The 72,089-nt window shown below is 44.0% G+C and overlaps 1 long non-coding RNA gene and 1 pseudogene across 1 annotated transcript; one reads left to right on the top strand and one right to left on the bottom strand.

Annotated features, from left to right (window-relative positions):
* Positions 1 to 20,928: 20,928 nt before the first annotated feature.
* LOC102122219 (putative histone H2B type 2-C) lies at positions 20,929 to 21,461 on the top strand (annotated as a pseudogene).
* Positions 21,462 to 47,579: 26,118 nt separating this feature from the next.
* On the bottom strand, positions 47,580 to 52,094 carry LOC123575107 (uncharacterized). Its single transcript, XR_006700237.3, has 4 exons — positions 51,970 to 52,094; positions 50,263 to 50,321; positions 48,461 to 48,644; positions 47,580 to 47,931 (listed from the first exon to the last, which is right to left on the bottom strand). It is a non-coding gene; the product is annotated as an uncharacterized lncRNA (long non-coding RNA).
* Between the last annotated feature and the right edge of the window lie 19,995 nt (positions 52,095 to 72,089).

Here is a 72,089-nt window from a genome sequence, read left to right as displayed (position 1 = left end):
TTGGTAGCAGCCCTGAGGCTGGCTGGCTCCAGGAGCTCCCAGAAAAGAGGTACTACCCAAACGCCACCTAGTGTCTGCTTCAAGTGCGGCAACAACAGCCACTGGGCCAGGTAGTGCCCTAACCCAAAGGAGCCAACTCGCCCCTGTCCGAACTGTCTGCAGATGGGCCACTGGAAGTCATACTGCCCCGACCTAAGGACAGTTGCTGCGCCTCCACGTGACGACCCTCCTCCAGGTATTGGAGACGCCTTCCAGCTCCTCGACACCAACGACGATTGAAGAGGCCCAGACTCGGGGACCCCTCTCACTCTCGCGGAGCCCAGGGTTATGCTCCAGGTAGCGGGTAAGTCCATATCCTTCGTTATGGACACGGAGGCTACCTACTCTGTTTTGCCTTCCTTCAGTGGCCCCAGCCACTCCTCCACTGTCATAGTCATGGGAATTGACGGCACTCCCTCCACCTCCAAGAAAATGAGCCGCTTTCATTTTATGTCTTGGCTGAGACTTAAAGTCTGGAGATTTGCCAAGAGTCACCCCAGAGGGGATTTTCGGTTTGATTTGGACTGGGTAGTTCCCATGGTCTCAAGGCGGGCAGTCTGGAGGCAATGGGAGCGTCCTCTCACTGCCACGCAGAGTGCGGGGTACGGTGGCTCCAGACTCCTCCTCTGTCTTGCCGCCTGGATGGCTCCTTCTTCTCACACTCATTTCCTATTCCTTCGTGCCCAGTCCCCTTGTTAGGATGAGATCTCCTCTCCAAGCTAGGGGCCTCAGTTCACTTCCGACCCAACCCCTCCCTACACCTCGCATTCCTCTTCCCCCTTCTCTCACCTGACAAACCCCGCCAGGCTGACCCCCCACTCCCGTTTCCAGTCCCCACCCACCCCAATCATTGCCCAGCACCACACTCTAGTCTGCATCCGGCTAAAAGACCCTTCTAAGTTTCCCTCTAGGCCCCAGTTCCCTATCTCCCTTGAACACCGACAAGGACTAAAACCCTTCATTACATGCCTGCTCCGGCAGCACATTCTAGTTCCCGTCAACTCACCATGCAATACTCCTATCCTGCCTGTATGGAAAAGCTCTGGGGCCTATCGTCTTGTGCAGGACCTACGCCTCATCAATGAGGCAGTAGTCCCTACCTTTCCAGTTGTTCCTAATCCATATACACTCCTCTCACGCATTCCCCCTGACACTACCCATTTCACTGTCCTTGACCTGAAGGATGCCTTCTTTACCATCCCTCTACACCCAGACTGCCACTTTCTGTTTGCTTTTACATTGGAAGATCCAGACACTCATATTTCTTCCCAGCTGACTTGGACTGTTTTGCCTCAAAGGTTCCGTGATAGCCCCCATTTTTTCGGACAGGCACTGGCACAGGATGTTGTCCTCTGTCCCCTGACCCACAGCACACTATTGCAGTATATCAATGACTTATTACTATGTAGTCCTTCCTAGGAGTGCTCCCTTGCAGATACTGCTACACTTTTAAATTTTCTAGGCGACCGAGGTTATCAGGTTACCCTGGCTAAGGCTCAACTTTGCAGCCCTTCTGTCACCTACCTAGGTATACTCCTCACACCCACTACAAAAAGCCTCACAGCAGATAGAATAAGCCTTATTGAAACTCTCCAGCCTCCTCAGGATGCGGAAGAGATCTTGTCCTTCCTAGGACTGGTGGGCTCAGTGAGTCTTATCCCGTGGCCCAACTCAGGATCTTTAAGGCCTACATCAAGGTCGTAAGCAGCCTCGTCAGCCTGGCTCTGACATCAGACAACAGGAGGAAGCCATCTCAGCTCTAGCCCAGGCAGCAAGCCCCAGGACAGCAGCAACCCTTTTTCCTGGCTAACCTTAGTCAGGGAAGGGGCTCAAGTGGTACACTTGGCCAAGGTACACAACATCTCTCATTGTTTCTTGTATGCAGCCTTGAATAAACCCCCACTGGTTGCAGTACCCTTACCCAGCCCTTTTAACTCCTCCAACCTAACCCCCTCCTTTCCCCTTCCTGGCCGAACACTACATCAATGAGTCAGGACTAGTAGAAACCAATCTCCTCACTCTAGAAAAGATTCAGGAAAGACTCCACCAGAAAAACCTCAGATCAAGGCCCTCACTTAGGTGGTGGCAGTCATCTGTGGCCAGTTAAGTCCTACCCTTTCTAAGTCCCTTACTAATCATTGGCTTCTTGCCACTCATAGCTCCCTGTGTCCTCCGCTTCATCCAGAACCTCGTAAAAGAAGTTTCCCGGATCACTTTCAATCAGATGCTGCTCCATCCCTACACCCGAAGTCCGACCTCCAAAAAACCCCACGACAACCCATAACAGCAGGAAGCAGCCAGATGAACACGTTGCCCCTTTTTCTTATTAGAAAGAGGTCGGAATGTTAGGCAGGGATCTACACCCGGCATGGCAGCACCACTCGGCATAGCAGGCCCTTTGTTTGAGCAGGTCCTTTGTTCAAGACTTCCCTTCCTCTTTGAACACACCTTCAGACTTACATACATCAGAGGTTCCGGCTGGGCAACCACACTCCCCCATGACCTGCAGCTCACCTGCATTCCACAAGTTCGTAAACAGCAGTTTCGGTTAACAGTTTCCAAAGACCCCTTCCTCGTGACCCTTACTCAACTCCTGCCCTAGTAGTTTCAAGACCCCCCAGGCCCTGTTTGCACAACCAGCTTCCCTACCTCTCAGGCTATAAAAAGCCCCTACCCTCCTCCCTCAGCACGACTTCCTTGGCCCGCACCCTTGGACTGAGGAACTTCACCCGTGAGTCCTAATAAAAGCTATCTCACTGCCATTTGCCTTGTGTCTTCGTTCCCGGTTCAGCTCCCGCCTCAGTTTACCCTTACAACAGCTTCTTGTTGGACAAACACAAAATAAATCTGTAATCATTCCCACATCTCAGGTTTTTGTATGTGCAAAGACAACAATCATATCATTCACTTGTTCATCCATTCATTCATTCCAATACACCCACTTTAAGCAGGCTCAGTGTTAAAGGATGGGTTTACAGCAAAGAACTAGATGAGGGCCTTTTCATGGACCAGTGGAAGATAAACAAGTGAATGAGCGTGTGAGATAAATGCTATCACTAGGATGACATCAAGTTAAGGAGGTGTATAGAAGTGTCACCTAATCCTCTCTTACCGTGTCACAGAAACCTTCCTAGAGGAATAAATAGCTAGGCTGATGGATGGTAAGAGTTAGTCAAAGAGAAGGGGATCAATTGCACAGAGGAAGCAAGTTTCCAAACATCCAGAGATGAGACAGAGCATAATGAATCTTCTCCCTTCCTCATCTAACATTCCCAGTTCCTTCAGCCATCCCCCAAATGCCACAATTTCAGTATCCCTCACCATCTTCATCCAAATTATCAGGACATTATCTCTAGTCTGATATTGTCCCTCATAAAACAGATTCGACCATAATGGTACCATTGGGCTTCTCCAAAATGGACCTCAGTGGAGCACAACCTGGCATGAACATGGCTAATCAGAACTTGGTTAGCCTGTGTTATTTAGGGATTTTTTTAGTGTTTAACACAAGACATGTTACAGAGCAAGAAGCAGAACAAGGTTCCATTCAATTTTCTAATTCCCACTGAAAGGAATGAGGCACATCCCCCATATATCTCCCAACTTCCTGAGCCCAGTACAAACACATTCCTCCATATTTCTTTCAAACTTCAGAAAAACATCACCTGGGAGATCTCCGATAAGGAATGCTAAATGTATAATGTTAACCAATTGTAATGCTGTAACCCAGAGAATTACCTTGTTCCCTGTAACTTTACATATCCTGTTTACATCGGGCTATAAAAAGCAAGCACTCACATTGTTCCGGGCCCTCTTGTATGCTGTGGAATGGAGGGACCAAGTTCGAACTTGCAGTAAAGATCCTTGCCACTTGGCTTTGACTCTGGACTCTGGTGGTCTTCTTTGGGGAACAAACAGTCTGGGCATAACATCTGGGGGCTGGTCCGGGATTCCCCAAGCCCACCAGACCCCTGGTCAACGGATCTACTAAGATCGATCTACTGATAGGTGAGCCGGCTCGTCTCCGTTTGTCTGTCTGTGTCTGTTCTGAATCTGTGACTCGCGAGGTCTGGAACTGGAGCTGGCACAGTCCTGGCAGATGCACTATAGGACAGCCAGCAGAGACCGGTGGGAGACGTCCCCTGGCTCTCCTCTGATCTAGATTGCGATCCGAGCTGCCGGAGCGCGATGGCGATCCAAGCGGCTAACTCTGACCCGGGCTTCCGGTGCACGCTTGCAATCTGAACTGCCCCGGTTTGGTGGGCAGCAGCTATCTCTGATCTGGGCTGCCCAAGCGCCATCGCGACCCAGGCAGCTAACTCTGACCCGGGCTTCCCGTGCACGCTTGCAATCTGAACTGCCCCGGTTTGGCGGGCAGCAGCTATCTCTGATCTGGGCTGCCCGAGCGCTATCATGATCCAGGCAGCTAACTCTGACCCGGGCTTCCGGTGCGTGCTTGCAATCTGAACTGCCCTGGTTTGGCGGGCAGCAGCTATCTCTGATCTGGGCTGCCCGAGCGCCATCACGACCCAGGCAGCTAACTCTGACCCGGGCTTCCGGTGCACGCTTGCAATCTGAACTGCCCCGGTTTGGCGGGCAGCAGCTATCTCTGATCTGGGCTGCCCCAGCGCAATCGCAATCCAGGCAGCTAACTCTGACCAGGGCTGCCAAAGTGTGCCTGCGACTAGATATCATTAATAAGTCAGATCAGATTTCCTTTACAGGGATTCTAACCCACATTCCTTTACAGGAAGAGACTACAAATTATTACAGGATGGGTAATACCCAGAGCACTCCTCTATCTCTCCTTACAAGTAATTTCAAAGAAGTTAGAGCAAGGGGCCATGATCTTGGTATAGAAATCAGGAAAGGAAAGCTAATTACTCTGTGTCGCTCCGAATGGTCTGCCTTTGATGTGGAGTGGCCACCCGAAGGGACCTTCCGACTTGCTGTCATCACTAGGGTAAAGTCCAAGATTTTCCTACCTGGGCATGTGGGCCACTTAGATCAAATCCCATATATCATCATATGGCAGGACCTTGTTGAGAACCCGCCTCCTTGGCTGTCCCCTTTCCAATTAGCCTCTGAACCCTGTAAGGCACTGGTTGCTCGACCACTAAAATCCAAGCAACCAACTGCCCCTCCCCATCCTGTTCTACCTGATAGCGGGTACCCACTATTCACAGAACCCCCTCCGTACCCCTCCGGGCCCCAGGCCCCAGCCCCCTGGGCTGAGCCGGGGGAAAGAGCAGGTGGATGGGAGGCGGCCGGCACACAGGGACCTGCTAAGAGTAAAAGTAACTTTGAAGGGCCGGCGGGGCGGACGCGAGGGCGCACTTCACGGGCGAGCCCCCCCCAGCTGCCTGACTCCACAGTGGCTCTACCCCTTCGGGAATTAGGACCCCCAGATGACACGGGAATCCCCAGGCTCCAGTACTGGCCATTCTCTACCAGTGATCTGTATAACTGGAAGACCCAGAGTGCTCGGTTTTCAGACAACCCCAAAGATTTAATGGCTTTACTGGATAGTGTCATGTTCACCCACCAGCCCATTTGGGATGATTGTTAGCAGCTCCTCCGAATCTTGTTCACAACGGAAGAGCGAGAAAGAATACAGGTAAAAGCTAGAAAGCTGGTCCCGGGGGACGACGGTCAACCGACTGCCAACCCCGACCTCATAAATGCGACTTTTCCTCTGACCAGGCCGGCGTGGGACTACAACACGGCAGAAGGTAGGGGACGGCTACGCCTTTATCACCAGACTCTAATGGCGGGTCTCTGGGCAGCTGCTCGCAAGCCCACTAATTTGGCTAAAGTATACTCTGTTCTGCAGGGAAAGACAGAGAGCCCAGCTACCTACTTAGAAAGGTTAATGGAAGCTTTTAGACAGTACACCCCCATAGACCCAGAGGCTCCAGGAAGTCAGGCAGCTGTTGTAATGTCTTTCGTAAATCAGGCAGCCCCAGATATTAAAAGGAAACTCCAGAAATTAGAAGACTTAGAGGATTGTGGACATACACCCAACTGTGCCAAACCCGTATACCCTCCTGAGTACCCCAAACCCTAAACATCAATGGTACACTGTTTTAGATTTGAAAGATGTTTTCTTCAGTTTGCCTTTAGCCCCTCAGAGCCAAAAGCTCTTCACCTTCGAGTGGAATGACCCTGGAAGGGGCATAAGTGGCCAACTGACATGGACCAGGCTGCCGCAGGGATTCAAAAACTCTCCTACCCTGTTCGATGAGGCCCTCCATGAAGACCTGGGTGAGTACCGACGTAAACACCCTGAGGTAACTTTACTACAAAATGTTGATGACCTCCTGATTGCTGCTGAGACCCAAGAAGCTTGTATTCAAGGGACCAAGAGTCTCTTACAAGCTCTGGGAAATCTAGGCTACCGAGCCTCGGCAAAGAAAGCTCAAATCTGTAAGCCAGAAGTAACATATCTGGGGTACCTGCTAAAAAGAGGGCAGTGCTGGTTAACAGATGCCTGGAAGCAGACTGTTCTGCAGATTCCCAGGCCACAATCCACCCGACAAGTGAGGGAATTCCTGGGGTCGGCGGGATTTTATAGACTATGGATACCTAGGTTCGCAGAACTGGCTAAACCCTTGTATCAGGCAACACGGGGGCAGCAGCCATTTAATTGGACAGATGAAGCCAAGTCGGCTTTCCAACAGATCAAAACCGCCCTACTCTCTGCGCCTGCACTGGGACTACCTGATGTCACCGAGCCCTTCCACTTATACGTGGATGAGAGTAAAGGTGTCGCCAAGGCGGTAATAACTCAGAATTTAGGCCCCTGGCGGAGGCCAGTTGCCTACCTGTCAAAGAAGTTAGACCCAGTGGCTGCCAGGTGGCCCCCTTGTCTCCGAATGATTGCAGCCATGGCTCTGATGGTACAAGATGCTGATAAACTTGTCATGGGTCAAGAATTGCGGGTCGTTACCCCACATGCCATCGAAGGTGTACTCAAACAGCCACCTAATCGATGGATAAGTAACGCCCGGCTCACCCACTACCAAGGACTACTACTAAATCCTATCAGGATAACCTTCCTGCCCCCAACGACCATAAACCCTGCCTCGCTGCTGCCCAACCCGGACCTGGACACGCCGCTCCATGATTGCACCAAGATACTAGCTCAGGTGCACGGAGTTCGAGAGGACCTGCAGGACCGCCCACTCCCTGACGCTAACCTCGTCTGGTTCACTGATGGGAGCAGCGTCATGCATCAAGGCCAGAGGTACACTGGAGCGGCAGTGACTTCAGAGACTGAGGTAATCTGGGCAGGACCCCAGCCCCCGAGGACATCGGCCCAGAAGGCCGAACTGATAGCGCTCACCCAAGCTCTTACCTTAGGGGCAGGGAAGAAGCTGACAGTATATACAGACAGCCGATATGCTTTTGCTACGGCGCACATACATGGGGCCATCTACAGGGAGCAAGGGTTACTAACGGCTAAAGGAAAAGAGATAAAAAAAAAAAAAAAAAAAAAACAAGCAAGAGATCCTAGCCCTGTTAACAGTGCTATGGAAGCCAGAAAAGTTAGCCATTGTGCATTGCCCATGGCATCAGAAATCAACCACTCCAACTGCTCAAGGCAACTTTCTGGCAGACCAAACTGCAAGAAATGTGGCAAAGGCTCCCAGCCAACTCCTTGCACTCCAGCTCCCTGACCCGGGCCCCCGGGACTTGCCACATTTCCCTGATTATTCAGAACAAGATCTCCAGTGGATTGACAAGCTTCCCCTGAAACAGATCCAGAATAGGTGGTGGACTGATACTAATGACCAAACCATCCTACCAGAAAAATTAGGACAACAAGTGTTAGAACACATCCACCGAACCACCCACCTGGGTGCTCGGCGGATGATAGACCTGATCAGATGCTCTAAGCTCAAATTCAGACATACAGCCAAGATGGCCAGCAGCATCATGGCAAATTGCAAAGTCTGCCAGCTTAACAACGCCTACCCCCAGTCCCAGGCTGCAGCGGGAACAAGGCTTAGAGGAACAAGGCCCAGCATCTACTGGGAAGTAGATTTTACTGAAATAAAGCCAGGAAAGTACGGGTATCGGTACTTACTTGTCTTTGTAGACACTTTTTCAGGGTGGACTGAAGCATTCCCAACCAAAAGAGAAACTGCTCAGGTCGTAGCAAAGAAAATTCTGGAAGATATCCTTCCCAGGTATGGCTTCCCCGTCCAGATAGGGTCAGATAATGGGCCCACCTTCGTCACTAAGGTAAGTCAGGATTTGGCTTCCATCCTTGGGACAAATTGGAAACTACATTGCGCTTACAGGCCCCAGAGTTCAGGACAGGTAGAAAGGATGAATCGGACCTTAAAAGAGACCTTAACTAAATTGACTATGGAGACTGGTGCTAATTGGGTGGTCCTTCTCCCCTATGCTCTGTTCCTGGCCCGTAATACCCCTTACAGACTGGGCCTTACCCCTTACGAAATCATGTATGGCAGACCTCCACCCCTGGTTCCCAGCTTAAAAGATGATCTGCTTGAGTCTGAACAGAATTTCTTGAACAGAAATGAACAGAATTTCTGTTCAATTTCTTGAACAGAAAATGTCTCTGAATTCTTATTTTCCCTACAAGCCTTGCAGAAAATTCATCAAGAAATCTGGCCCAAGCTGAAGGAACTATATGAGACCGGCCCCCTACCGACACCCCATCCATCCCAGCCGGGAGACTGGGTCCTGGTTAAGCGACACCGACAAGAGACTCTAGAACCCAGGTGGAAGGGACCACTCCAGGTACTCCTGACCACACCCACCACCCTAAAGGTAGAAGGCATCGCGTCATGGATCCACTACACCCACGTCAAACCAGTGGACCCAACCTCCAACCTCCTGGGACCAATCATGGCAGCGGCTAAAGCACCGGCCACGTGGACTGTGGACAGAGCTAAGAACAACCCCTTAAAACTCACCCTGCGCCGGCAACATAGCTCACTGCAAACATGCAGTTAGGTAGTCTAGCCCTAACGTTAGCTGCCCTAGTGGCCGCTGGGGAAAACACCAGACCAGCATCCAATCCCTTTGTCTGGAGATTCTGGCTTTATGAAAACCAGACCCACCCTGGACAACCTCATAAGCCCGGGAAATTATTGGCCAGTGCTGATTGCCCCTCCTCAGGGTGCAATAGCCCAATCTTACTAAATTTTACTGGCTTTCAAATAGCCAAACCAGTGACACCAATAATATGTTTTGAGTTTGATCAGACTGAATACAATTGTAAACACTATTGGTGGCACCAAAATGCCGGCTGTCCTTATAACTATTGTAACATCCATAGGTCCCGTTATTGGGGAGAGGAAGAACAGTTGGACCCTAAGTGGCCCTTCCATCCCAGACGGGATGGAGACTTTTCATATACATGGATAGTTAGAGACCCCTGGAACTCCCGGTGGACCACGCCTCAACATGGGGCTGTATACTATTCCCCCTCCTCCACATGGCCTAGCAGTCACCTCTATCTGTGGCGAGGCCTAGTGCAAGTACTGCCCCTGGTCCACGGGAATATCCAACGACAGGAAAACAGACTAACACAAGACTTACGTCCTTTCTCCTGGTTAAAATTATTACAAGAAGGACTAGAGCTTGCTAACCTTACAGGACTTCACAGCCTGTCTGGCTGCTTTCTGTGTGCCACCCTAGGGCGTCCACCGCTAACTGCTGTCCCTCTGCCATGGGGATCCTCTACCTCTGCCCAAATGAACAACCTCTGAAACCTCTCATATGCCCCTATCCTAAACATGCCCCTATACCTAAACCCCAGTCAGGAAAAGTTTCCCTACTGTTTCTCAGGAACCAATTCCAGCCTCTGCAGCATCACTGCAGTGCCCCCTAATATCACCCTAAGGGCTCCGCCAGGCATATTCTTCTGGTGTAATGGGACATTATCTAAGGACCTATCTAGTCCCTCTGTTACCAACCTACTGTGTCCTCCTGTCACATTAGTTCCCCGGTTGACTCTACTAACTGCTGGCGAGTTCCTAGGGTACACCGGTAACTGGACTAGTACTGCTATTCACCCAGTCCCTAGACCGAGACCTGCACGAGCCATATTTCTCCCCCTCATTGCAGGAATCTCCCTCACCGCATCCCTCATTGCGGCCGGGATGGCGGGGGGAGCCCTAGGTCACACCCTCATAGAAAGCAACAAGTTGTACCAACAATTTGCCATTGCTATGGAGGAGTCAGCTGAGTCCCTTGCCTCCCTTCAGCGGCAGCTCACATCCCTAGCCCAGGTAACCTTGCAGAACCAGAGGGCCCTAGACCTACTCACTGCGGAAAAAGGTGGTACATATATGTTTCTGAAAGAAGACTGTTGTTTCTACATAAATGAATCAGGGCTTGTAGAAGACCGGGTCCAACAGTTACGCAAGTTAAGCACTGAAGTAAAAACACAGCAGTTTGCTTCAGCTGCAGACCAGTGGTGGAATTCCTCTATGTTTTCTCTGTTAGCCCCCTTCCTTGGACTCCTGCTAAGTCTACTATTTCTGCTAACCGTAGGACCTTGTGTTGTTAACAGAATTTTGCAGTTTGTCAGAGAAAGGTTTGACACTGTTCAGCTCATGGTCCTCAGAGCCCAATACCAACCTGTAAACGCTGAAACAGAGTCAGACTTATAAGACCCAAGATTGGCTCTAGAGTTACTTGAAAAGAAGGGGGGAATGAAAGGAATGAGGCACATCCCCCATATATCTCCCAACTTCCTGAGCCCAGCACAAACACATTCCTCCATATTTCTTTCAAACTTCAGAAAAACATCACCTGGGAGATCTCCGATAAGGAATGCTAAATGTATAATGTTAACCAATTGTAATGCTGTAACCCAGAGAATTACCTTGTTCCCTGTAACTTTACATATCCTGTTTACATCGGGCTATAAAAAGCAAGCACTCACATTGTTCGGGGCCCTCTTGTATGCTGTGGAATGGAGGGACCAAGTTCGAACTTGCAGTAAAGATCCTTGCCGCTTGGCTTTGACTCTGGACCCTGGTGGTCTTCTTTGGGGAACAAACGGTCTGGGCATAACACCACACCTAAGGCAGCCAAAGTATTCATGATCAAATCCTTGAGAAACTTAGCACTGTCATGCACGTCCGTGTGAAGAGACCACCAAACCAGCTTTGTGTGAGCAACATGGCTGTTTATTTCACCTGGGTGCAGGAGGGCTGAGTCCAAAAAGAGAGTTAGCAAAGGGAAATAAGGGTGGGGCCATTTTATAGGATTTGGGTAGGCAAAGGAAAATTACAGTCAAAGGCGGGTTGTTGTCTGGTGGGCAGGAGTGGGGGTTACAAGGTGCTTGGTGGGGGGAGCTTTTTGAGCCAGGATGAGCCAGGAATAGGAATTTCACAAGATAATATCATCGCTTAAGGCAAGGACTGGCCATTTTCACTTCTTTTGTGGTGGAATGTCATCAGTTAAGGCTAGGCAGGGCATTTGCATTTCTTTTGTGATTCTTCAGTTACTTCAGGCCATCTGGGGGTATACATGCAAGTCACAGGGGATGACATGGCTTGGCTTGGGCTCAGAGGCCTGACAAGCACTACATACAGATTTTGCTTTATGAATTACAGTGTTCAAAATAAACTACATGTGAAATAAAAATATACATTCTATACAGGTACTTCATGTGCTATCTATTGCAATTCCATAAACACTTTTCTAATTTTTTTAAAAAAAGAAGACCTGGCACAAAAACATAATGAAACTAACATTTTAATATGGCACAGTCTATGTGTTTAACTCTCCTAATTTCAGGGTATAGGAGCTGTTTAAGTGAAGAAAAAAAATTCATAGATCATTGCACTTAAGAAATACCCATTAAGAAGCCCCTCCACACCCCAGTTTGTTCCCACTTTCCCAGGAGCACTTGCTAACTCTCATGATGATTAATAACCCCACTGTCGAGCAGAGAAAAATGTAAAAGTAGAAGAAACAGCGAGAAGAGCCCTATAGGCACTGCTTGTCCCCAGGGAAGCCATTTCTGATTTTATCTCAGATGGGTCCTTGGGGACAAGAGTCAGTGGATTGGGGAAGGGCCACAGGGAGAAGGAAACCTCCAGCTGAACTCTGTAGTAATTTTGATCAAGTGCAAATTTTCCTGGGCAGAATCTGAGGGAGTGAACAGGAAATTCAGATACGAGCACAAAAGCCTTGGCAGGCAGGGAGGGGCAAAGCTGGAAAACCCTACTTACTTTCTCAGCAGGGAGGACGAGGCTTGCCTCAGGCAAGATCTCAGCCCTTCGTGGAGGCCTGGATGTAAATTTGGCTCTGTTGGCTGTTGTGGAAGCACAGCGGGCTGGAGTGAGATTGGCCTTGCTGGCTGCCTGGGAACTGGTTGAGGCCTGTCACTGCCAGCTTTCCCCCACTTCCCTGGTGACCTGTAAGAAGCAGCAGAGGTAACAGTAATCCCCCTTGGAACATAACTCCATTGGCCTGAGAACCACTTCCCCATCCCCCACAGTGACTACAGTAAGCCCTCCCCAAGAAGACTCTGAGCCCAGACATACCTAAGGCTGCCCCCACCTGGTCGTCTTTCTGTACCTCCCCTGGTAGCCAAAGGCAAAAGGCATAAACTCATGAGAGCTCTCTGGCCCTGCTCATCCCCTGAGAAACCTGAATATTTATTCACACGACCTTAGGGCAAGCTTGTATTGCCTATATTACCATAGCTGATGCTCTCTTGAAAGTGCCACCTCCTTGCTGGACCAACACACTCAAGCTGTTACAGTAACTCATAACAAACAATCCTGCTCCAAGGAAGGAAAAAACAACAGCTAATTCTACTGCCTGTAATATCCTGGCTAACCAGAGGTCCTGAGTCTGTCCACATGACAACTTCACTGCTAGCATAACCAGCATTTGAGAAAACCAGCACACTAAACAAAACTACAAGCAAGGACTCTCACAGAGTCCACTTCACTCCCCTGCTACCTCCTCTGGAGCAGGTGCTGGTATCCATGGCTGAGAGACCTGAAGATGGATCACATCACAGGACTCTTTGCAGGCACCCCCCAGTACCAGCTTGGCGCCCAGTAGCTTTGCTGCATGGCTAGACCTAGAAGAGCAAAAGCAATCACTGTAGTTTGGCTCTCAGGAAGCCCCACCCTTAGGGTAAGGAGAAGAACACCACATCAAGGGAGTACCCCATGGGACGAAAAAATCTGAACTGCAGCCCTTGAGTTCCAGATCTTCCCTCTGACATAGTCTACCCAAATCAGAAGGAAGCAGAAAAGGAATTCTGGTAATATGACAAAACAAGGTTCTACAACACCATAAAAAGATCACACTAGCTCACCAGCAATGGGTCCAAACCAAAATGAAATCTCTGAATTGCCAGAAAAAGAATTCAGAAGGTCAATTATTAAGCTAATCAAGGAGGCACCAAAGAAAAGTGAAAAATGACTTAATTAAATTTAACAAAAATACAGGATATAGATGAAAAAATCTCCAGGGAAGTAGATATCATAAATAAAAAACAATTGCAACTTCTGGAAATGAAAGACACACTTATAGATATGCAAAATACATTGCAAAGTTTCAACAACTGAATCAAACAAGTAGACGAAAGAATTTCAGAATTCAAAGACAAGGCTTTCAAATTAACCCAATCAGACAAAGACAAAGAGAAAAGCATCAAAAAAATGAAACAAAGCCTCCAAGAAGTTTAGGATTATGTTAAACAACCAATTCTAACAGTAATTGGTGCTCCTGAGGAAGAAGAGAAATCTAAAAGTTTGGAAAACTTATGTGAAGGAATAATCGAGGAAAACTTCGCTGACCTTACCAGAGATCTAGACATCCAAATACAAGAAGCTCAAAGAACACTCAGGGAATTCATCATAAAAAGATTATCATCTAGGCACATAGTCATCAGGTTATCTAAAATCAAGCAAAGAAATCTGTGAGGTAAAATCATCAAGTAACCTATAAAGGAAAACCTATCAGATTAACAGCAGATTTCTCAGCAGAAGCCCTACAACCTAGAATGAATTGGGGTCCTACCTTTAGCCTCCTTAAACAAAACAACTATCATCCAAGAACTTTGTATCCAGTAAAACTAAGCTTCATAAATGAAGGAAAGATAAAATTTTCTTCAGACAAACAAATGCTGAGAGAATTCACCAGTACAAAACCAGCACTAAAAGAATTGCTAAAAGTTCTAAATCTTGAAACAAAACCTTGAAATACACAAAAATAGAACTTCCTTAAAGCATAAATCTCACAGGGCCTATAAAACAATAACACAATGAAAAAAAAAGGTATTCAGGCAGCAACTAGCACAATTAATAGAATAGTACCTCACATCTCAATGCTAATGTTCAATGTAAGTGGCCTAAATGCTCCATTTAAAAGGTACAGAATGGCAGAATGAATAACAGTTCACTCAAGTACCTGATGTCTTCAAGGGACTCACCTAAAGCATAAGGACTCACACAAACTTAAGGCAAAGGGGTGGAAAAGATATTCCATGCAAATGAAAACCAAAAGCAAGCAGAAGTAGTTATTCTTATATCAGACAAAACAGACTTTAAAGCAACAACCGTTAACAAAGACAAAGAGGGATATTAATATAATGATAAAAGTACTAGTCCAACAGGAAAATATCACAATCTTAAATATACATGCACCTAACACTGGAGCTTCCAAAATTATAAAACAATTACTACTAGACCTGAGAAATGAGATATACAGCAACACAATAATAGTGAGGAGCTTAAATACTCCACTGGCAGCACTAGACAGGTCATGAAGACAGAAAGTCGACAAAGACACAGGCCAGGCACAGTGGCCCATGCCTGTAATCCCACCACTTTGGGAGGCCGAGGTGGGTGGATCACTTGAGGTCGGGAGTTCAAGACCAGCCTGGCCAACATGGCAAAACCCTGCCTCTACTAAAACTACAAAAATGAGTTGGGTGTGGTGGCACATGCCTGGCATCCCAGCTATTTGGGAGGCTGAGGGAGGAGAATTGCTTGAACCCAGGAGGCAGAGGCTGCAGTGAGCCAAGATTGTGACATTGCACTCCAGTCTGGGTGATACAATGAGACCTTGTCTCAAAAAAAAAAAAAAAAGAAAGAAAGAAAAGACAAGAAAGAAAGAAACAATGGACTTAAACTATATCTCAGAACAAATATCATTAATAGACATTTACAGGACATTTTACCCAATATCTACCCAATAACTGTAGAATATACATTCCATTCATCAGCACATGGAACATTCTCCAAGACAGACCGTATGATAGTCCACAAAACAAGTGTCAATAAATTTAAGAAAATCAAAATTATATCAAGTACTCTCTCAGACCACAGTGGAATAAAATGAAAACAACTCCAAAATAAACCATCAAAACCATGCAAATATATGGAAATTAAATAATCTGTTCCTGAATGATCATTGAGTCAACAATGAAATTGCGATAGAAATTTAAAAGTTCTTTGAACTGAATGATAATAGTGACACAACCTATCAAAACCTCTGGGATACAGCAAAAGTCCTCCCCAATCTTCTCTTTTCAGTTAAATTTCCATATGAGAGTATGGAAATGATAGATCTCTTTGTTCAGCATGTCTGAGATAGTGCACTTTCTAAAAAGGAACCTAGGTTAGGAATATCCCCAGATGATGCAGCCATGTCAGTAGAATTTAAAAATAATAGTTTGGAGAACATTGCTACTATAGTGCATGTTCCTTAGTGTTATTGAACTGAGGAAACCATTTGGGACAGACGCAGCAATTAGTCTTGTTTTACAAATGGGCAATGACTGATACTGTAAGTGCTAAAGGGTGTGATGTAATCACTAAATCCAATAAAAAGTCCTTGCAGACTCAATGATAGTAAAACTTTCATGCTTCCTCTTTGTTGGTAACTATTATCCCTGTTATAAGGATAATAATTAAGCAAAATACTGTGTCCAGAGTTGGTTCCTTCTTGGTCTGGCTGACTTCAAGAATGAAGCTGCAGGCCTTTGCAATGAGTGCTACAGCTCTTGAAGATGGTGTGTCCGGAGTTTGTTCCTTCAGATGTGTCCAGAGTTTCTTTCTCCTGGTGGATTCATGGTCTTGCTGACTTCAAAAATGAAGCCACAGACCTTTGTAGTGAGTGTTACAGCTCTTAAATGTGGTGTGGACCCAAAGAGTGAGCAGCAGTAAGATTTATTGTGAAGAGTGAAAGAACAAATCTTCCACAGCATGGAAGGGGACCCAAGCAGGTTTCTGCTGCTGGCTGGGGTGGCCACCTTTTATTATTTGTCCCTACCCATGTCCTGCTGATTGGTCCATTTTACAGAGTGCTGATTGGTGTGTTTACAATCCTTTAGCTAGACACAGAGTACTGATTGGTGCGTTTTTACAGAGTGCTGATTGGTGCGTTTACAATCCTTTAGCTAGACAGAAAAGTTCTCCAAGTCCCCACTTGACCCAGGAAGTCCAGCTGGCTTCAACTCTCAATCACCCCTCTAAACAGGACACCCCAACTGCTGTTGGGAATTGGGCAATGACTGCTGTAGCAACTTCCTGCTCGATAGGGGTGAAGAAAGGGCCCTGCAGTGGTAGTATCTTCCAGAGGGGAACTGTCTAGGCCAGCCAAAGGGCCAGTAGGTCAATCCAGGGGTCCTCAGTAAAAGTCATTAGTTGAGTTCATTTGGGGTTCCATTTGTAAGACCATCTGTAGCTTGATGGCCTCAATCCTAGAGGAAACAAATTTGACAAGGAGCTTAAAAATACAAGGCCCAAAGGCAAGTAATAGCAAGATGGCTGTCACGGGACCTAGAAAGGAGAGAAGTCATGTCACCCAACTCCAGAGGTTGGTATAAGAGTTTGAAAGATGCTGTTTGATTTCAGAAGCCTTTTCCTGTAAACACAGGGTGGCATCTCTTACTATCCCTGACTGGTTAGTGTAAAAACAACACTCTCGCCTAAGAAGATGGTGAGTCCTCCTTTCTCAGCAGTAAGGAGGTCTAGGCCTCAGTGGTTTTGGAGAGTCATTGCTGCCAAAGAGCCTATTTGGGATTGTAGAGTAAGGATAAATTTCGTTATTTCTTGCAAACTATCTAAGAGGTAGATATAGGTTGAAGTTTTCCACATAAGAAGAATATGCCTTGGCTTTGTAGACAGAAATTTACCCTGGCTTTCAAATGAATAGGATATACTTTTTTTTCTTTACTTTTTCTATCTCTCTCTCTCTCTCTCTCTCTTTGACTCCTTCTTTGTCTCTGTCTCTTCCTCTCTCTCTCTCTCTGTCTCTTTCTCTCTTTTCTTTCTGCTGGTCTTTCCCTGCCTCTGCCAGCCACTTATGCTGCTGTCCTTCCCTCTCCTTCCCCTTTTTGATGGATTTGGCAGTGTAAGACTGCCACCTCCTTGGGTTTTTGCACTGCATGTAGTAACTCCACGATTTCCTTGTGGTATTTAATGGGGGTTCCCCCAGATATTAGGAACTCCCTTTCTTTCCATATTGCAGCATGGGCATGTAGGATTAGATAAGCATACTTGCTATCTGTATACACATTTATTCTTTTTCCCTTTCCCAGTTCTAAGGCTTGGGTAAGTGCTACTAGTTCTGCTAACTGGGCGCTGGTCCCTGGGGAAAGAGGCTTACTTTCCAGTACTGTTACATCACTAACTATGGCATAACCTGCCCTTCGTATCCCATTCTCCACAAGTGAACTTCTATCAGTATATAGGTTAAGGTCAGGATTAGCTAAGGGGACTTCTAAGAGATCCTCTTGGGTGGCATAAGTCTGGGCTATAATTTGTTGCAGTCATGCTTGACTGGTTCATCATCCTCTGGGAGAAAAATGGCAGGGTTGAGGGCTGCACATGTGCATATTTGAAGCACCAGTCCCTCAAGGAGTAGCGCCTGGTATCTAAGCAGGTGGTTTGTCTGATAGACATAAACTTCTTTTGGCACCTAGTATTCCATTTAGGTCATGAGTAGTCCAGACAGTGAGATCCTTTCCTTGTATTACTTTGATAGCCTCTGACACTAAGATGGCCACCACCACAACTACCTGTAAACAGTGAGGCCAGCCTTTTGCTACTATAACAATATCCTTACTTAGGTAAGCCACTGGTTGTGGGGTTGTCCCACGAGTCTGAGAAAGGACCCCAAAAGCTATTCCTGCTCTCTCTGTGAAGTATAAAGAGAAGTTTTGTCCCATGAGAAGGCTTAAGGCTGGAGCTTGAGCTTGTTCCTTCCAATGCCCAGGCTTCAGGGTTGATTCCCTTCTCAAGCAGGGGACAGCAAATGAGTAACTTTTTCCCCATATTCATGTAGATAATAGCTCCAGCTGTGGCTAACATATCCCTCCCTAATAAGGGTATGGGACTTTCAGGCATAACAAGAAAGGCATGTGAAAAGAGCAAAGTCTCCCAATTACAACTAAGGAGGTGGGAGAAATACCTGGTTACAGGCTGTCCCAGGATTCCTCAGATGGTAACGGACCTTGAGGACAGCTGTCTGGGACAGGAGATTAACACTGAGAAAGCCGCGCCAGTGTCCAAGAGGAAGTCAATTTCCTGGACCTCAATGGTTAAACTTACCCGGGGCTCAGTGACGGTGATGACATGAGCTGGCTCTTGCCCCAGACACCCTTAGTCCTGTTGTTGGATCATCTGGTTGGGGACTTCTAGCCCAGAGAAACTTTGTCCTCTGGGGCAGTGCGCCTTCCGGTCATTACCTCGGCATAGTGGACACGGGCGAGGGGGGCAGCTTGTTTCTTGTTGGACAATCTTTTTTTAAGGTGTCCTTGCAAACCACAATGGTAACAAGCCCTACCGGGTGATTAGCCTGCTCCATTTTCTGTCCTCTCTGAATCACCAAGGTTTGTTTGTCTGAGAGCCATGACTAAGCCTGTAGCCTTTCTCTGATCTCGCTTTTCCCTTTCAGCCTGTTCCTCTTGGTCCCTATTATAGAACACTGAGGTTGCCAGGTTTAATAATGCCTCCAAATTTTGTTCAGGGCCCAGGGCTCACTTTTGGAGCTTTCTCCTGATATCTGTGGCTGATTGGGTAATAGACTTATCTTTTAGGATCAAATGACCCTCGAGTGAGTTGGGTGACAGGGGAGTATATTTTCTTAAGCCCTCCTGTAGCTACTCAAGGAAGGCAGAAGGATTTTCTTCCTTTCCCTGAGTTATGGTGGACATGATTGAATAATTCATGGGCTTTTTCCTAATTCTCCTTAGTCCTTCTAGAACACAGGTCAACAGATATTTGCAACTCCAGTCCCCATGATCTGAGTCGAGGTCCCAGTGGGGATCCATACTGGGGATGACTTGCTGACTGGTAGGGAATTTGTCCCTTTCTTCCGCTCTCATTCTATCATTTACTTGACTAAGATACCAGATATCTCCAAACTCTCGGGCTGCAACTAAAGCTGCATTCTTTTCACTAAAGGCCAGGGTTTGATCTAACAATAGTGTGACATCTCTCCAAGTGAGATCGGAGGTTTGCCCTAGACCCTGTAGGACATCTATGTACCTATCAGGATCATCTGAAAACTTTCCCAGGTCTGCCTTGATCTGCTTTAAATCAGAGAGGGAGAGGGGGACATGTAGGTTGGGCCAAATGCTCCTCCCCCTACAGCTTGAAGGGGACATAACCAATAGCCAAGGGGTTTTTGTTGTCCCTTGGAGATTTCTTTGCTTGTTTCCTTCTGGGTGGGGAAGATTAGAGGAGGCTTATCATTAACAGGAAAGGGAGCTATAGGGAGGCTAGGATATGGGGGTAAGCTAAGAGGTCCTCTTGTAGGATGCAAATTGCAAGTTTTACATAATTGTGGATTCTCCTTCAATGAAAAGAAAGCTTGGACATAAGGTATTTCACTCCATTTGCCTTCCCTCTTACAGAAAAGGTCAAACTGCAGGATAGTATTGTAATTTATACTTCCCTCAGGTGGCCATTTTTCCCCATCAGAGAGAGAATACTGGGGCCAGGCCATAATGCAGAAAAAAATGAGCTGCTTCTTTTTCAGGGTTTGTGGGTCAAATTGGTCCCAAGGACTTAGGATGCATTTCAAGGGTGAGCCTGTTGATGCCTGAGTGCTTCCTATCTGAAAGAAAAAACTGTTCCCAGTTTTGGTTTGTCCACCTCCCCCCACCCCACCCCCCAATAACCTAAATGGTCCCTGGATCCTGCTGATTGGAATAGTTGTGCTCACTGATGCAGCAGCAGAAACCCTGCTTGCCCAAGAACCCGCAACAGTCTCTGGACCCTGCTGATCAGAATAATTGCACTCACTGACGCAGCAGCAGAAACCCCAGTTTTCCTCTTACACCACAAAGAGGACCAAGGAAGGTTGGATTTAGTAGCCCTTACCAACACATTCTTGAAAACCTGCACCCTTGCCTGTCCTCCTTGACCACAAAGAGGACTGAGAAAAATCAGATTTAGTTTCCCTTACCAACACATTCTCAAAAATCTTAGAGTCCTAAGCATTCTCCTGTTAGTATTAGGACCTTACCCCTGTCCTATAAAGATGTTATGCCCCAAAAATGAAGTGAAGGGCCCTACCCTGAGGGAGGGAAGGGATTTTCAGTGTTGGAAGAGTGACACCTTCAGTCCTCACTTATATGAATAGGAAGGATATAATTTTTGAGGCTCTCCATATCCTAGCTTCAGGAATAGCTTTTGTTAGGCCTGCTTGTCTGAGGAAGGATCCTAAAAGGATAGTTGGTCTCCCTACCCAATGGGGCTTTGGGCAAAAATTATGTCTTTCTAATTGGTGAGCCCAGGTGCCTAAAGAAAGGAACAGAGGTCATGTGCACGGCCTCTGTAAGTACACAGTCGCTTCCGGTAGACCCTGAGACTACGGTTCTGCTTGCATTCTCAGGGGTCAGTGTCGGTCTTGGGTCTGGCCATGCCTGAACCTGCAAAGTCTGCACCAGCTCCCAAGAAGAGCTCCAAGAAAGCTGTCACCAAAGCCCAGAAGAAAGACGGCAAGAAGCGCAAGCGCAGCCACAAGGAGAGCTACTCCATCTACATGTACAAGGTGCTGAAGCAAGTCCACCCCGACACCGGCATCTCGTCCAAGGCCATGGGCATCATGAACTCCTTTGCCAACGACATCTTCTAGCGCATCATGGGAGAGGCGTCCCACGTGGCACACTACAACAAGAGCTCCACCATCACGTCCCACGAGATCCAGAGGGCCCTGTGCCTGCTGCTGCCCGGCAAGCTGGCCCAAGCACGCCTTGTCCCAGGGCACCAACGTGGTCACCAAGTACACCGGCTCCAAGTGAGTCCTGGCTGCTTGACTCCAAAGTCTCTTTTCAGAGCTACTTAACCCCCTCAGTGAAAGAATATTTCTTGTGTTGTCAGTCCCAGTTTATATTTTTGGCTTCCCATCTGCTTAACTTTTGGAGAGCACACAACTCCACCAAGCACAGATAACTATATTCTTTTCACATAGGCATTGTTGTAAGTAAGCTTACATAGATTGCTAGTGGTATCTTACTATGGTATAGATATGCTGGGGTTTGCCTTAGGGCTGTTCTTGAAACTGTCTTTGTCCTGCCTATGTACCCGTGAATATGTGCCAGGCAAATTGTTTCCTGGTTAGAAATGCAGTGTTAATTTTGATAAGCTTATGTAAGATCAAATTGTCTATATGAACAAAGGTTGGGTCTGCTCTTCAGTGGTAAAATGAAGGTAGAGATTAAATACATTGTGTGCTCTCAGATGTGTACTCAAAAGGGAATAAATAGTTCAACTTTTATTTAGAAAGAAAGAAAGAAAGAAAGAAAGAAAGAAAGAAAGAAAGAAAGAAAGAAAGAAAGAAAGAAAGAAAAGAAAGGAAGGAAGGAACAGAGTCCTGAAGTTTATACTAGAAATCATTCTTATAGGAGAAACTAGAAAAGCACCAGAGACAGGGAGTGGTTTTTAGAAGACGGACTAGCCTCGGAGAAGAGAAGCGAGAGGAAGTTTGTCTCACAGGCATTTGGACCCAGGAGGCAAGGGTCAGGATAGTTAGGATAGATGGGAGAGTCTTGATTGGGTGACATGACTTTGAGAGTTCCGCTCATGGCTACAGGGGCAACCAACTTTTTGTCGGGACCCCGGAGCTGAATGGCTTTCCTCTCTGTCGACCCTCGACTCAACCCCAAAATGCAAGAAAAGTGGAAGCTGGTTCCAGGCAAACCAACACTCCCAACTGTGAAGAGTCCTTTCCCAGAAACCTGACACCCTTGTCTTTAGTCCAGCAGCCATGCTAGTCACTTTTAACTGGCGACAGGTGCCCGGTATTTAGCCCCCGAATTCTAAGGAAAAATAGGACAGAATAGCAAGTGAAAGGGGTCCAATGATACTCAGCACTTGGTGATTGTCCTTTCGTGGTCACCAAGATGTGTCCCATCTGGGTCACCAAGACATGTCTGGAGTTGGTTCTTTCCAGTGGGTTCTTGGTCTCATTGACTTCAAGAATGAAGCTGTGGACCTTTGCAGTGAGTGTTACAGCTGTTTAAAGATGGTGTGTCCGGAGTTTGTTTCTTCAGATGTGTCCAGAGTTTCTTCCTTCCATTGGGTTCGTGGTCTCGCTGACTTCAAGAATGAAGCCACGGACCTTCACAGTGAGTGCTACAGCTCTTAAAGGTGGTGCAGACCCAAAGAATGAGAAGCAGCAAGCTTTACTGTGAAGAGCAAAAAAACAAAGCTTCCACAGCATGGAAGGGGACCTGAGCAGGTTGCTGCCACTGGCTGGGGTGGCCAGCTTTTATTCTCTTATTTGTCTCCACCCACATCCTGCAGATTGGTCCATTTTACAGAATGTTGATTGTTCCATTTTACAGAGTGCTGATTGGTGTGTTTACAATCCTTTAGCTAGACTCAGAGTGTTGATTGATGCATTTTTACAGAGTGCTGATTTGTGCATTTACAATCCTTTAGCTAGACACAGAGCACGGATTGTTGCGTTTTTACAGAGTACTGATTGGGGCATTTACAATCCTTTCGCTAGACAGAAAAGTTCTCCAAGTACCCACTTGACCCAGGAAGTCCAGCTAGCTTCAACTCTCAATACTACAGCAATGGAAACTCTCTGTCAAATAATTCAGTTAGAAGATGCTACTATTTATAGCTCTACTACAAATAATAGAGTTATAGCAATTCCTGCAAGGGTGATGTAGTAGATTATTTACATCTAAAATTTTACCTGCCAACATACAGAATTTCCCTTTGGGGTTCTATGAAGTTCCTTGGCTTTATTTTCCCAAACAAAGAAACCTCTGGGTTATGTGCACCCTACTCACTTTTATTACCTGGCAAAATTTGCAGAATAATTGCCCAGAAGTAGCATATTAATTCAGATTTTTACATTACCCATCCCTTTTTGTTTCTTTCAAGCTGCAGAAGATCACCACTTGATTCACAGGAATAAGCAGAGTTAGTCTAAAATGTAGGCCAAAATCTTAAAAACAATAAGACTAGGACTTAATGACAAATGTATATATAAGAAGCTTTGGAACATAATTTCTCTCTCCAGTCCTCCTTTTTGGTTAAAACAAATTATGATAGGATCATGTCATTTGTAGAATAAACTTTAGCCTTATACTTGGCCTGATCGTTTGCATAAAGTTCAGCAAGAATCTTTAATTCAACATAGGCCTTTTTAAATGGCTTTGATAGAATGCCATTCCACAAGGAATCTCAAATAAGACCTTTTAAAGCCAAGCTCAGCCATGGGTTTTTATCCTCAAATACCTGTGAATTGGGTGATCCTTTTCTCTTAAGGTCCCAAGATAAACTGGGAGCTCCTGGACCTGTTAGAAAGTGATATTCTTGGCCAGGCATGGTGGCTCAGGCCTGTAATCCCAGCACTTTGGGATGCTGAGGTGGGAGGATCATGAGTCAAGAGATCAAGACCATCCTGCCCAACATGGTGAAACCCCATCTCTACTAAATATACAAAAAAGTTAGCTGGGTATGATGGTGCGCACCTCTAATCCCAGTCACTTGGGAGGCTGAGGCAGGAGAATTGCTTGAACCCAGGAGGTGGAGGTTGCAGTGAGCCAAGATCGTGCCACTGCACTCCAGCTTGGCAGCAGAGAGAGACTCCATCTCAACAACAACAACAACAACAACAACAACAAACGATATTCTTTACTGACCACCAATTAGAAACCCCGTGCAGGGACTGTGTAGGAAAGATATGAGGCCAGTTCTCTCCATAGGGCTTTTATTGGCTCTGCAAGTTGAGATTGACTCCTTAAAGGGAAGCATACACTTCCAGTCAAAGCCTTGATGAAATAACCAGTTTTCACAATTGTGTCCTCTTGGAAAAAAAGAAAATGGATTCCTATTGCATTGCTGCAAACTACTATATTGCCATAAGTTAAGCATACTCACAGATAGTTTCAAAATTCTAGCGGAACCAGGCAGAGAGAAACAAACGTACTCCAAAATTTTTTCAGAGGAGTATATCTTACTCGGTTATTAAAGGCCATAAACAGTTCAAAATAAGTTTCCTCAACTCTGAAAAATGAAACAAGGATCAGCAATATTTCAAGCAAAAGTCAAAAAGGTTGCTTTAACTTTCTGAGTGCAGTCCATTTCATTAACTCTTGTTTTGCTTGACATACATAAACATTTCAGTTCTTCATGAGTCCCATACATTCTTTATTTCAATGTTACAATCTTCAAAGCTATTAAAAACCCACATTTGAGAATACCTGGTAAGGTCGTTAATATAGCTTGATTGTAACTCATCTTTTGAGAAAGAACAAAGGAAGACAACAATTGTCTGTGAATGACAAAATTTCCAGGGTAGTTACAGTTAAAAACATGACTGACAAAGGACTTTAGTTATCTCTGTGGCTTACGATAACTTTACCCTTAATTATGATTGATAGCATATATTCAGACCTTAGAATTTTAGAAACCCCATACAATTTTAGAAAATATATTAGTATTATTCACCAAAATATAACCTAAAGAAGACTGGACACCTTTTGAGCAATTCCATGTAACTAAACACATCAAATAATCCTGTTCACCTCTTCTCTAGATGTTTCAGAGGTCCTCTTAGCCATCTAGAAAGCCAGGAATCAGGAAAGACAATTTTGAAACTTGGAGTTTGATTTTGGGATGATGAAATAGAATTCCAAATTGCCATAAATTATTTTGCCAAAATGATGACTCAAAAGGCAAAAACCTTTCATTAGCCTTTACTATTACATGAAAATCCTCTTCAAAGCCAAATTTTAGCCGTGCATTAATTTCATTAATTTAGTAATATTAACTTCAAACTGTTTAAATGAAACCTTATAGACAATTCCATCTAATCTTTTCTTTTTTTTCTCTTTCTTTCTTTTTTTTTTTTTTTTTTTTTTTTTTTTTGAGATGGAGTCTCACTCTGCCGCCCAGGCTGGAGTACAGTGGCGTGATCTCGGCTCACTGCAAGCTCTGCCTCCCAGGTTCATGCCATTCTCCTGCTTCAGCCTCCTGAGTGGCTGGGATTACAGACCCCCGCCACCACGCCCAGCTAATTTTTTGTATTTCTTGTAGAGATGGAGTTTCACCGTGTTAGCCAGGATGATCTATATCTCCTTACCTCGTGATACACCAACGTTGGCCTCCCAAAGTGCTGGGATTACAGGCGTGAGCCACTGCACCCAGCCAAAGTGCTTATTTTTCTTTAAGCCAATCAATTAGAGCTCTTTTTATAGACATTACACACAACACATATATAGTGACACAAACAGAAGGTTCAGCATTTGTAAGATTTGTCATTTGCCAGTTTCTTAACTGGATTATTGGCTTCAGGTTGGAGCCCTTGGAGAAAAAGGGCCAGGAAGGCATGCATTTCTAGGGCATAATAAACAAGCACAGCTGAAGGCAAAGACAGATCCCCAAAATTAAGGTTGCCATTTTATACTGGATTTTGGATCCCCTAAAGGAGGGAGATACTATGGGAGAACACAGAGCAGTGCTTCTACCATGCATTTCATTGCAAGGCAACCCAAAGCCAATCAGCTTATTTTGTAATCAGCCCATCCTCCATGGGAGTCTCATCTCACAGTGGGGAGTGGAAATGTTTCCATATCTTTCAGGTGGCCAAGAGCATGCTTCTCTGATTTACAACTACTGTTAGCCATCCCTTAAAGTGTATTTCTTACCTTGTTATTACACAAAGCCCTCTCCTAATGTGGATTAATTTTATACCCCCAAAACTCCAAACGGACAGATAACACAATGCAAAACAAAACAGACCCTTTGATTTTGAGAGGGAACTATCCACTTTTAATTTCTGGGGTTTTATGAGGAAAACAGAGGGGTTTTTTTTCCCAAAACAGAATCTGTGGTGCCTCCTACATTACGAGTGGCAAGAAAAAAAATGGAGAAAAATAATTCTGTCAACTGAGAAGAAAAAAGCCTTTTTCCAGAAAAACAAGATCCAAGAAGAAAAACACATAAAGGCATTTTAAATATACCTATAACTTGAATATCCACTTTTAATTAAGCTGAGAAAACCCTTTTAAATCCCTTATTACTCGACTTTAGCCACACCAAGCAGTTAAGATCTTTGGCTTTTGAAATTTATAAAAAGTAACCTACAGATGAAACCAACAAGCCTTAATTAAGTTATGACTTAACCATGAGTATACAAGAGATTTTCAAAGGGGTGATAAGCAGTTTTTGAGACTGTCATTGCAAAATTGTGACTGAGATAGTGAATGAGATCTGATCCAACCAACTCTATTTTGTTTCTAGCCCCCAAGCTGTCCTTGCCCATCCCTGGGTATAGGCCAAACCAACTTTGGGAGGAGCCTGGTTTACAGTGTAGTCTAAAACAAAGATAATAACAGTCACTTCTTAAGATACACTTCCCTGTTGCCTGGGGACCAGACCAAGAAACTAGCCACAAGATTAGAAACCATGGCCTAGGAGTCACGCAGCTAGAGCCTACAAGATTTTGACCCTCTCTAAACTGCTCTCAAGAGGAGTGCTTAAGATATTTTGTAAACCCTGCCCTTGATGGATCAGCTGACACCACTCAGATTGATAAACTGGCTTATCTGATTTTATGGCCCTCACCCAGGAACTCACTTAGCATGAGAAAACAGCCACCACTGTAAAATGGCAGAGACTAAAAAAAGTATTCCTATATGGCTACAGGTCATGTTCACAAATACATGAAACAAGGTGGAGGCCTATAGCCATGTTCATTAATGACCATCTTGCTGGGCTGGCTTGAACAGCAGGCTTATGGGGTCCTTGGTCTGCATCCTAACCTAAAATACCCCTTCTTTTGACAAAACTGTGCAGAAAGACACACAAAGCACATGAGATTGGCTACAGCTTAAGACTAACCTCACAAATCCTTTTTCATTAATTAAAATTTTACAAAGAATATACAAGAATCCTTATTATCCTTTTTACCACTTTCCACAGGGAGAGAGAAGCCAAAAGCTTCATTAGTTTAAAAAAAAAAATAGAAAAAATCTTGTACCCTTTTGTTGGCATGTCAGGCTTCTGAGATTCCCTTCCTGCTAGCTCAATTCTAAGCCAAGTATTTTAAGGTTTGGGGAAATTAACTTTTCCTAGTTTGGAGCAACATTATAAAAGAAGAGATAGGAGCCATTTTAAACTGTCAAAGAAAGAAAAACATCATAGAAAGATCTGGGAGTTCCAGTTATGGTTATCAACAGGTACTCCCTCTCTTCCTATTGAGAATGGTGTTTCCCCTATTTGTTCACCTTCCCTATATTCTCTTTTCCCTTTTTGCCTATTATACGAGGCATATTGCTCATCTCCAAATTTCTCTGCTGCCTACAGCGCTGCCTGCTTCTTAGCTGTGGTTAGGGTTTGGCTTAAGAGCAGCATGACATCCCTGCATGAGAGGTCAAATACCTGAGTTAAATTTTGGAAGGCTTCTATACACCTAACAGAGTCATCAGAAGATCAGTCTAAGTTTCCCTTTACTTCCCTAAGATCCTGCAATGAAAATGGAACTTGAAGGGGCCCCAAGTAAGGGGGATCTTCAGATGAGTCCCCTGGAAGTTCTTTCTCTCATTTTGGGGAATTATCCTCTTTGGGTTTTCCCAATATGATTGCTAAAAGGGCTGAGTTGATTTTTAATGCCTGCACAAGGTCTAGTAAGAAGGCCATGCCTTTGTGTAAAATAAAATGAGCCACTTTTTCTTTCAACTCTCAGGGTCAAAGGAGTCCTTGTGCTTCAGAATGCACTCCAGAGGAGCACAGACTGAGGATGGTACTCATCTAGAAAGAGAAGCAAGAAAAAGGCATCCCTTTAATCTCCTTTCTTTTGGTGTGACCCAGAGTGGAGAGGAAGACAGTGGGAGCGTTCCCATGCTGTTTTCCTTCCACCGTTCCTGAGTCCTGGCACCTTGATGAACGTGCCACCCATAGTTGCAGGCATGACCCCCAGCCATGGAGCCAGAGGAACTAATCGACTGGGGCTAGTCACACTCACCTAAGTGGCTCAGTCCTCTGCCTGTGATTTCCCTTTCACTTCTAGACTTGTGTGACCTGCCTGGCTCCCAAAAAACTGGATCTCAAGAAAATCCATGTAATAGTTGGGCAAGGCCCCTTTAATAGAGGGGGTGTCCTAAATTGAACTCTGTATCCTGCTATTATGGCCCCTGCTGAAGCATTTGCCCTTAGATAATTGTTCTGGTTAACTTCTGAACTGAAAATCACTTTACTAATTACCACTCTAATTCGAGGCAGAATAGGTGCCTTAAAAGAATATAGCAACTGAATGACCGTTTTCCTGCCGATGGGACAGTGTCAATACTAAAATTTGGCTTTGGAGAATATTTTACCCCTAATTGTTGAAGGCAGAATTTTCCTGTTTACAGAAGCAGCATGAAGCCTGTTTTCTAGTAGAGAAGAACAAAAAGGAGAGAGAATTGGGAAGCTAGGGTGTTTCAGTGAAGGACCAACAATGTGCCTCATGAAGAGGATCCCTATTCCACTAGGTGGCGCTGTTGACCTTAAAACACCATGTGCTCTCCAGACCAAGGGCAGAGAGAGACCTGGAACTGCCTTGTGCTCTCCAGACCAAGGGTAGAGGGAAAGGTTCACCGTGGGGAGAAGGAAACTCTGTTCCTAGAAAATCACAGAGACCTACCCTTGAGCTATATTCCCATTCCCTGATCTTACCAACAAGATTACTTCCCTGAACTGTAAAACTTCCCACACATTGCATACACAAAAAGGATAAGAGATATGATGGTCATGGTCAGGAAAGGAGGAAATTATTATAGGAAAGTTGGAGATCCTGTTGCCAACACCCCATCAAGGCAGTTGGAGGCTGCCAGTCTAGAAACCTCTGGATAACACCAGAGGGTAGCCCCAGTCAGAAATCCTCAGTTGCCCCAGGACTTCTTCCAGCCCCACGTGATGGCTAAGCCCTCTGTGAAAGGTCTAAAACAGAGGCTGAGAGCCTCAGAATGAAAGGACAGAGTTGGAGTCTGCTACCTTACTCACCATTTTGATGAATGTTGTACCTTGGTATCCCAGCCAAGCCTCCATTATGAAGTGGCTACACTGGAGTATATACCCTGGGGTTCATTGTCACACACTGAGAAAGAATTCAGTACACAGACATGTGGGTAAGTTAAGGAATGGAAAGTTTAATAGACAGAAGAAAGGAGAGAGGAGAGCAGCTCCTTGTAAAAGAGAAACAGACATCTGAAAAAGGGGGAAGGTGGTGGACTGTGACAGATTGTATAGGTAGGCTGGAGAAGACAGTGTCTGGTTTATATAGGGCTCACACATTGGTTTGATTAGGTATGACATCTACACAGTGTGTGAGGAACGCTGGCCACCCACCCTAATCTTATGCAAATGGGCTTTCCAGTTGATTGGCACCACCTTCTCTGCTCCTTTACAGTACACATGGCTTACACAGAAGGGAAGATGGAGCTGCCATTTTGAAAATGTCTAGTCCTTAGTTCCTGCCAGCATTCACCCATGCAAGCTCCCAGCTTGCAGGCTGCTCTTTGTTGGAAAATGATTTGGGGCTGTTTTTCATTAAAAAGAAAAGTCTTACCAAGGACTCCTGTGCCCTTCCTATCTGCCTAAGTAATTCCTTCTTAACTCCTATATCAGTGTCACCCTAATACCAAAACAAGGAAAAGACATAACAAAAAGAAAACTACAGGCTAATATCACTGATTAATAGAGATGCAAAAATCATCAACAAAATGCTAGCTAACCAAATCCAATAGCATATCAAAAATATAATCCACCATGATCAAGTGGGTTTCATACCAGGAATGCCAGGATGGTTCAACACACCCAAGTCAATAAATGTGATACACCACATAAACAGAATTAAAAACAAAAATCACATGATCATCTCAATAGATGTAGAAAAAGCATTTGACAAAATCCAGCATTGCTTTATGATTAAAATCTTCAGCAAAATCAGCATAGAAGGAACATACCTTAAGGCAATAAAAGCCATCTATGCCAAATTCATAGCCAACATTATTATGAATGGAGAAAAAAGCATTCCCCCTGAGAACTGGAAGAAGATAAGGATGCCCACTTTCACCACTTCTATTCAACACAGTACTGGAAGTCCTAGCCAGAGCAATCAGACAAGAGAAAGAAACAAAGGGCATCCAAATTCGTAAAGAGAAATTCAAACAGTCACTGTTCACAAATGATATGATCATATACCTAGAAAACCCTAAAGACTCATCCAAGAAACTCCTACATCTGATAAATGAAATCAGTAAAATTTCAGGATACAAAATCAATGTACACAAATCAGTAGCCCTGCTATACACCAACAACGACCACGCAGAGAATCAAATAAAAAACTCAACCCCTTTTACAATAGCTGCAAAAACAAAAACAAAAACAAAAACAAAAAAAGAAACTTAAAAATATACCTAACCAAGGAGATGAAAGACCTCTACAAGAAAAACTAGAAAACACTGCTGAAAGAAATCATAGATGACACAAACAAATGTACACACATCCCATGCTCATGATGGGTAGAATCAATATTGTGAAAATGACCATACTGCTGAAAGCAATATACAAATTCTATGTAACTGCTATCAAAACACCATCATTATTCTTCACAGAACTAGAGAAAACAATCCTAAAATTCATACAGAACTAAAATAGATCCCACACAGCCAAAGCAAGACTAAGCAAAAAGAACAAATCTGGAGGCATCACATTACCTGACTTCAAACTATACAAGGCTATACTCACCAAAACAGCATGGTACTGGTATAAAAATAGGCACACAGACCAATGGAACAGAATAGAAAACCCAGAAATAAACCCAGGTACTTACAGCCAATGGATTTTTGACAAAGCAAACAAAAACATAAAGTGGGGAAAGGATACCTTATTCAACAAATGGTGTTGGGATAATTGGCTAGCCACATGTAGAAGAATAAAACTGGATCCTCATCTCTCACCTTACACAAAAATCAACTCAAGATTGATCAAGGATTTAAACCTAAGACCTGAAACTTTCAGCAAGATAACACTGGAAAAACTCTTCTGGACATTGGCTTAGGGAAATACTTTATGACTAAGAACCCAAAAGTAAATGCAACAAAAACAAAAATAAATAAACGAGACCTAATCAAACTAAAAAGCTTCTGTACAGCAAAAGAAATAATCAGCAGAGTAAACTGACAACCCACAGGATGGGAGAAAATTTTTGCAAACTATGTATCTGACAAAGGACTAATATCCAGAATCTACAAGGAACTCAAATAAATCAGCAAAGGAAAACAAATAATCCCATCAAAAAGTGGACCAAGGACATGAATAGACAATTATCAAAATAATATACAAATGGCCAATAAACATATGAAAAAGTGTTCAATGTCACTAATTATCAACGAAATGCAAATCAAAACCACAATGCAATATCACCTTACTCCAACAAGAATAGCCATAATTTAAAAAGAAAAGAAAAAAATAGATGTTGGCAGGGATGTGGTGAAAAGGGAACACTTTTACACTGTGGGTGGAAACGTAAACTAATATGATCACTATGGAAAACCGTATGAAGATTCCTTAAAGAACTAAAAGTAATAGAACTACCATTTGATCCAACAATCCCACTACTGGGTATCTACCCACAGGAAGAGAAGTCATTATACAAAACAGATACATACACAAGCATGTTTATAGCAGCACAATTCGCAATTGCAAAAATATGGAACCAGCGCAAATGCCTGTCAACCAACGAGTGGATAAATAAATTGTGATTTTATACACACACACACACATACACACACACACCATGGAATACTACTCAGCCATAAAAAGAAATGAAATAATGGCATTCACAGTGACCTGGATGAGATTGGAGACTATTATTCTAAGTGAAGTAACTCAGGAATGGAAAACCAAATGGTGTATGCTGTCACTTATAAGTTGGAGCTAAGCTATGAGGATGCATAAGAATCATACAATGGACTTTGGGAACTTAGGGGAAAGTGTGGGAGGGGGATAAGAGATAAAAAACTACACATCAGGTACAGTGCACACTTCTTGGGTGATGGGTACTCCAAAATCTCAGAAATCACCACTAAAGAACTTATCCATGTAACCAAACACCACCTGTTCCCCAAAAACTATTGAAATAAAATATAATTTTAAAAGAACGTATGTTGTAGAAATGTGAGGAATATAGAACATATCAAAAATGACCAAGACAAAGTAAAACAACAACAAAAAAGAGTCTGGTACCTCCCTCCCCTCCCTCATGCCTCCTCTCCCCCCACATCATCTGCACATGCCAGCTCCCCTTCCCTTTCCACCATGAATGGAAGCTTCCTGAGGCCCTTACAGAAGTAGATGATGGTGCCATGCTTCCTATGCAGCCTGCAGAACCATGAGCAAATAAACCCCTTTTAGGAAAATTATCCTTTAAAACTGAAGGAGAAATAAAGCTTTCTCCAACAAGAATTGAAGGAATTTGTCACCAGTAGAAATACCATTCAAGAAATGTTAAAAGAAATTCTTCAGAAAGAAGGAAAGTGCTGTATATCAGATACCTGCATCTATGTAAAGAAAGAGAAAGTATCATGAAAGGAACAAATAAACGTTTTTTTTTTTAAAAAGTTGTTATGAACATTTGTATAAAAGTCTTTGTATGAACATATGCTTTTATTTTTCTTGGGTAAATATCTAGGAGTGGAATGGCTAGGTGTATCTTTAACTTTTTAAAAAACTGCCAAACTTGGTCGGGCGCGGTGGCTCAAGCCTGTAATCCCAGCACTTTGGGAGGCCTAGGCGGGCGGATCACGAGGTCAGGAGATCGAGACCATCCTGGCTAACACGGTGGAAACCCGTCTCTACTAAAAATACAAAAAACTAGCCGGGCGCGGTGGCGGCGCCTGTAGTCCCAGCTACTCGCGAGGCTGAGGCAGGAGAATGGCGTGAACCCGGGAGGCGGAGCTTGCAGTGAGCTGAGATCAGGCCACTGCACTCCAGCCTGGGCGACAGAGCGAGACTCCGTCTCAAAAAAAAAAAAAGAAAAAGAAAAAGAAAAAAGAAAAACTAGCCAGGCAAGGTGGTGGGCGCCTGTAGTCCCAGTTACTCGGGAAGCTGAGGCAGGAGAATGGCGTGAATCTGGGAGGCGGAGCTTGCAGTGAACAGAGATCGCGCCAATGCACTCCAGTCTGGGCGACAGAGCGAGACTCCATCTCAAAAAAAAAAAAAAAAATGCCAAACTTTCTTCAAAATGGTTATGCCATTTTACATCCAACCAGCAGTGTATGAGGGTTCCAGTTGCTCCACCTCATCACCATCCCTTAGGTAGGTCATTTTCACTTTAGCCATTCAAGTAGGTATGTAGTGGCATCTCACTGTAGTTTTAATTTATATTTCCCTAAAGACTAATGATGTTAAGCATCTTTTCATGTCCTTGTTATCCATATGCCTTCTCCAGAGACGTGTCTGTTCATGTTTTGCCTATTTTTATTGGGTTGTTTGTTTTCTTAAGATTCTGTCCCAGTCTGTCCCTTATCATTTCATTCTCCTAATAGTGTCTTTTAGAAAGCAACATTCTTAATTTCAATGAAGTCAAATTTAATAATTTTGTTTTATTTCATGAACCATGCTTTTAGTGTTGTGTATTTCTGTATATCCTCACCTGATCCAAAGTCAGATAGGAACAGCAAATTGTTTCAGGACCATTTGTTGGGAGAAAAAAAGTATGCTGTGTCCACTAAATTACCTCTGTGCCTTTTTCAAAAATCAGTTGACCATCTATATGTATGGCTCTTTCTAGATTCTTTGTTGTGTTTCATCAACCAGTATGTCTATCTTGACACATGTACCACTCTGTTTTGATTACTGTAGCTTTATAAGTTTTGAGGTCAGATGGTATAAGTCCTCCAATGTTCTTTTTAAAAGACACGTTAGCTCTTCTAAGTGCTTTGCATTTCCTTATGAATTTTAGAATCAGTATATCAATTTATTTTTTTAAAATGGAGATGGGGGTCTCACTATGTTGCCTAGGCTGGTCTTGAACTCCTGGGCTCAAACAATCCTCCTGCCTTGGCCTCCCAAAGTGCTAAGATGACAGGTGTGAGCCACCATGTCTGGTTAGTGTGTCAATTTCTACCAAAAAAAAAAAAAAAGGTTTGCAAGAATTTTGATAGGGGTTGCATTTGAATCTACAGGTCAATTTTGGGAGAAGTGACATCTTAACAATTTCGAGTCTTCTAATTCATGTTTCTCTTATTTATGTACTTCTTAATTTTTCTCAGCAATACTTTGTAGTTTTCAGCACTATTCTTATACAACTTTTCTCATGCTAATATCTAAATATTTTCTATTTTATGCTATTTTAAGTGGCATTTTAATAATCATTTTTGTGAATTTTTATACAACTGCATTTCTGTATGTTGATCTTGTATCCTGCAGTTATTAAACTCCCTCTTTAACATTTTTTGTCAATTTCATAAGCTTTTCTATGTGGATGACCATGTTGTCTGTGAATAAAGAGTTTTTCTTCCTTCCCTATCCAATGATGGCCTTTTTTTTTTTCTTGTCTGACTGTACTGGTTCCAGTTCAATGTTGAATAGAAATGGTAAAATGAAAATCCTTACCTTATTCTTTATTTTAGGGGACAAGTATTCACTTTCAGAATTAAGTGTGGTGCTAGCTGCTAGTTTTTTGCAGACCTTAATCTAGTTAAGGAAGTTTCCTTCTATTCCCAGTTTGCTAAGAGTTTTTTTCCCTGCATCTACTGAGATTAAAATACACATGGGTTTTTTTCCCACTTGTTGATATGTGAATTGATATTAATTTTCGAACGTTAACACAAACTTGCATTTCAAGGAAAAACTGCACTTTTTAATGTCATTTTAATATATTACTGGATTCAATTTGCTAACATGTTCTTAAGGATTTTTGCATCTATGTTCATGAGAAATATTGGTATAATACTTTCTTTTCTTGTAATATTTTTCTCTAGTTTTAGTATCAGAGCCATTCTGAATAATACAAAGTAGCACATAGAGTAGTATATATAATGAGTTAGAAATTTTCTGAAGAATTTTTGTGAAATTAATATGGTTTCTTTTTTCTTTTTCTTTCTTTTTTTTTTTTTTTTTTTGTGACAGTCTCACTCTGTCGCCCAGGCTGCAGTGCAGTGGCATGATCTCGGCTCACTGCAACCTCTGCCTCCTGGGTTCAAGTGATTCTCCTACCTCAGCCTCCTGAGTAGCTGGGATTACAGGCGTGCACCACCACGCCTGGCTAATTTTTGTATTTTTAGTGGAAACAGGGTTTCACCATGTTGGCCAGGCTGGTCTCAAACTCCTGACCTCAGGTAATTCGCCTGCCTCGGCCTCCCAAAGTGCTGGGATTACAGGTGTGAGCCCCAGCGCCCAGCAGGTTTCTTTAAATATTTTGAAAGATTCACCATTGTAGCCATCTGGACCTAAAGTTTTCTTTGTAGAAACTATTCATGTTATATTTTACATAAAAATTAGCTATTTTTCACTAACTTTTCAAATTGTTTGGCATAATGATTTTCAGAGAATTTGTGTCTGATTTTTGCACTTGTACTGTATTTATAGTAATAGCCTTTAATTCATTCCTAATATTATTCACTTAATTTTTCTCTCTTCCTTTTCCTGATCAATCAAGGCAAAAGTTTGTCAACGTTTTAGTCTTCTAAATTATCAGATTATGATTTTGTCGATCATCTATTTTTATTGCTTCATAATGCATTAGTCTATAATTTTGTCCCTATTTCTTTTTCTCTGATTTGAGTTTACAGTGCTGCTGTCTTGTAGCTCCTTCAGCTAAAGACTTAGCTAATTTATCTTTATCTTGGTTTTGTCTAATAAATGTGCTCAGGGATGTAAATTTTCTTTAAGTACTCCTTTAGTTTTAAAATGTAGTGCTTTTGTTGTTGCTGATTTCTAAATATTTTTATAATTTCTATTGTTTTTTCTCTTGAACACATGAATTATTTAGATTTATCACAATTTTCTAAACCTAAAAAGGGTGGCTATATTTTAATTATTAATTTCTAAGTTGACTGCATTCCTATCTAACAACATCACTGTCAAAATGGTTATACAACCTAAATTCTCTCCTTGATCAAATGCAATATCTTCCACCCTCTTCTCAGGAGCACTATTTTCATCTTTAAATGCAAGCTGTATTTCATATCTCTTTTTATCTAGAAGCAATTCAATTCGTACTATCATGTCAAGTAAGATAGATGAGCATCATTAAAGCCATTGTGGGTGCTAATATAATAATATTCTAACACTAAATTCTTTCATATTTTGGTCTAGTTTTAGTACTGGAGTAGTTCTGAGTAGTACAGAGTAGTACCTGTAGTGAGCTAGGAGGTATTCCTCCCCTTTAATTTGCTGGAAGTTTGTTTTTTTAATCTACTCTATGTTCACTTACTAAACAGCAGTGAAGAAAATGTCTCCCTTTTGAGTATTGTCGATATTCTTCTCAAAAGCTATTATCCCACTTCCTTACCCTTGCTAGCAGTGCCCACCTCCAAGATAGGGGCTGGATATGCTGGATGTCTACTTTCCCAACCTTACAGTAGGGCATGGTCCATAGGTCCTGGGGGAACTCGGCTGTGAGAATCTTGGAGTGATTTCCCTGCTAATAAATAATCTAGTGAGGCATGGGAAGAGATACCACCTCCTTGACCAAACCTTGTTGTAACTACATGTGACACCCAAACTGCAGCATTCGTACTGTCTCGATTAGAGACAGACTTAAGGACCAGACCAGCGAGGCCAGAGCAGAAGGGGACCTTTATGGCGATGTGCACCACAGGATCCCCTGCAACAGCCTACTTCCAGGCTTCCTGTGTAAGAAAGGCATCTTGTGACTACTCCTCCCCTCCTATGTTTATTAAAGATTACAGTAAACACCTAGGCCAATGCTGGCAAACTATGGTTATAAAACCATGTCTAGAGAACTGTGACAAAATCGCGATCTCAAACCTCAGGATGGGATGCATCTTAAGCTTCAAGGAGAGGGGGAGTCAACCCAGTCTGCAGGGATGCCTTAATTTCAGTAGTTCAACTTTGTTAGTGCTATTCCTTTAGTCCAACACAGACATCGATAGGATGAGCACCATTAAGTTTTATCCTTGTCAGGATGGAGCAGTAAATGCAAAAACTGCCTCCTCTGATTCTAAGGGGAGGGCATCCTATCAAGGAGAGGGGGCCGAGGAGTGCAGGACCCCAGTGGTGACCACCGTGAGGTGGCACGAGAGGCATCAGATGGACCTCGCAGGAACAGGAGTCTGCCAGATTCCTACTTTTCCAAAACCAGTAAAGGAAATTGACTCCAAAAGAGAACATGACTGATAAAAAATAGTCCTTCGAGTAAGTAAAGTAGCAATGAAGGCTTTCTCCACTCCAAACATACTCAGTTGTTTCAACCATTCCCAATACACATCAATTTCTAGACCCTTCACTCCTGGTACCTCTCCCTGAGTGCAGAGTGAGGTGCTTCTCCTGCCTAACTCCTGAATGGACACAGCATAGCCCCTGCTAACACACTGTCCTGTTGCTCAATGTTTACTTGTCTCTCTTGCCCTCTAGTTCTTTCTCATTTGTAGATCACTGATATCTTCGAGAATGGAGCGAAAATTAGGGAGACCTCTACAGAGAAAAAAAAAAAAAAACTTTCACATACAGCTAAAGGAGATAAGCAAACTTCCTGATGTCTACCTGTGGACTCTAAATTAAAAACCATACTCTGAACTGTAGCTTTCTTTTAGGGATTTTTTTTCTTCTTATTCCACCACCTATGACTACAGGCAGGGCAGTTGCATGGTTAGGCAAAATGGATGAATTCATTAATTAATGAGTTAAATAATGAATTGTGGTGTGGCCAGACCAGTGCATCATAGGTTGAAAATGCAGTCTAAGCCTTGTTTTGACAGTATTATCACACTGTCTCATCCCAAGGCTTATTTTTATTGTGATAAAAATATATATAATAAAATGTACCATTTTAATCATTTTAAGTATACAATTCAATGGTGTTGAATACATTTACAATGTTATGCAACACCACAACCTGTAGAATTTGTTCAACATCCCAAACTGACTCTCTGTGCCCATTAAGCAATAAATCCCTATCCATCACCTCCCACCAGCCCTTGGCAACCACCATTTTACTTTCTGTCTCTTATGACGTTCACTGCTCTAAGTACACCACATAAGAGTAGCCATACAGTATTTGTTCTGTGTCTGGCTTATTTCACTTAGCATAATTTCCTCAAGGTTCATCCATATAATGGCATGTATCTGAATCTCATACTGAATAGTATTTACTATGGGTACACTCCACATTTTGTTTATCCATTCATCTGTTGATATCCACATACTGATTGTTTGCACCTTTCAGATATATTGTGTGAATAATGCTATGAACATGGATGCACAAATATCTCTTTAAGTCCCTACTTTCAGTTCTTTTGGGTATATATATCCAGAGGTGGAACTGCTGGACCATATAGTAATTCTAGATTTAATTCTTTTTAAGACTCACCATACGCTGTTTTCCACAGAGGTGGCACATCCCTGCCAACAATGCAGAAAGGTGCCAATTTCTCCGTATCCTTACCAGTGATTTTCTGGGTTGTCTTTTTCATAGCAATCCTAATGGGTATGAAGTGGTGTCTCATGCTTTCAATTAGCATATTTTAATTAGTGTATGTTGAGCACCTTTTCATGTACTTATTGGCCATTCGTATATCTTCTTGGGGAAAATATCTATTCAGGTCCTTTGCTCATTTCTGAATTAGGTTGTTTGTTTTTTCTGTTGTTGAGTTTTAGGGTTTCCTTATGCATACCAAATATTAATCCCTTACCAGATCAATGATATGCAAATGTTTCTCACATTCTGTATGATGCCTTTTCACTTTGTTGACAGTGTCCTTTGATACACAAAGTTCTTGATTTTGATAAAGTCCAATTTATTTATTTTTTCTTTTGTCAGTAGTAAAACACTAGTGTCATATCCAAGAAATCATTCCCAAATCCTGTGCCATGAAGTTTTTTCTCTATGTTTTCACCTAGGAATTTTATAAGTTTAGATTTTACATTTAGGTATTTGATCCATTTTTGTAATATAGTATAGAGTAAGAATCAAAATTCATTCATTTGTATGTGGATATTCAGTTTCCGAATATCATTTGTTGAAAAGACTATCCTGTCTCCATTGAATGGTCACTCTTGTCAAAAATCAATTGACCATGTATGCAAAGGTTTATTTCTGGGCACTCTATTCTATTCCATTGGCCTATATGTCTGTCTTTATGCTAGAATCACACTGGTTTTGTTTTTGTTTTTGTTTTTGTTTTTGTCTTTTGTTTTGGAGACAAAGTGTCATTCTGTCACCCAAGCTGGAATACAGTGGCTTGATCTTGACTCACTGGATTCACCGTGACCTCCGACTCCTGGGTTCAAGCACTCTTCCCACCTCAGCATCTCAAGTAGCTGGGATTACAGGCATGTGCCATCATGCCCAGCTAATTTTTGTATTTTTGGTAGAGATAGGGTTTTACCATGCTGGCCAGGTTAATCTCAAACTCCTGGCCTCAAGCAATCCACCCAACTTGGCCTCCCAAAGTGCTGGGATTATAGGTGTGAGCCACTGCACCTGGCCAGAACAACTGTTTTGATTACTGAAACTTTACAGTAAGTTTTGAAATCAGGAAGTCAGTGTCCTCCAACTTTGTTCTTTTTCAGTACCGTTTCCAATATTTGGGACCCTTAATATTACTTAAGAATTTTAGGATGAATTTTTGTATTTTGGCAAAAAAATCATTGGAACTTTGATAGGAATTGCATTGATTCTGTGGATTGCTTTGAGTAGAACTGATAACTTAACAATATTAAGTCTTCCTATCAATGAACCTGGGATGTCTTTCCATTTTTTTATACTTTCTTTAATTTCATTCAGCAATGCTTCGTAGTTTTCCATGTACAATTATTTAGCCTCCTGTTTTCTAAATTCCCACTTCAGATTTTTCATTGTCACTATAGAGAAATGCAACTGCTTTTTGCATGTTGACTTTGTATCCAGCTGCTGAATTCATTTATTAGTTCTAACAGTTTGCTTTGGTTTATCTTTGTTTGTTCTTGTGGGGATGGGGGGGAGTTGGTGTAGAATTGTTAGAATTTTCTAAATATAGGATTGTGTCATCTGCAAACAGAAATAATTTTACTTATTCCTTTCTAATTTGTATGCCTCTTATTTCTTTTTCTTGCCTAATTGCTTCAGCTAGAATTTCCAATATTATGTTGAACACAAGTAACAAAAGCAGGCATCCTTGTCTTATTTCTGATCTTAGGGGAATTGCTTTTAGTCTGAGTATAGTATAGCTATTGAGTATAGCCACAGCTGTGGATTTCTCATATAAAAGCTTTATTATATTGAGGTAGTTTCTATTCCTAGTTTGCTGGGGGTTCTTATCATGAAAAGGTATTGGATTTTCTCAAATACTTTTTCTGCATCAATTGAGATGATCATGGATTTTCCCTTTATTGTTTTAATGTGGTATATTGCATTGATTTTTATATGTAGAACCATCCTCGTATTCCAAGAATCAATCTAACTTGGTCATGATGTATAATCCTTTAAATATGTTGCTGAATCCAGTTTCCTAATTTTTTTTTTGAGGATTTTTGTATTGGTATTCACAAAGGATATTGGTCTATGGTTTTCTTGTACTGTCTTTGTCTGACTTTGGTGTCAGTATAGTGCTGGCCTCATAGAATGAGTCATTAAGTGTTCCCTTCTCTTCATTTTTTTGGAAGCATTTGATAAATATTGGTGCTAGTTCTTTAAGTGGTAGAACTCATCAATTAAGATATCTGTATTCATCCATTTGTGCTGCTATAGCAAAATATCTGAAACTGGGTCATTTATACAGAAGATAAATTTATTTCTCACAGTTCTGGAGACTAGGAAGTTCAAAATCAAGGTGCCGTAAGTCTGGTGTCTGGTGAGGGTCCGGTCTCTGTTTCCAAGATGGTGCTTTGAATGCTGCATCCTCAAGAAGGGAGGAAACGTGTGTGTCTTTATATGACAGAAGGCAAAAGGGCCAAAAGAGATTAACTCTCTCCATCAAGGCCCTTTATAATAGCATTAATCTATTCATGAGGGCAGAGCCATCATGACTGAAACACATCACAAGAGACCCCACCTCCCAACACTGTTGCACTGGGAATTAAGTTTCCAATACATGAATTTGGGGGGGATACATTTACACCATAACAACATCTGATCCTGGACTTTTATTTGTTGGAAGATTTTTGATTACTGATTACTGACTCAATCTTCTTGCTAGTTATAGGTCTACTCAAATGTTCTGTTTATTAGTGATTCAGTCTTAGTAAGTTTTGTGTATCTAGAAACTTGTCTATTTCACTTAGGTTACCGAATTTGTTGGCATACAATTGTTTATAGTACTCCCTAATAATCCTTTTTATTTCTGTAAATCAGTTGTAATGTCCTCTCTTTCATTTCTAGTTTTGGTTATTTAAGTGTTCTTTTTTTCTTAGTCAGTATAGCTGAAGGTTTATCAATTTTCTTGATCTTTTTGAGAACTTACTTTTTGTTTCATTAATTTTCTTTATTGTTTTTCTATTATTTGCTTTATTTATCTCTGTTCTAATCTTTCTTATTTCCCTAGTTATGCTAGTTTTAGACTTAGTTTGTTCTTCTTTTTCTAGTTCCTTAAGGTATAAATGTAAGTTATTAATTTGATCATTTTTTAAAATTCTTTTTTCTTTGTCTTTGACGGATTGGGTTGATTTGAAAGCCTTGTCTTTGAGATCTGTAGTTCTTTCTTCTGCTTGTTTGATTCTATTGCTGAAACTTTCCAGTGTATTTTGCATTTCTCTAAGTGTGTCCTCGATTTCCAGATGTTATGATTGTTTTTATTTATGCTATTTCACTGAAGATTTTTCCTTTCATATACTGTATCATGTCTTTTATTTCTTTAAGTTGGAGATCACCTTTCTCTGGTGCCTCCTGGATTAGCTTAATAATCAACCTTCTGAATTCATTTTCTGACAATTCAGATATTTCGTCTTCGTTTGGATCGATTGCTGGTGAGCTGATGTGACCTCTTGAGGGTACTAAAGAACCTTTTTTTGTCATATTACCAGAATTGTTTTTCTGTTCCTTCTCATTTGGATAGACTATGTCAGAGGTAAGATCTGGGACACAAGGACTGCTGTTCAGATTCTCTTGTCCCACAGAGTGCTTCCTTAATGTGTTCTCCCCCTTTTTCTAGGGATAGGGCTTCCTGAGAGTCAGACTGCAGTGATTGTTTTTGCTCTTCTGGGTCTAGCCAGCCAGCAGAACTACTGGACTCCAGGCTAGTACTGGGGAGTGTCTGCAAAGAGTCCTGTGATGTAATTTGTCTTCAGATCTCTCAGCCGTGGATACCAGCATCTGCTCCATTGGAGGTAGCAAGGGAGTGAATTGGACTCTGTCAGAGTTCTTGCTTGTAGTTTTGTTTACTGTGCTGGTTTTCTCAAATGCTGGTTATGCTAGCAGTAAAGTTGTCACATGGACAGACTCACAACCTCTGGATGGTCAGGATATTACAGGCATTCTAAACACAGAACATACAATTGCTCTATGTGCACTTGAGAAAAAATGTATAATTTGCTGTTGTTGGGTGGAATGACCTGTATATGTCTGTTAGGTCTAATTGGTTTATAGTCCTGTTCAAGTCTGTGTCCTTATTTGCCTTATGTCTTATGGTTCCATTTACAATCAAAAGTAGAGTATGAAAGTCTATAACCATTATTGTAAATTTGTTTACTATTCCCTTCAGTTTTGCTCTGTAGGGCTCTGATGTTGGCATAAAAATGTTTAGAATTTTATATCTTCTTGATAATTGAGTCTCTTATCAATACTAATGTCCTTCTTTGTCCCTTTTAACAGTTTTTTACTTAGAGTTTATTTGATCTCCTATTAGTATAACTACCCAGTTTCTTGTTGCTTTCAATTTACATGGAATATCTTTTTCCACTCTTTCACTGTCAACCTGTTGTGTCTTTAGATCTAAAATGAGTCTCATGTACATAACATATGATTGGATCATGTTACTAAATCTAGTCTGCTGATCTCTGCCTTTTGTGTTTAGTTGTTTGTTTTGTTTTGTTTTTGGAGTGTACATTTTGATTACCATCTCACTGCCTTTTGTGTATATACTATAGATAATTTCTTTGTGGTTACTATGCAGATTACGTTAACGTTATGACAATCAAATCTGAATTGACATCAACTTAACTTCAATCATGTATGCAAACTCTACTTCCATACAGTTCTATCTCCCACTTGATGTTATTGATGTCACTTATTACATCTTTATACATTGTGTGCCAAAAAACACAGATTATTCACTATTTTTATGGATTTATCTTTTAAATCCTATAGACAATAAAAGGTGGAGCTACAAATGAAAATTATAATAATACTGGCTTTTATATTTTCTTTTGCATTTACCTTTAATGGAAATCTTTATATCTTTATATGACTATTAGTTACTGTCTAGCATCTTTTCATTGCAACCTGGGAGATTTCCTTTAGCATTTTGGGCTCCGTGGTCGGGGGCAAGTCTGGTAGTAATAAACTTCTTTTGTTTGACTTCCCATTTCTGTTAATAAATTTCCCATTTCTGGAAATGTCTTAATTTCACCTTCATTTTTTGAAGGACAGTTTCATGAGATATAGAATCCTTGCTTGACAGTTTTACTTTCAGAACTTTAATATATCATTCCACTGCCTTCTGGATGCCGGCATTCTGCTAAGCAACAGACTGATAATCTTACTGAGGATACCTTACATGTAATAAGTTGCTTTTCTTTTACAGCTTTTAAGATTCTCTCTTTGTCTTCAGCTTTTGAGAGTTGGTTATAAGGTGTTTACACGTGGGTCTCTGAGTTATTCTACTTGGATTTTGTTGAGCTTCTTTTATTTTTATACTCATGGCCTTCCTTTTCAGCCATTATTTCTTCAAATAATCTTTCTGCACCATTCTCACGTCTCCTTCTCAAATTCCCATAATGCATATGTTGGTTGGCTTTATGGTTTCCCACAAATCTCTTCAGTTCTCTTTGCTTTTCTTTACTACTTTTTCTGTTTCTCAGACCCAATAATTTTAACTGTCTTATCTTCAAGTTTACTGATTCTTTCTTCCACCTGATCAAATCTGCTACTGAACCCTTCTGGTAAACTTTTCATTCTAGTTATTGTACTTTTCACCTCCAGTATTTCTGCTTGGTCCTTTTTATAATTTCTATCTCTTTGTTGATAGTCTCATTTTGTTGACATTTAGTATTCTTGATTTCCTTTAGTTCTTTGTCTATTTGTCTATTTTCTTTTAGGTTTTTTTTTTTTTTTTTTTTTTTTTAAACAGAGCAAGACTCTGTCCCTAAACTGGAGTGCAGTGGTGTGATTGCGGCTCACTGCAACCTCTCCCTGGTTTAAGTGATTCTCCTGCCTCAGCCTCCTGAGTAGCTGGAACTACAGGCGTGTACCACCATGCCCAGCTAATTTTTGTATTTTGAGTAGAAACGGGGTTTCACCATGTTGGCCAGGATTGTCTTGATCTCTTGACCTCATGATTCACCCACCTCAGCCTCCCAAAGTGCTGGGATTACAGGCGTGAGTCACCATGCCCAGCCTCCGTTAGGTCATTGAGTATGTTTAGAACAGTTGTTTTAAAGTATTTGTCTAATAAGTAAAATGTTTTAGATTCCTCAGGGACAGTTTCTGTCCACTTATTTTGTTCCTTTGATGTGCCATATTTTCCTGTTTCTTTGCATGCTTTGTGATTTTTTTTTCTTGAAAATTGGGCTTTTAAGTATTATAGTGTGGATTATAGTGCGAGATCTTTGAAAATCAGATTGTCCTCCTTCTCTAGGGGTTGTTAATTTGTTGGTTGGTTAGTTGATTGTTGAAGGCTATAATTGTCCAGTAGTTTTGAGACTTGCCTAAACTATTTTTGCAAAGACTAGCCTTTTTCACATGTGATCACTGATGTTTCTGTCCTTCTAGCTTGTGTTCAGCTAATGTTTTGGCAGAGATTTCCCTGAATACCAAGATCTCTCCCCACCTTTGCAGGTTGGCTCTGTGCTGGGGAGCCTTCAACACTTATTTAGGCTTTCTCTCAGTCTAGGAATCAGCACAAGGCAAAAGCTTAATGTCTTCTCAGGTCTTTTCTGAGTATGTGCCTTGCCTGGATGTGTGTGGCTTGCTAAATTGTGCCATACACAGGACTGCTTTTGAATGCCTTAATTTCCAGTCTAGTCCCAGCTTCTCCCTCAGGCTTTAAATTGCCTGCTATGTGTCTGCCTCCATAATCTCTTGCCCCAAGAATCGGTGGATCAGTAGTTGCCTTACGGTGGTTATGAGCAGTGTCCACAGCTTTTCCCACCTGACTTCTGAGTTAGGAAAAACAGAGATGAATGCTTCATGTTAGTCCTTCAGTTATTTCCCCAGGTGGTTTGGAACAGACATACACAATAATTTACCAATAAAATCTGCCTCTGCTCCCTCCAGTTTAAAGGACAAAACTGGGAACTGGCCTGCTGCTGTTTTAAGACCAAGACTGCTACCACACCAGGGAAAGAGTGAGGCAAGAATGAGAAAAACATCACAAAACTCTCTGACCATTTTGAAGATGGCTTTTTCTTGATTGGGCATCTGTTTGGTTGACATAAATCTCTGACTCTTTTCCAAAGCTCTGACAAAGTTAGTTGAAGCAGTTTTGGCTTTTAATGGTTTCTGTAGGGGAATGAGCAGTTGGAGCTTCCTAGTCTATCACTTTGCTAACATCACTCTACCCCCAGTTCTTTTATATTATTTCACTGTTTTTATTAGCAATTTTGGAACTTCTTCTAATGTAATGGTCTTTTGAACCTAAGTGCAGAAATCTACAAATTAACTCATATTAGTTAGCCTATTGGATTTTCCTCACTGTAGCTTTTGGATGATCTCATCCAACATGTTCTATATCTCCACCAGTTTCCTCTCAGCTACATCCAGTAAGCAAACCTTCCACTGTTCTCTAATTCTCTAAGTTTTAAAAGAATAGTATAGGCCGGGCGCGGTGGCTCAAGCCTGTAATCCCAGCACTTTGGGAGGCCAAGATGGGCGGATCATGAGGTCAGGAGATCGAGACCATCCTGGCAAACATGGTGAAACCCCGTCTCTACTAAAAAATACAAAAAACTAGCCGGGCGAGGTGGCGGGCGCCTGTAGTCCCAGCTACTCGGGAGGCTGAGGCAGGAGAATGACCTAAACCCGGGAGGCAGAGCTTGCAGTGAGCTGAGATCTGGCCACTGCACTCCAGCCTGGGGGACAGAGCGAGACTCCATCTCAAAAAAAATAAAAAAAATAAAAAATAAATAAAAGAATAGCATAATCAAGTGTTATGTCAGTCTTCTCTGTCCTGTCTTCTTAATGTTCTTACTAACATCTATTCCATAATCAAAACCCTGCATCATAGCTATTTTTGTTTTTAATGAATCATAAACTAAGGTTCCCAGCTATGAAGCCTCCTTTGAGGGCACAGCCAACAGATATCTAGCAGCCTTCCAGATACCAGAATCACTAAGAGTCAAAGAAGATCATTATTGATGGCTTTTAAGTATCACAGGTTCATTCATTCCTCCAAATTTAATTACAAGAAAGAATTTGTCTCCCACTTGAACTTTTTTAAGTAAAATTTTACTTGTGGTGGTGAAAACCAGGGAATGGCTTATTAGAAAGAGCAAAGGCTTTGAAATCAAGCAGTATTCAAATATTGATGTTAGCACTTACTAATTAAGCAAGTTACTTAATCTGTAGAACTCCATTTTCTCATCTGAAAAAAAAAAATGGAGAAAACAGCCATTTCCTTGCAGGGATACTGTGAAAATTAAATAAGATAACACACACAAAGTCCTAATACCAAATAAAAAGTTCCCTTTACTGGACAAAAAAAAAGAACATAACCTAAATTATGAAACATTTTCCCAAAGCTATTAATTTTAGCAATTTAATTAAAGTATTACATGGATGCCAAGCTGGTAGGTTCATCTGCTTTCCCATTTCTATACTCTGTAACATCATATAAAGGTGATGGAGCCAAACCAGACAGGTCTAGGGGGCACAATGTCTAGGGTATTTTTGGAAGACAGATGGGAGATCCCACCTGGGAGATACGTGCATGAAAGTTCAAGAAGCTTCCAAAGAAAGATGTCTTTGTAAGGGAAGAGACAGTCAAGGGCCACAGATATAGCCAATCCAGAGAGTACAAGTCAAAGCGTAAGGGTTTCTTTGGGCACAGCACAATGGGATATGCTGCTCCACCCAGCTTCCCGGACTCGTGCCTGAATCCTATGGAGAGAGACATGCAATAAACAGCAAGTAAAAATAAAACCATGGCACCTGATTCCCTCAGGACATGGAGAGCACAAGTCTGTCTCTTTTATACTTGAGATAACAATAACATAATTATGCGAGAGTCAAGGAAAGAAATTCCTGTAGAATCCACAGCGTAGGACCTAGACTAGGCAAGAGGGATCGCTGCACTGGAGCCCCCCGCCCCACCCATCGCAAACAACAAGCTAAAAAAGTATGCCATCCTGGAAGACACTTCTTTCACCTGAGGTCTGATACCACACTGGCATAGCCTGACCGAGCATTAGGACACAGCAACCCGGTCCCAGGCACCAGAATGCATTCCTGCCCAACACCCTCAACACAAAAGGTGGCTGTGTCCAAACACTATAAAAGTTTGCGTGTTGTACTAACCCACAAAGCTGGAGCCAACACTGCTTGTGCATGCAGGGAGGAATCGATAGGAGAATGCATGGATGTGAAAAAGGACCAAAACGCACACACATACTTTGAAAAGTTAATTTACCTTTACAATCTTTCCTCAGCATAAATGCAACAAATTCTTCCATAACCACGTATCAGTTCTCAGCAGCGCTCCATATTGCCAAGAGTTCATTTTCTTGCTTTTCTTGATTTGCCGATTCCTGGTTCCTGAGGGAGCCACATATCAGTGCAGTATTCACCACAGTTGCTGAGAAACCACATGGTGGCTGAGAAATATTTTGCAACATTAAACAATTTCTATTACTCTTAAATCTATATATGTTGATCTAGCATCAAATGTAGAAAACATAATATCAATTACTTACATTGGCATCTATATAAATATTAAATGCTAGAACTGTAAATTGTTTTATGTTTACAAAAAAATAAAAATTATATGAAATATATAGTCATGCACCACATAACATTTTGGTCAACAATGTACTGGTCCCATACGATTATAATAGTATATTTTTACTGTTCCTTTTCTATGTTTAGATACACAAACACTTACCATCATGTGACAAATTGCCCAAGTTACAATTGCCTACGGTATTCATTACAGTCACATACTGTGCCGGAGCCTAGGTGTGTAGTAGACTACACCGCCCAGGTCTGTGGAAGTGCACTCTGTGATGTTCACACTATGACGAAGTCACCTAACAACACTTTCCTCAGTATATAGCCCGGTCATTAAGCCACACACACCTGTAACTAGTTTTTTTTAAAAAACAAATTTAAATTTTCAGCTTTATTTAAATAATTTTCTTTCTTTCTTTCTTTCTTTTTTTTTTCACTCATTGCCCAGGCTGGAATTCAGTGGCACAATCTCAGCTCACTGCAGCCTCCATCTCCCAAGTACAAACAATTCTCCTGTCTCAGCCTCCCAAGTAGCTGGGATTACAGGCGTGCACCATCACACCCGGCTAATTTTTGTATTTTTAGTAGAAATAGGGTTTTACCATGTTGGCCAGGCTGGTCTCAAGCTCCTGACCTCAGGTGATCCACCCACCTCGACCTCCCAAAGTGCTGGGATTACAGGCATGAGCCACTGCGCCCAGCCTATTTAAATAATTTTCATTTAAAAGTGAATATTCATTTTTGACATCTGTGTTTTTCACTTTAATTTTAATTTTTAGTATTTTAAAAGATAGCTTTTCAAAAATATATGGAAATAATGTTAGCTTTAAAACTGTATACTTATTTTAACATATACTTTTATAAATATATTTCCATTTTAATCATTTAGATTATTACTGTCAACTGAATACAAATTATGTAAATATCTTTATTACACCCATATAATTAGTGATGTAGCTGAAATGAATGCAAGAAAAATAAATTTTATCTGATAAATATACCCGAGTTGTGTATATTTTATTTTATTATCCATCCAAGCATCTATGAAACACATGCGTGAAGTAATAAATTCATCCCTGATATTTTGCTTTCAGTCATATAACAATCATGGTTTTACACATATTTTTGTCGCAAAGACATTTATCAAGATAGAAAGATTTATTATGTACATTTCTTAACTCTTTGTTAGTTTGATTTGTAACTTTAAATATCACACAGATGGTACGTGGACCACACTTGTTAGGGGAGGCCTGGATGATGGTCCCAGAGACCCCCAAGCCCAGCACATTGGGGTTCACACAGCTCTGGCAGCCCGGGGAGAAGTCACCCACAAAGCCAGAGCAGAAAACCAGGAAATGACAGACATCAGGTGATTCAAAGAGTCAGTCCCCAAGGACACGTGAGACAGCCTCTAGAGACTCCCAGAAACAGCTGGGAGACATTTAAGGACGAACTAGAATTCCTAAATTATGTGTGGAGACATACCATGAACAATATTGAGCTTCTCTCTTTGTGGCCTTGTTCCTACCCAAAGACCATGCAGTCTGAAAAAAAAAAAAAAAAAAACTTGGATTGCATAAAGAAACAGAAAAGTCCCCCATCTGAAACTTCCAAAATAATATGCTTTGCAAACATTTAAACATATCTTAATTCTGCTGTAATAAGCAACTTAGTTTTTAGATAACCACAAAGTGAAACCCATTAGAAAACCAACTTAGCTGAGCTACACAAACTACAAGAAACGAAGCTGTAAGAATAAACTATGAAAAGCAAGAGATGACTAAAGCTTTTGGGATCTTTGCAGCAAAAATAACCAAATATATGGTATTTACATAAGTGAATTACCTGTACATCTTCTCCATCTACAGGTAGTCAGTCGTTTCATATACAAAGCAAACCCAGAATGAACTCCTGGGAATTATTTATGTAAGACTCAATAGCTGATGGGGTAAAAATGACAGTTTACAGGAAGCCCAAATAAAACTCAATAAACCATCCAAAGCAAGACATCCTGTGGGTAGCGGGTAGGCAAACATTCCCACCGCAAGAACTCTGGCTTCAATGGCTGCTACAAGACAAGCAGAAGCCCAGAGCTGAAGGCAAGCACAGGACCCCCCTGTGCCCATGTAGCTCACGATTTTTAAGAGCCCACAGCATCTGGAGGGCAAGCAAGCACCCATATTATTAATCACAGAACACGCAGTCCCTCTTTGTGCCATGTGCACGCCTATTAGTCTGAGCTGTTTGGGAAGCCAGTGCTCTAGATGACCTAGACTGACCATGGAATATTCTGTTCAGGACAAAATGTCACCTAGGAATCAACTCTTTCTGATTAAGACCTAACTGTGCTGAAAGTGCTCTAAAACGGTCAATAGACAAGCTCGATAATACACACAGCTTGGCTTTCTCAGATATCTGATTCCTACAGAGATGAATCCCCATGAGCATTCCCTGCTGGGCCTTTTCTGCTCATGCGTTTTCATTCCCTCTAGGGTCTAAGAAACATGGGCAACTGCAAATTATTAGGTGATTGTAATTCTATGGGAAATAATTTTGTCCAACATTGGAGGATTACTGCTCCCAGTGAATTCAGGAAGTTGCTTCTTTATTACATCTCTGACTTCAGAACTCAGTGATTTTTAAATGATATCTTTGAAGCTAAGCAACCATAAAAACCACTCATGGAGCATTTTCATAGGGAAGTAGCTCAAATCTTAAGGTTAAAAGGATATCAAATTTATATGCAAAACTATGTAACCAGAAAGAAGGGAGAGAGGGAGGAAGGAGGAGAGGAGGGGACAGTGCTAGGGACTTAAGGAGGAAGAATTATGATGTACAATGTGGGATAAAGCAAATATTTCACAAGAATAAAAATTCCATTAAAATGGCATATAAAGTTACAGATGGCAGAATCTGGCAGGTTTGGGGTTTTTTTAAAGGCATTCTGAACAATAAAGACTTGAAAAGGATGGAGACTCCATTTTAAGTACATTAAAATGGAGTCCAGGCCTGAACAATCCCTGAACAGACAAAGTCAATCAGGTCTCATGAGTGGCCCCAACCTGGCTTCGTCTGCAAACATAAGCAAAACTTAACTTGAGCTGTTTCTTATAAATGGATATCCCCACTCCCGCCTGCGTGGCTGCTCCCAAGTCAGCGGGAATGCGCCGGAGCTGCGGGAGGTGCACTTACCAGGGAGCAAAGCTACGACGACGGCGACAACCCTGACAGCTCCTCGCTGCAGCCGAGGCTGACTGGGCCCCTGACATTCGCTGGCCGGCAGCCAGTCACAGCCCCGCGCCATGTTTTCAGAGACTGGATTTCTGTCTAATAAAAATAGAATTGGCGCCAAACCAATTGGTTAAACGTTACAGAGATTGTCCAGCATTTTGTTTAAAGTTTTCGTAGTCCGTTTTCTTAAAGAAGTATGTACTTTAGCCATTGACTTGGGTCTACCTTTTATGACTTTTTCGTATATTATATTTTTAATCACTGCATTGCTAAGTGGGAATTATTGTCTTTGGAGGGTGAATGCGGGGTTGAGATAACTTCTCGAAGCTGGCTGTGAAAATTCACGTGCTATGCAACTGAAAAGGAATTATTACTTTACCTGGAATCCTGACACTCTCAGCCCTCAGTTTGAACTCTATTAGTTGCATATTTATGTGCCATTTACAGTAAATCCTCTGGGTTTGATCGCCCAATATTCCAAATTTTGAACACCCACTGCATGCCCTCTCAGCCCACAGGAATTTCAAATGCCTTCTGTCTTTTGTTGCTGCCTTAATTAAAAAGAAAGGAAAAGAAAACTGGCCTAGCTTTGAGGTAACCATAAATATACAAGGCATTTCTTAAAGGGATTAAAAGATGAAGATCAGTGAAGAAAAGCTTTTCCCTTATATGTTCTGGAACTGGAAGGCAGAGAGAAGTCTGGGAATCAGAGAAGCGCCCGGAGATTCAAGACCCCCCCAAGCCCCACGCAAGGCTGCCCTCCTTCTCATCTGCAGAACAAGGTCCCCCGAGGAAGGCCACTGCCCTGCTCGCTGCTCAGCTGGGAGACTCTTCTGTTTGCCTGAAATCCCACACAGGGGTAATCACAGGATTCTAGAATTTCCCAACCCAACTCCTTGGCCTCCAAGGCGGGGAAACTGAGGGCAGCAAGTGGAGAAGGTGCCCTGGGACAGGGCTGGGTGGGTGTGCTCCCCTAAGGTGCTCCCCTCCACACAGTCTCCTCCCTGCCTTGTATTCTTCTGCCCTAGGCGAGTTCATTTTCTATGACAAGTGAGAGAAGTCTCTCTGAGATGGAGGAGGGACACTGATGATGAATTGAGACAGTCTTGATATACCGGCTTAGCTCACCCTGAGCACACTTTAAAGGCCCCTGCTTTCTACACTGCATACACTGGTGTTCAACCCCAGGCCAGGGAGGCCCAGGCTTGGGATGCCTTCCTTGGGAGTGTGGCTGTCTCTTGCCCATTCTATTAGTTGACCTTGGTTTTATTCTCCTTCAAAGGGCTGGTCAAGGTTATTTGTCACAAGACATTTTCAAGGTTCCTCACAACATTGTTCTTCAAACAGTTTTCTAAAAGATCCAGAACCCTACCACTGAGAATTGCAACTTCCTAGAAAACTCCTAACATCCTGCTAAACTTTCAAGGTAGCAGGTTATAGTCTCTAGCCATCTTCAAGTAATTTTACATACACACACACACACACACACACACACACACACACACACACAGAGCCCTCAAACATACCCAGATGTACAACTACTTCTGCATTCCCATGCAATAGGAGAGTCCCTGGCCAAAGTGAGAAAACTGAGTTCTCTGGCTGCAGCCTCAGCTGCTCTGTGGGAATTCTCTCATGCATCTGTATCTCTAATGGAATTGTAAGAGCCTCTGGGGGTGTTGTACGTGGATTCCAAGAGCCAGTGGATTTGACTAAGGAGCCACAGCTTACTTACTTACGTTTTCAGCTTTTCTTACTGTGTTGCAATCACCTGCTGCTGATGTCAGAAGGGGTCCCTATGCCAGGGTTTCAATATTTATGCACGTGACATGTCTGTCCCCTCCCACAGCCATCTATTCTGCCTCCCTTCCCGTGTCCCAGCACAGCCCAGGGCTCTGCACAGGCCTTGCTCTCTCTGCTTTGCACATTTGCTTGGGCAGTGTCCTCCCTCACCACCTCTTCCAGCCTCTCTCCACCCAGTCTTCAATGTTCATCTCAAGTAAAAACTCTTCCATAAAGTTTTCTTGATTCCCTTACCAGATTGTATTTTTCCCTCTTATAAATCTCAAAAATGCTTTCTCTCTCCTCTTAGGTATAATCGTAGTCTGCACTGTATTGCAATGTGTATGTATTTGTCTCTAGAGACTATGAACTCTTTGAGGTCAAAGACTATATGTTACTCACCTCTGAATCCCAAAATGCCTCTAACTCAATTTTTTTATACAGCGAAAGTAATCATTAAGTGTTATTGATTGATTAACAAGTAATCATTAATTGCCCTTCATCTCTGAACTGAAAAATTTGCAGACCATACGGTAGGCCTTTTCAAAAATGTCCAGTTGCATGTTTAGGGTTTTAGGGCTGCCAATTGCAGTTAAAAGGGTTGTCAATCATTAGGATTTCTAGAAAACTGTCAGCTATAGTAACATAAACAGTCTTTTTCCTTATGTGCAGGAGATACGTTTGAAGACCCAGAGTAGATGCCTGAAACGTGAGATAGTACCAAACCCAATGTCCCAGACCTCCTATGTTTTTTCTTTCTTTTCTTTCCTTTTTTTTTTTTTTTAATCAAAGCCCACTGCAGCATCAAACTCCCAGGCTCAAGCAATCCTCCTTCCTCAGCCTACCGAGTAGCTGGGACTACAGGTGCATGCCACCATGCCCAGTTTATTTTTATAATTTTTGTATCAATGGGGTCTCGCCATGTTGTCCAGGCTTGTCCTGACCTCCTGAGCTCAAGTGATCCTCCCACCTCGGCCTACCAAAGTGCTGGGATTACAGGCATGAGCCACTGTGCCTGGTTCTTTTTTCTTTTATATACATACATACATATGATAAAGTTTGAGGTGCAACACTAAATCTAACACAGTTTTTTTTAGTTCTTCACAATTTCACAGATAGAAGATTAGTTCTGTGAACCGTGAAAATTTGAGACAGGTCTCAGTTAATTTAGAAAGTTTATTTTGCCAAGATTGAGGATGCACACTGTGACACAGCCTCAGGAGGTCCTGAGGACATGTGTCCAAGGTGGTCAGAGCACAGCTTGGTTTTATACATTTTAGGGAGAAATGAGACATCGATTGACATATGTAAAATGAACACCAGTTCGGTCCAGAAAGGTGGGACAACTGGAAGCAAAAGCAGGACAACTCGAAGCAGGAAGGGGGCTTCCAGGTCACAGGTAGGTGAGAGACAAATGGTGGCATTCTTTTGAGTTTCTGATTACTCTTTCCAAAGAAGGCAATCAGATATGCATCTATCTCAGTGAGCAGAAGGATGACTTTGAATAGAATGGAAGGCAGGTTTACACTAAGCAGTTCCCAGCTTGAATTTGCCCTTTAGCTTAGTGATTTTGGGGGCCCAAGATATTTTCCTTTCACAGTTCTTACCATAGATCTTCCTATCTCAGCATACTATTTTTTTTTCCTTTCTTATTAAGTGGAGAACTTTCACCTTTCCACTTAAAGGAAGCATTTGGCAGCTTTTTTTTTTTTTTTTTTTTTTTTTTTTTTTTTTTTGGCATATCCGAATTGCCAGCATCAACATTCTTGCACTTCGGGGCTGTTACTAAGTAAAATAAGGGTGGCACCTATAATCCCAGCACTTTAGGAGGCTGAGGTGGGCAGATCACTTGAGGCCAGGAGTTCGGTCTCTACTAAAAATACAAAAATTAGCCAGGCGTGGTGGCACATGCCTGTAGTCCCAGCTACTCAGGAGGCTAAGGCACGAGAATAGCTTGAACCCTGGAGGCAGAGAATGCAGTGAGCCAAGATGGTACCTGTCATGCTTGTCCGTGAGAAGAGACCACCAAACAGGCTTTGTGTGAGCAACATGGCTGTTTATTTCACCTGGGTGCAGGCGGGCTGAGTCTGAAAAGAGAGTCAGCAAAGGGAGATAAGTGTGGGGCCGTTTTATAGGATTTGGGTAGGTAAAGGCAAATTACAGTCAAAGGGGGGTTGTTCTCTGGTGGGCAGGAGTGGGGGTCACAAGGTGCTCAGTGGGGGAGTTTTTGAGCCAAGATGAGCCAGGAAAAGGAATTTCACAAGACAATATCATCGCTTAAGGCAAGGACTGGCCATTTTCACTTCTTTTGTGGTGGAATGTCATCAGTTAAGGAGAGGCAGGGTATTTGCACTTCTTTTGTGATTCATCAGTTACTTCAGGCCATCTGGGCATATACATGCAAGTCACAGGGAATGCAATGGCTTGGCTTGGGCTCAGAGGCCTGACATTCCTGCCTTCTTATATTAATAAGAAAAATAAAACAAAATAGTGTTGAGTGTTGGGGCAGTGAAAATTTTTGGGGGGTGGTATGGAGAGAGAATGGGTGATGTTTCTCAGGGCTGCTTCAAGCAGTATTGGGGCGGCATGGGAACCTAGAGTGGGAGAGATTAAGCTGAAGGAAGATTTTGTGGTAAGGGGTGATATTGTGGGGTCATTAGAAGAAACATTTGTCATATAGAATGATTGGTGATGGCCTGGATATGGTTTTGGATGAATTGAGAAACAAAATGGAAGATACAAGGTCCAAATAAAACAAGGAGAAAAATGGGTATTAAAGAACTAAGAAATGGGAGGACCCAGGACATCCAATTAGAGAGTGCCCAAGGGGGTTCAGCATAATGACTTGCTTGGTTGGCAAGTTTTTGGGCTCTATCCTTGAGTTTTTTTATGTTGTCATATACCAGGCCAGACTGATTTAGGTAAAAAGAACACTCTTCATTTAAGAATATACAGAGTCCTCCTTTTTCAGCAGTGAGTAAGTCAAGGCCTCGGCAGTTTTGGAGGACAACTGCAGCTAAAGAGTCAACTTGGCTCTGGAGGACTGATAAAGTTTGTGATATGTCTGTGATGCTAGCAGAGAAGTCATTAGACAGGCTACGGAAGGTCATGACAGAGGTTGAAATGCCTGCTATTCCAGTACCGAGAGCAATAGTGGAGGCAGAAAGTCCTAAACCGACCAGTAAGAGAATTAGTGGAATAACTCTTTTGTTGTGTCGGTGTCATGAGGGGAACAGGGAGCTCTTTGGTCCCATGTGCAAATTGAATTTTGGGAGTAAGGAAAACTAGTGTGCATATGCCTGTCCAATTAGCAGGTAGACACATGTAGGTAGAGGATCCAGAGGAAGAAGAGACCTTGTGCGAGGCAAAACTGGCCAAACCAAGGAATTATGTCTGACAGAAGGGAAGAAATGACCGCGGTGGCCTTCTCAGACCCTGTGGGAAAGGCCTCTACTTATCCAGTGAAAGTGTCTACCTAGACTAAGAGGTATTTTCGTTTTCTGACATGTGAGTAAAGTCAATTTGCCAGTCCTGGGCAGGCGCAAATCTCCGAGCTTGATGTGTAGGAAAGGGAGCGGGCCTGAACAATACCTGAGGGGTAGTAGAATAGCAGATGGAACACTGAGAAGTGATCTCCTTTAGGATAGATTTCCATGATGGAAAGGAAATGAGAGGTTCTAAGAGACAGACTAGGAGCTTGTAGCCTACACGGAAGAGGTTATGAAATGACGACAGAATAGAATGGGCCGTTGAGGCTGGAAGGAGATAATTTCCTTGGTGTAAGAACTATTTGCCTTGTCTGGGAAGAGATTCATAGGTGGAAGTTTCAGCGGGAGGAGTAGGTGGGAGTGGCTGATATGAAGGAGGCAAACTGAGGGATGGAAGTTGGAATGGAAGTTGGAACGCTAGCTGCTTTTTTAGCTAACTTATCAGCATAAGCATTGTCCTGAGCGATGGAATCTGATGCCTTTTGATGGCTGCTTTTTTAGCTACCTTATCAGCATAAGCGTTGTCTTGAGCAAAGGTTGGGGGAAGAAAATAGATTTTGGAAGTTATGAGAACTGTAGAGAGTTGAGCATAGTTTGTGATTTTTAGGCCCTCTAACAGTATTAATGCAGTGGCCGCCACTGTGCACAGACATGAGGGCAAGGCTGAAACAGTAAGGTTAAGTTGTTCGGAGAGAAAGGCTACAGGACGCAGTCCTGGCTCTTGTGTAAGAAGTCCGACCGCACTAACCATGCCTAGCAGGGAAAGGAGTTGTTTTGTAGAAGGGATTGGGGTTTGGGAGATTAGCCTGACATGATCAGCTGGGAGAGTGTGTATTTATGAGAATTATGCCGAAATCGGTAACAGATGAGGAAGAAATTTGGGCTTAACTGAAGTGATGGGAGCTGTCTGTGAAGCCTTGCAGCAGTGCAGCCTAGGTAATTTGCTGAGCCTGATGGGTGTCAGGGTCAGTCCAAGTGAAAGCGAAGAGAGGCTGCGATGAAGGGTGCAAAGGAATAGTAAAGAAAGTAAGTTTGAGATCCAGAACAGAATAATGGGTTGTGGAGGGAGTATTGAGGATAGGAGAGTATATGGGTTTGGCACCATGGGGTGGATAGGCAAGACAGTTTGGTTGATAAGGTGCAGAGATCTTGAACTAACCTGTAAGGCTTGTCTGGTTTTAGGACAGGTAAAATGGGGGAATTGTAAGGGGAGTTTACAGGCTTTAAAAGGCCATGCTGTAGCAGGTGAGTGATAACAGGCTTTAATCCTTTTAAAGTGTGCCGTGGGATGGGATATTGGTGTTGAGTGGGGTAAGGGTGATTAGGTTTTAATGAGATGGTGAGGGATGCATGATCAGTCGCCAAGGAGGGAGTAGAGGTATCTTATACTTGTGGGTTAAGGTGGGGAATACAAGGGCAGGATGATGCGAAGGAGGCTTTGAACTGGGGGAAAAGGTAGCAATGAGGTGTGGCTGTAGCCTAGGAATAGTCAGGGAAGCAGATAATTTAGTTAAAATGTCTCAGCCTAATAAGGGAACTGGGCAGGTGGGGATAACTAAAAAGGAGTGCATAAAAGAATGTTGTCCAAGTTGGCATCAGAGTTGGGGAGTTTTAAGAGGTTTAGAAGCCTGGTTGTCAATACCCACAACAGTTATGGAGGCAAGGGAAACAGGCCCTTGAAAAGAAGGTAATGTGGAGTGGGTAGCCTCTGTATTGATTAAGAAGGGGACGGTCTTACCCTCCACTGTAAGAGTTTCCCAAAGCATCTGTGATGGTCCAGGAGGCTTCCAAGGAGATGTGGCAGCATACATCTTCAGCCGCTAAGCCGAGAAGGTCTGGAAAGGAGTAAGTCAGACAGCCTTGGGCCAGAGCTCCAGGGCTCTGGGAGTGGCTGCCTCACAAGTTGGACTGTCCAATTTCCAGTCTGATTTCCAGTGGGGTCCCGCTCAGATGGGACACGGCTTAGGAGGAATCCCGGGCTGCGGGCATTCCTTGGCCCAGTGGCCAGATTTTTGGCACTTGTAGCAAGCTCCTAGGGGAGGAGGTTCTGGAGGAACCCCTGGCAGCTGTGGTTCAGGAGTTTGGAGTTGTGTGTTGGAGATGTGGCTGAGGTTTGTCTCACAGTGGAGGCAAGGAATTGCAACTCAGAAATAAGTTGCTACTTGGCTGCCTCTATGAAAGAAATGAGACACATCCCCCATATATCTCCCAACTTCCTGAGCCCAGCACAAACACATTCCTCCATATTCCTTTCAAACTTCAGAAAAACACCACCTGGGAAAACTCCGATAAGGACGCAGCGGGAACCAATAAAAAATGATAAATGTATAATATTAACCAATTGTAATGCTGTAACCGAGAGAATTACCTTGTTCCCCTGTAACTTTACATATCCTGTTTACATCGGGCTATAAAAAGCAAGCACTCGCATTGTTCGGGGCCCTCTTGTATGCTGTGGAATGGAGGGACCAAGTTCAAACTTGTAGTAAAGATCCTTGCCGCTTGGCTTTGACTCTGGACTCTGGTGGTCTTCTTTGGGGAACAAACGGTCTGGGCATAACATCTGGGGGCTCGTCCGGGATCCCCAAGCCCACCAGACCCCTGGTCAACGGATCTACTAGGATTGATCTACTGATAGGTGAGCCGGCTCGTCTCGGTTTGTCTGTCTGTGTCTGTTCTGAACCTGAATCTGTGACTCGCAAGGTCTGAAACTGAAGCTGGCACAGTCCTGGCGGACGCGCTATAGGACAGCCAGTGGAGACCGGTGGGAGACGTCCCCTGGCTCTCGTCTGATTTTTATCCCAGCGGCTGACTCTGACCCGGGTTAACGGAGCGCGCTTGCGATCTGAGCTGCCGGAGCGCGTTTGCGATCTGGGCAGCGGCTGACTCTAACCCGGGTTACCAGAGCGCGCTTGCGATCTGAGCTGCCGGAGCGCATTTGCGATCTGGGCAGCGGCTGACTCTGACCCGGGCTACCGGAGCGTGCTTGCGATCTGTGCTGCCGGAGCGCGCTTGCGATCCGGGCAGCAGCTGTTTCTGACCCGGGCTGCCCGGGCGCGCTCACGATCTGAGCTGCTGGAGCGTGTTTGCAATCTGGGCAGCAGCTGTTTCTGACCCGGGCTGCCGGGGCGCGCTCGCAATCTGAGCTGCCGGAGCACGTTTGCGATCTGAGCAGCAGCCGTTTCTGATCCGGGCTGCCAAAGAGCGCTTGCGACTAGATATCATTAATAAGTCAGATTTCCTTCACAGGGATTCTAACCCACATTCCTTTACAGGAAGAGACTACAAATTATTACAGGATGGGTAATACCCAGAGCACTCCCCTATCTCTCCTTACAAGTAATTTCAAAGATGTAAGAACAAGGGGCCATGATCTTAGTTTAGAAATCAGGAGGGGAAAGCTCATTACCCTATGCCGCTCCAAATGCCCTGCCTTTGATGTGGGGTGGCCACCCGAAGGGACATTCCGACTTGCTGTCATCACTAGAGTTAAGTCCAAGATTTTCCTACCTGGGCGTGCGGGCCACTTGGATCAAATCCCATATATCCTCATATGGCAGGACCTTGTTGAGAACCCGCCTCCTTGGCTGTCACCTTTCCAATTAGCCCCTGAACCTTGTAAGGCACTGGTTGCTTGGCCGCTAAAATCCAAGCAACCAAATGCCCCCCATCCTCTTCTACCTGATAGCGGGGAACCACTGTTCAGAGAACCCCCTCTGTACCCCTCCGGGCCCCAGGCCCCAGCCCCCCAGGCTGAGCTGCGGGAAGGAGCAGGCGGACGGGAGGCGGCCAACGCACCCGGACCCACCCCCGGGGCTGAGCCGCGGGAGGGAGCAGGCGGACGGGAGGCGGCCGGCACACACGGGCCCGCTGAAAGGGAAAGTAATTTTGAAGGGCCAGTGGGGCGGACGGGAGGGCGCACTTTGCGGGCTAGCCCCCCCCAGCCACCTGACTCCACGGTGGCTTTACCCCTTCAGGAAATAGGACCCCCAGATGACACGGGAATCCCCAGGCTCCAGTACTGGCCATTCTCTACCAGTGATCTGTATAACTGGAAGACCCAGAGTGCTCGGTTTTCAGACAACCCCAAAGATTTAATGGCTTTACTGGATAGTGTCATGTTCACCCACCAGCCCACTTGGGATGATTGTCAGCAGCTCCTCCAAATCTTGTTCATAACAGAGGAGCGTGAGAGAATACAGGTAGAAGCTAGAAAGCTGGTCCCGGGGGACGACGGTCAACCGACTGCCAACCCCGACCTCATAAATGCGACTTTTCCTCTGACCAGGCCGGCGTGGGACTACAACACGGCAGAAGGTAGGGGACGGCTACGCCTTTATCGCCAGACACTAATGGCAGGTCTCCGGGCAGCTGCTCGCAAGCCCACTAATTTGGCTAAAGTATACTCTGTTCTGCAGGGAAAGACAGAGAGCCCAGCTACCTACTTAGAAAGATTAATGGAAGCTTTTAGACAGTACACCCCCATAGACCCAGAGGCTCCAGGAAGTCAGGCAGCTGTTGTAATGTCTTTCGTAAATCAGGCAGCCCCAGACATTAAAAGGAAACTCCAGAAATTAGAAGATTTAGAGGGAAAGCGGATTCAGGACCTCCTTCAGATAGCCCAGAGGGTTTATAATAACAGAGATAATCCAGAGGAAAAGCAAATAAAGGCCACTGAAAAAATGACCAAGGTCCTGGCAGCAGTAGTACAGAAAGAGCATCTACAGCCAGAGAACACCCAACCTAGGCGGCCTCCCAGGCATGATAATCTGAGCAAAGACCAATGTGCCTACTGTAAGGAAGCTGGCCACTGGGTAAGAGACTGCCCCAAAAAGAAACAACGAGGACAGGGACCCCCTAGGTCTACACCCGTACTAGTCACTCAAGATGAAGACTAGGGAAGACGGGGTTCGGACCCCCTCCCCGAACCTAGGGTAACTTTGCAAGTGGAGGGGTCCCCAGTCCAGTTCTTGGTCGATACGGGAGCACAGCACTCAGTCCTAGTTAAAACTAATGGAAAATTATCCTCCAAGTCCTCGTGGGTACAAGGGGCCACAGGAGTTAAGAAATACCCATGGACAACACAAAGGACAGTAAACCTCGGAGCCAGGAATGTAACCCATTCTTTCCTGGTTATCCCTGAGAGCCCCTGTCCCCTATTATGGAGAGACCTGCTAACTAAAATGGGAGCACAGATCCATTTCCTCCCTGAGGGGCCCGTCGTGACCAGCTCCCACAATCGGCCCGTGTCAGTCCTGACTATAACCCTAGAAGATGAGTACTGGCTCCACCAGGAGCGAGCGGCCCCTGACCAGGACATAGCAACCTGGCTCCAGCAATATCCAGAAGCTTGGGCAGAAACGGGGGGCTTAGGACTAGCAGAACACCGTCCTGCCTTGTTTGTTGAACTTAAGCCTGGGACAGACCCCGTGCGGATACGCCAATACCCGATGCCCCTAGAGGCCAAGAAAGGAATTGCCCTGCATATCCGCTGGCTCCTTGACCAAGGGGTCCTTCGCCCATGTCACTCGCCCTGGAATACTCCTTTGTTGCCGGTACGAAAACCTAATAGTGGAGAATACAGACCTGTACAAGATTTAAGAGAAATCAATAAGAGGGTTGTGGACATACACCCAACTGTGCCTAACCCGTATACCCTCCTGAGTACCCTAAACCCTAAACATCAATGGTACACTGTTTTAGATTTGAAAGATGCTTTCTTCAGTTTGCCTTTAGCCCCTCAGAGCCAAAAGCTCTTCGCCTTTGAGTGGAATGACCCTGGAAGGGGCATAAGTGGCCAACTGACATGGACCAGGCTGCCGCAGGGATTCAAAAACTCTCCTACCCTGTTCGATGAGGCCCTCCATGAAGACCTGGGTGAGTACCGACGTAAACACCCTGAAATAACTTTACTACAGTATGTTGATGACCTCCTGATTGCTGCTGAGACCCAAGAAGCTTGTATTCAAGGGACCAAGAGTCTCTTACAAGCTCTGGGAAATCTAGGCTACCGAGCCTCGGCAAAGAAAGCTCAAATCTGTAAGCCAGAAGTAACATATCTGGGGTACCTGCTAAAAGGAGGGCAGCGCTGGTTAACAGACGCCCGGAAGCAGACTGTTCTGCAGATCCCCAGGCCACAATCCACCTGACAAGTGAGGGAATTCCTGGGGTCGGCGGGATTTTGTAGACTATGGATACCTGGGTTCGCAGAACTGGCTAAACCCTTGTATCAGACAACACGGGGGCAGCAGCCAATTAATTGGACAGACGAAGCCGAGTCGGCTTTCCAACAGATCAAAACCGCCCTACTCTCCGTGCCTGCACTGGGACTACCTAATGTCACCAAGCCCTTCCACTTATACGTGGACGAGAGTAAGGGTGTTGCCAAGGCAGTAATAACTCAGAACTTAGGCCCCTGACGGAGGCCGGTTGCCTACCTGTCAAAGAAGTTAGACCCAGTGGCTGCCAGGTGGCCCCCTTGTCTCCGAATGATTGCGGCCATGGCTCTGATGGTACAAGATGCTGATAAACTTGTCATGGGTCAAGAATTGCGGGTCGTTACCCACATGACATCAAAGGTGTACTCAAACAGCCACCTAATCGATGGATAAGTAACACCCGGCTCACCCACTACCAAGGACTACTACTAAATCCTATCAGGATAATCTTCCTGCCCCCAACGACCTTAAACCCTGCCTCGCTGCTGCCCAACCCGGACCTGGACGCGCCACTCCATGATTGCACCAAGATACTAGCTCAGGTGCACGGAGTTCGAGAGGACCTGCAGGACCGCCCACTCCCTGACGCTGACCTCGTCTGGTTCACTGATGGGAGCAGCTTCATGCATCAAGGCCAGAGGTACGCTGGAGCAGCAGTGACTTCAGAGACTGAGGTAATCTGGGCGGAACCCCTACCCCCGGGGACATTGGCCCAGAAGGCCAAACTGATAGCACTCACCCAAGCTCTTACCTTAGGAGCAGGGAAGAAGCTGACAGTATATACAGACAGCCGATATGCTTTTGCTATGGCGCACATACATGAGGCCATTTACAGGGAGCAAGGGTTACTAACGGCTGAAGGAAAAGAGATAAAAAACAAGCAAGAGATCCTAGCCCTGTTAACAGTGCTATGGAAGCCAGAAAAGTTAGCCATTGTGCATTGCCCAGGGCATCAGAAACCAACCACTCCAACTGCTCAAGGCAACTTTCTGGCAGACCAAACTGCAAGAAATGTGGCAAAGGCTCCCAGCCAACTCCTTGCACTCCAGCTCCCTGACCCGGGCCCCTGGGACTTGCCATATTTCCCTGATTATTCAGAACAAGATCTCCAGTGAATTGACAAGCTTCCCCTGAAACAGATCCAGAATGGGTGGTGGACTGATACTAATGACCAAACCATCCTACCAGAAAAATTAGGACAACAAGTGTTAGAACACATCCACCGAACCACCCACCTGGGTGCTCAGCGGATGATAGACCAGATCAGACGCTCTAAGCTCAAATTCAGACATACAGCCGAGACAGCCAGCAGCATCGTGACAAGTTGCAAAGTCTGCCAACTTAACAACGCCTACCCCCAGTCCCAGGCTGCAGCAGGAACAAGGCTTAGGGGAACCAGGCCCGGTATCTACTGGGAAGTAGATTTTACTGAAATAAAGCCAGGAAAGTATGGGTATCGGTACTTACTTGTCTTTGTAGATACTTTTTCAGGGTGGACTGAAGCATTCCCAACCAAAAGAGAAACTGCTCAGGTCGTAGCAAAGAAAATTCTGGAAGATATCCTTCCCAGGTATGGCTTCCCCATCCAGATAGGGTCAGATAATGGGCCCGCCTTCGTCGCTAAGGTAAGTCAGGATTTGGCTTCCATCCTTGGGGCAAATTGGAAACTACATTGCGCTTACAGGCCCCAGAGTTCAGGACAGGTAGAGAGGATGGATCGGACCTTAAAAGAGACCTTAACTAAATTGACTATGGAGACTGGCGCTAATTGGGTGGTCCTTCTCCCCTACGCTCTGTTCCAGGCCCATAATACCCCTTACAGACTGGGCCTTACCCCTTATGAAATCATGTATGGCAGACCCCCACCCCTGGTTCCCAGTCTAAAAGATGATCTGCTCAAATCTGAAACAGAAAATGTCTCTGAATTCTTATTTTCCCTACAAGCCTTGCAGAAAATTCATCAAGAAATCTGGCCCAAGCTGAAGGAACTGTATGAGACCGGTCCCCCACCGACACCCCATCTGTACCAGCCAGGAGACTGGGTCCTGGTTAAGCGACACCGACAAGAGACCCTAGAACCCAGGTGGAAGGGACCACTCCAGGTACTCCTGACCACACCCACCGCCCTGAAGGTAGAAGGCATGGTGTCATCCATCCACTACACCCACGTCAAGCCAGTGGACCCAACCTCTGACCTTCTGGGACCAATCACGGCAGCAGCTGAAGCACTGGCCACGTGGACTGTGGACAGAGCTAAGAACAACCCCTTAAAACTCACCCTGCGCCGGCAACATAGCTCACTGCAAACATGCAGTTAGGTAGTCTAGCCCTAACGCTAGCCGGCCTAGTGGCCGCTGGGGAAAACACCAAACCAGCATCTAATCCCTTTGTCTGGAGATTCTGGCTTTATGAAAACCAGACCCACCCTGGACAACCTCATAAGCCCAGGAAATTATTGGCCAGTGCTGATTGCCCCTCCTCAGGGTGCAATAGCCCAATCTTACTAAATTTTACTGGCTTTCAAATAGCCAAACCAGTGACACCAATAATATGTTTTGAGTTTGATCAGACTGAATACAATTGTAAACACTATTGGTGGCACCAAAATGCCGGCTGTCCTTATAACTATTGTAACATCCATAGGTCCCGTTATAGGGGAGACGAAGAACAGTTGGACCCTAAGTGGCCCTTCCATCGTAGACGGGATGGAGACTTTTCATATACATGGATAGTTAGAGACCCCTGGAACTCCCGCTGGACCACGCCTCAACATGGGGCTGTATACTACTCCCCCTCCTCCACATGGCCTAGCAGTCACCTCTATCTGTGGCGAGGCCTAGTGCAGGTACTGCCGCTGGTCCACGGGAATATCCAATGACAGGAAAACAGACTAACACAAGACTTATGTCCTTTCTCCTGGTTAAAATTATTACAGGAAGGACTAGAGCTTGCTAACCTTACAGGACTTCACAGCCTGTCTGGCTGCTTTCTGTGTGCCACCCTAGGGCATCCACCGCTAACCGCTGTCCCTCTGCCATGGGGATCCTCTACCTCTGCCCAAGCTAACAACCTCCAAAACCTCTCATATGCCCCTATCCTAAACGTGCCCCTATACCTAAACCCTAGTCAGGAGAAGTTTCCCTACTGTTTCTCAGGAACCAATTCCAGCCTCTGCAGCATCACTGCAGTGCCCCCTAATATCACCCTAAGGGCTCCGCAGGGCATATTCTTCTGGTGTAATGGGACATTATCTAAGGACCTATCTAGTCACTCTGTTACCAACCTACTGTGTCCTCCTGTCACATTAGTTCCCCAGTTGACTCTACTAACTGCTGGCGAGTTCCTAGGGTACACCGGTAACTGGACTAGTACTGCTATTCACCCAGTCCCTAGACCGAGACCTGCATGAGCCATATTTCTCCCCCTCATTGCAGGAATCTCCCTCGCCACATCCCTCATTGCGGCCGGGATGGCGGGGGGGAGCCCTAGGTCACACCCTCATAGAAAGCAACAAGTTGTACCAACAATTTGCCGTTGCTATGGAGGAGTCAGCTGAGTCCCTTGCCTCCCTTCAGCGGCAGCTCACGTCCCTAGCCCAGGTAACCTTGCAGAACCGGAGGGCCCTAGACCTACTCACTGCTGAAAAAGGTGGTACATGTATGTTTCTGAAAGAAGACTGTTGTTTCTACATAAATGAATCAGGGCTTGTAGAAGACCGGGTCCAACAGTTACTCAAGTTAAGCACTGAAGTAAAAACACGGCAGTTTGCTTCAGCTGCAGACCAATGGTGGAATTCCTCTATGTTTTCTCTGTTAGCCCCCTTCCTTGGACCTCTGCTAAGTCTACTATTTCTGCTAACCATAGGACCTTGAGTTGTTAACAGAATTTTGCAGTTTGTCAGAGAAAGGTTTGCCACCGTTCAGCTCATGGTCCTCAGAGCCCAATACCAACCTGTAAACGCTGAAACAGAGTCAGACTTATAAGACCCAAGATTGGCTCTAGAGTTACCTGAAAAGAAGGGGGGAATGAAAGGAATGAGACACATCCCCCATATATCTCCCAACTTCCTGAGCCCAGCACAAACACATTCCTCCATATTTCTTTCAAACTTCAGAAAAACACCACCTGGGAAAACTCCGATAAGGACGGAGGGGGAACCAATAAAAAATGCTAAATGTATAATATTAACCAATTGTAATGCTGTAACCAAGAGAATTACCTTGTTCCCCTGTAACTTTACATATCCTGTTTACATCGGGCTATAAAAAGCAAGCACTTGCATTGTTCGGGGCCCTCTTGTATGCTGTGGAATGGAGGGACCAAGTTCGAACTTGTAGTAAAGATCCTTGCCGCTTGGCTTTGACTCTGGACTCTGGTGGTCTTCTTTGGGGAACAAACGGTCTGGGCATAACATCTACTCTATTATTGTACACCTTGAAGGCGAGGTTCATTAAGTCCTGTTGTGGGGTTTGAGGGCCGGAATTTAATTTTAGGGGTTTATTTAATGTCAGCAGCAGATTGGGTAATAAAATAAAATGCATATTAAGAATAAGACAGCCTTCTGACCTGCCTTCTGACCTTTCAGGGTCTAGGGCTGAAAAACGTCTCAGGGTTGCTGCTAAACAGGTCATGAACTGGGCTAAGTTTTTATATTTGATTAAAAAGAGCCCAAATGCTAACCGATTTGGGAGAGGTAGAATAAAGAAAAAGGAACATTAACCTTGACTATGCCTTTAGCTCTAGCCACTTTTCTAAGAGGAAATTGCTGGGCAGGTGGGGGAGGGCTAGTCACAGAAGGAAACTGTAAGCCAGACCGGGTGTGAGGAGGGGAGGTGATAAAAGGATTATAGGGTGGGGGAGCTGAGGCTGAGGAAAATTGGGACCTAGCTCGGCCTGGCGAGGAGGGGAGAGGTCAGATGGGTCTGTAGAAAAGGAAAACTGGAAAGACTCAGGGACACTTGGGGTTGGGGCTGAGGGGACAGGCGGGAGGGAAAGAAGGAAGATTTGGGACCAGTTGCATTGGGAACAGAGACTAGGGAGGGACAGATGTGTAAAAGAATGCCTGGACGTCAGGCACCTCAGACCATTTGCCCATTTTACGACAATTATTTAGACCTTGTAGAATGGAAAAATCTAAAATGCCGTTTTCTGGCTATTTAGAGCCATTGTCAAGTTTGTATTGGGGCCAAGCGGTGTTGCAGAAGAAAAGGCATTTAGGTTTTAGGTCAGGTGTGAGCTGAAGAGGTTTAAATTCTTGAGAACACAGGCTAAGGGAGAAGAAGGAGGAATGGAGTGTGGAAGGTTGCCCATAGTGAAGGAGGCAAGCCCAGAGAAAAGAGAGAGTAGAGATATGGAGAGATGGAGTTTGGGGGTTCTTGCCCTCCAGAAAAGCGGGAAAGGGGTCGGGGATCAGAAATAAGGTATTGGGGCACAAAAATAAGAGATCGGGGCACAAAAATAAGAGGGGGCACAAAAATAAGAGGGGATGCAAAAATGAGAGGTTGGGGTTCTTGCCCTTCCCCCAGAAAAGCAGAGAAGGTGTAGAGACAGGGAGGGTAGGGGTTGGGGTTCTTGCCCCTCCCCCAGAAAAGTGGGACTTGCCGCTTAGGGTGAAGGACCAAGGCAGGCGTCCCTGCAGCGTGGTCAGACACCCCTGAAACGTGGGTGAGTAATCAGAGAGGCGTCCCTGCAATGATTAAGCACCAAGGGAAGGCTGCCTTCCCCAGTCCGTGACCGGCGCTGGCGCTTTGGGTCCATGGATAAAACGTGTCTCCTCTGTCTCTACCAGAAAATGAAAGGAATTGAAATTAAGAGAAGGGAGAGATTGAAGGGTGGTGCCAAGATTGAAAGGAGAAAGAGGTTGAGGGATAGTGAGAGAGGTTGGAGAAGAGAGTAAAAAAGGGGCCACTTACCGGATTTAAAATTGGTGAGATGTTCCTTGGGCTGCTTGGTCTGAGGACTAGAGATCGTAGGTGGATCTTTCTCACGGAGCAAAGAGCAGGAGGACAGGGGATTGATCTCCCAAGGGAGGTCCCCTGATCCGAGTCATGACACCAAAATGTCAAGCGCGTGCGTGTGAAGAGACCACCAAACAGGCTTTGTGTGAGCAACATGGCTGTTTATTTCACCTGAGTACAGGCGGGCTGAGTCCTAAAAGAGTCAGCAAAGGAAGATAAGTGTGGGACCATTTTATAGGATTTGGGTAGGTAAAGGCAAATTACAGTCAAAGGGGGGTTGTTCTCTGGCGGGCAGGAGTGGGGGTTACAAGGTGCTCAGTGGGGGAGCTTTTTGAGCCAAGATGAACCAGGAAAACGAATTTCACAAGATAATATCATCGCTTAAGGCAAGGACCGGCCATTTTCACTTCTTTTGTGGTGGAATGTCATCAGTTAAGGTGAGGCAGGGCATTTGCACTTCTTTTGTGATTCTTCAGTTATTTCAGGCTGTCTGGGCATATATGTGCAAGTCACAGGGGATGCGATGGCTTGGCTTGGGCTCAGAGGCCTTACAGTACCACTGCACTCCAACCTGAGCAACAGAGCAAGATCCTGTCTCAAATAATAGTAATAATAATAATAAGGGTGGCTTGAACACAATCACTGTGATTACCACGATAGTTGATCTGATAACCAAGTGGCTACTAAGTGACTAAGGTATACAGCGTGGATTTGCAGGACAAACGGAGCAGCCTCGTTCCAGGGTAGATAGAGTGGGGATGATGCAAGAGTTCATCACACTACCCAGAACAGCTCAAAATTTGAAACTTATAAATTGTTCTTTTCTGGAATTTTCCATTTAATATGTTTGGACCACAGTTGACTGCAGGTGACTGATACTCAGAAAGCATAACTGTGGATGAGGGGGGACTACTGTATTCTAATCTTACTCTCTCCACTCATATTTATTTATTAGGAAATCCATAGAAATTCAAACAAATGAATGAACAGCCTGGCTCATGCCTGTAATCCTAGTACTTTGGGAGGCCAAAGCGGGAGGATCCCTTGAGCCCAGGAGGTTGAAGCTGCAGTGGGCTATGTATGATTGGGTCACTGCACTCCAACCTGAGTGGCATAGTGAGACCTGTCTCTAAAAATAAATAAATAAATAAATAAACAAAGAATCCATAAGGCAAAAACCCTGTGCCCTAAACAAGTTTACCCTCCAGAGAGCTGGGCTTACATGAGGGTTCTGCTACTGCTACCGATTCCTAGTCCCAGAAAAATTCCTGTAATGTGGAACAAGTGATTTTAATGTGAACTTTTTACTAGAAACAGATTATTATTTCTGCTACAATTGCTGGCCCCTCTTCAAAAATACCATTTTCATAACTATAACAGCATCATTCTCTCAGCCATTAAATAGAGGCTTTCTGGGAGAGCCTTCCTCTGGGGAACACTGCATTCCCTATGCAATGCTCTGGGCCACACTGAGACCATCGGAGGTCCGCAATGGAGAGAATGTGATGGCCCTTGTAACACATCACTATGGTCTGAAGGTGTCCAACAGACTTAATGGCGAATGTGACAGCACTGAGTAAAAAATAATTAATTATGTATCCTTTGGTGGTGGTCAAAGGATATAGGAAGAATACATTTTGAGACTGTAGTCAACTCCTTCAAGTCCTTTCTTAAGGACTTCAGCCATGGAGGACAGTACAATTTAAGCCCACTCAGTGAGACAGGCAGAACTCCTCACAGAGAGCGAGAACCTGCACAACCACGGCATCCTCAGCTCCCCACCGTGCTGCAGGAGATGCCCTGGCTCAACTACTTTGTCCTTGGAAGAAACAAACAGGGCCTGGACCAAGAGGTGGTGGCAGCTGACTTGGATGGCACAGAAATACACACACTCACAGCCAGAGCTTTGCAAACAGCCCTAAAACCTGCCACAGCACAGAAGGCAATACAAATGGATGAAACCACAGTGCAAGAAGAGAAAATAAACAGAAAAATCTTCAAACTGCAAGAGTCAAAAGGGATACTCCATGGAAGAAGAGAACCCAGTTTATACTAGGAAAAGGAAAGGCAAGAGGTCAAAGCCATTGCGGCACTGTGGTCCCAGTGGGGGCTGGCTGGAGCTGCCTATGGTGAAGTCAACACAGGGCCTGACACCCAGGTTTGGCACGAGGGTTCTTCAAGTCCCCTGGCCTGTGCATCAGCAGCCAGAGCATGGATTCCTGCGATCCCAGTGCATGGCAGCCCTCTCTCCAGCAGCAGAGAGCTCTCCCTGGCTGAGGCCCATGAGAGCAAGGCTGCTGTTATGAGCCAGTGACTTGTCAGGGGCCACACTGCAAAACCAGATCCAGGGGCCTTGGAAAGTACAAAGAAGCTCTCCAGTGGTCTCACCCAGATCTGCAGCAGCCTACAGACCCACCGATGAGAAGCCAGCCTTCACAGATGGGCCTTTAGTGGGTTACCTGGGACCCTGAAGAGACCTCTTCACTTCAGGCTCCTTGATGGTTTGAGTGTGAAGTTCCAGAGCTGGAAGCAATGTTCCTCTGGGGAATTCAGGAGTGGGAGATACACTGTCCTTGTATCACTTAGATACAGCTGTGCTGTCCATGCTTCCCTGTCCACATGACCCTGGCCACTCC

Source organism: Macaca fascicularis, chromosome 8 (genome assembly GCF_037993035.2).
Source record: "Macaca fascicularis isolate 582-1 chromosome 8, T2T-MFA8v1.1".
NCBI classification, from domain to species: domain Eukaryota; kingdom Metazoa; phylum Chordata; class Mammalia; order Primates; family Cercopithecidae; genus Macaca; species Macaca fascicularis.
This window is presented reverse-complemented; position numbering and strand designations above follow the sequence as displayed.